Raw genomic sequence first — 72,089 nt, 5'->3', positions numbered from 1 at the left:
AGGACTTGTGGAAGGACATCAAGCTGGCCTATGATGGTGACGTATTTCTTGCTGCCCCCCCCGAATGATGTAACTCTTGTTCTTCGGAATGGTGTGTGGTTGAGAGAGCGACGCATTTATGTCCCGGAGGCCGTAAGACTTCGGGTTCTCAAGTTGGTCCATGACTCCGTGTTGGCTGGTCATAGGGGAGTACAGAAGACGCAGGAATTTCTGAGCCGTTTTTTCTGGTGGCCTACCTGTTTAAGGGATGTAAAGGACTATGTCCACTCATGTGTGGTTTGTGCCCAGTGCAAGGTCCCTCGTGTGGCTCCTACGGGACTCCTCCAACCGTTACCCGTTCCATCTCGCCCTTGGGGATCCATCTCAATGGATTTTATTGTGGAGTTGCCAGTCTCAGGCGGTCACAATACCATTTTAGTGGTGGTGGATCGGTTGACAAAAGCTGCTCACTTTATTCCGTGTACCGGTCTTCCCTCAGCCGCAGAGACAGTGGATTTGGTTATCCAGAACATATTCCGATTGCATGGGGTACCAGACGAGATCATCTCTGACCGGGGCGTGCAGTTCACGTCTAAGTTCTGGAAGGGGTTTTGTTCGGCACTCCAGATTGATGTCTGTTTGTCTTCTGCATACCATCCTCAGACAAATGGGCAAACCGAACGGACTAATCAAACCCTGGAACAGTACCTTCGATGTTATGTCAGCCATCTGCAGGACGATTGGTTGAAGATGCTTCCGTTGGCGGAGTTCTCGTATAACAACACTCAGAGCAGCTCCACTAAGGTAACGCCCTTTTTCGCTAACTTGGGTTACCATCCGAATGTTTTGCCTAGGTCACCGGTTGCGGTTTCGGTGCCAGCGGTGGAGGACAGATTGACAGAGCTACGACAAAATCTGGAGGTTCTAAAGGACACTGTGGCTACGGCTCAGGAGCGTTACAAGAGGTCGGCAGACACTCACCGGAAACCGGCACCCATGTATAAGGTAGGGGACTCAGTATGGTTATCCACCAATAACCTGAGATTGGGTGTTCCTTCGCAGAAGCTGGGACAGAAATTCATCGGTCCGTTTAAGATCACCGGGATCGTGAGCCCTGTGGCCTGTCGGCTACGGTTACCGCACCATCTAAAGGTACACCCGGTCTTTCATGTTTCTCTCCTCAAACCCGTTTCTCCTAATACGTTCCATGGTCGTGTCGTGCCTCCTCCTCCGCCTGTGATGGTTGACGGCGAGGAGCAGTTCGTGGTTGAGGACATTATTGACTCCCGGCTCCATCGTCATAGGCTTCAGTATCTGGTACATTGGCAGGGGTACGCCCCCGAGGACGATTCCTGGGAACCGGTGGGTAACATTCGGGCACCCCGGAAGATTGCTCAGTTTCATCGGCGGTACCCGGACAAGCCAGGCCCTGATCCGTCCTGAGGCCGTTTCTGGGGGGGGGAGTAATGTCAGGTTTCCGGGATTTCCAGTTCTCTTTTGAAAGAGCTTGCCCTCGGTTAACATGGAGCTTACTGTTCTGTTGCCCTACTTCCTGTCCAGCTGCTTAAAAGGCCGCCTCTAAGCCTAGTCCAGTGCCTGAGTATACTGCTTGCTGTGTGCTCCTGCTTTGCTGCTCCTATTTCCTGATTGCCTTTTGGATCCTCCTGAAAGACTACCGACACCGACTCTGGACTTTACCCGGTTTCATCAAGCTGTGCCCGGACTCCGTCTGCCGTCTTTGGTCAGCACTTCTGCCCGGTTCCTTCCGGTTCGTAACCACTCTGGACTATCATCCCGTACGGACACTTCTGGACTTTACCTCTTGCCCCTTGTGTCCCGGCTGCTGCGCATTTAGGCCTTCCGGGGTGATTGCCAGACAGTCCCTGTATAGGGGTTCGCTCTTGGTGGTCTCCCTGGGGGAGTCCGGTGCGTGGCCCCGGGAATTCCCTTCGCTCCGATTCGGGAAGGTATTTCGTGTGTTATTGTTTTACTGTGTTTGTTCCGTTTGTGTACTTATCGTGGTTACATATTATAAACATCTTTGTACCAAGAACTCGTCTCTGGTTGTCATTGCCCTAACGCTATCGAAATCCTCAGAACATACAATAGTATTACAAGTGGTACCAGTCTTGACGTTCCCGCAGTTGGTCGAGCCGGAGACAGAAGAAGTTCCAGATCCACCTAAGAAACTGTCCGTCCCAAGACAAGATGACACGCCAGCAGTAGAACAGGAGAATCAACCCCCTGCCAGTGGTGAACCTGTCGTACCCTTGGCGAATCTGAGACCCCGTAGGCAACCATGACACATAACTGTCAGGGTTAGGCCTACCAGTAACACGGAGGGGGCAGACACTCCAAGTAGTCAGGGACAAACCCCAGAGCTACGCCGGTCCCAACGTAGCACTCGGGGACAGCCCCCTCCAAGGTATAGAACATAGAAAGTAAAATACCTAACAGAATGTATATAGTTAGTTGAAATGTCTTGTATAAAATGTTTTTTGTCTTAGGTGATTAAGTAATTGGACAATTGGGCCACTGGACTATGGGTGGCCAACACTCTAATTGTACATAGTTAGCACCAGTGTGCTCAACACCCATGAAGAAAAACCCGTCCGGCGTGCATAGAGTGGGGTCAGCAATGCTCTGATGCACGCCCAGAGCCTACGTTGGGGGTTTTATCGCGGCAGGTTCCCCATGGAGCAGTGTAATGGACACCCGGCAGGGAGCCACACTGGACTCTTATAGTTGTTTAAGGTTGTAACATGTTATGTCTTGTTTTGTTTCTTTCAGTCCGGGAGTACTGAGTTTAACTAAGGGGGATTGTGGCGCCCCAGGACCTGGTCGCCACAACAGCATTGCCCCTCAAAAGGGTTAATGCTGAGTCTGGAGGTAATTGGGAGGTCTATTGGCCAGTAAGTTTAACATCCAACGCAGTTCTCCCTGAGGCCAGCAGGGGGAGCTTTGAACCTGGAGTTCCAGGGAGCATTCCTTAAGTCTGGCCTGAGGGAGGAGTTAGTGTTCAGTCTGTAGTAGAAAGCAAAGTGTGCAGACGCAGAGTGTGCTGTCCTGTGGAACTGGGGCCTAGAGCTGGAGCAGCTTGGCCCAGTGAAACAGGAGGAGCAGAGAGGCACAGAAGAGACTCGGACATCGGAGTCTGTGGCCACCAGGGCCTAAAATACTCCCTGGTAGCCGAATCCGAAGGGCAGGAGAGCTGCAAGCACCTGGCCCATAAATAGCCCGAAGGTACAGCTGCATCATCAGGGCCCGGTGTGGACTCCAGCAGAGAAGCACCAGAGAGGGTCTGTGCAGCCTACCACAGAGGGAAAGGGACATACCACCGGTCCCAGCAGAAAGAGGGCCATGTCTAAATCCAGAGAGCAGGGTCCTAGCACAGTAAAGAAAAGAACAGGAGTAGGCCTCATACTCAGCTGGCCAAAACGACATCTCCGTTACTTCCAGGCCGGCCGGAGCCCTCTACCACCTGTAACGGTCTCCCAGGACTAACCGTTTGTGAAGTAAAAGAGGAGAAGGTAAAGAGACTGTTGTTTGTGTCTGTTTCTTTCATTGCCTGTCGGCCCTGCACCGTGTTATCCACACAACACCATAGACTCTCACGAGCACCAACAGTGTCCCCGGGGCACCGCTCCACCTGTGGGGAGCAGTACCACCATTGCTGCCATATCATCACCCCGGAGGCCTTACACAGCAGCGGCGGCTTAATAGCCGCATACCACAGGTGGCGTCACGAACACAAACTTTAATCACCCCCAAGTTATCAGCCATTTTAACTGACACCCACCAGGGCCACGGAGTCGGGCCCCGCCACCACTGACGACCCCCGGCACCGGGTGTCCCATAGCCCTGGGGTGGGTGAGTCAATGACAGCAAATAAATAATGTTTTATTATGTTTTCATGCTTCTCCACAATAATTTTTAGTTTTATGGAAAAATATTTTCTAAAAACATTCTAAAAGCCATAGCGTTTTAATTTTCCATTGATATAAAAGCTTTAGAGCTTGTTTATTTGGGGATGAGATGTAGTTTTATTGGTACCACTTCAGACACAAATAATTTATTGATTTAATATTCATATATACAAATATGAAAATAGGAATATTGATACTTTTATATGCTTTTAATAATAATAAGTAATTTTGTGTAATTAAGTTATCTCAATTTTGGATAATTTTGATTCTGGTAGTCACATGTAAAGAAATATATATATATATATATATATATATATATATATTTTGCTCCCCGGCTGTATGTATGTCGAGAGTGCCCTTTTGCCAGCAGACGCTGGCCCGTGGGATCTCTCTGCCTGTGTGGTGGTTTTCTATCCCCCTCGGTGGGCTGTTGTCTTCAGTCGGGACTTGGGTGGAAAAGGACCTCTAGTCCAGACCACAATCAGTCAATGAACTCAGTCCAGTGGATTCTGGACCTCATTTCAGGGTCTGAGTACCCCCCTGTGTGCTCCGGTTTCCAGTTGGTTCCCCGGGTCGGTACCGGCGGGCCACTACCCTGTCCACCACGGTTCCACCGAGCCGTCTTCCTGGCTCCTGCAGGCTAAGGCCACCGTCTGCCTCCTAGCCAAAGGTGCCTGGGCTCCAACCCCGGCACCTGTCAGACTGCTGCAGACCTGCTACACAGGCCTGCTTCCACTCTCCTTCTCTCCACTCTCAACTAACAACTCACTGTGTTTCCTGCCTCAGGTCCTCTGAACTCCTCAGTGGGCGTGGCCAACCGCCTGGCTTCGCCCCCCTGGTGTGTCCATCAAGCACTGAGGGAGGTGACTAGGGTTTATGGTTTGGCTGGTGTTACCTAGTGAGGGACTGGTGTTGTGTGGGGCGCTATCTGTGACTACCTGGCTTGTCCAGGGGGTCACATTCAGAAAAGCCCAATCTATCAAAATATAAAATCAGTTAATCTGATTTGTACACGGTGTGGTAAGAAAAAAATTCCAAACGCCAAAATTACATTTTTTGCTCACCGCAACATTGCATAAAAATGCAATAACAGTCAATCAAAACTTTGCATCTACGCAAAAATGGTATAATTAAAAATGCCAGCTTAGGACACAAAAAATAAGCTGTGACTGAGCCCCAGATCCTGAAAAATGAGAACGCTATAGGTCTCGGAAAAGGGCCACAAAAGCACTATTCTTTTTTTAGATACATTTCTGAATTTATTTCACCCCTTAGATAAAAGTATGTTCTGTATCTACAAACTCATACTGACGTGAGGCATCATACTGACATGTCAGTTTTACCACATAGTGAACAGGGTGAATAAAAGATCCCCAAAAAATCGTGCAATTGCACTTTTTTGTAATTTCACCGCACTTCGCATTTTCTTCCTGTTTTCCAGTACACTATTTAGTAAAACTAATGGCTTCATTCAAAAGTACAACTGGTCCCACCAAAAAAAGTACTATATGACAATGTTGACGGAAAAATAAAAACTTTTTGGCTCTTGGAAGAAGGGGAGGAAAAAACGAAAAATGAAAAATTGCTGAGGGTGAAGGGGTTAAAGACACAAAGGGGAGTATTAGAGATTAATAGCTGAAAAGGGAGGAAATCTACAGGGTCCTAACAAGAAAGGATAAACCCCAAACAGGAAAAAAGGGAAAGTCAGAGCAGACTGTGTAGCCAAACCCTGCGACCTACTACAGTCGGAAACTATAGGACTGTCTGTCAAGAGTGACACACCCATGACATTATCCCAGCAAAAAACAACAGCAGTGGTCCTACTGCTAATTTTGCAAGTGACAGAGCACCATAATATGTACAGGGACTCTTACTTGTGCTGTAATATTACAGCACAAATTGTGAATGGGCTAGGAATTTTTTGTCAATGGAAAAAAATGTGTTGTCGTCTGTAAAGTAGAAACTTAGAAAAATTGTTACATAAATATACACACCTCGACTTTAAAATTGCAACACTAACAAGGAAAACTCATGTGGTTATGGAAATGATAAGATCGATAGTCATTAAATAAATGCAAATTGTGAAAAAATGGAAATAACATTTTTTAATTTTCTTGATTTATTCAGTATCAAATATGAGCACCATGCACTGAAATACACATGCTTACACAGCTTGGCATGCTGTCAGTAAGGTTATTAATGGCTGTCAGTGAAATTTTCAGCCACAAAATCATCATGATTCACTGTTTCCAGCTCTCTTTGCAATTGCAGTCCAATGATATCCCAGATGTGCCTGATGGGAGACAAATCTGGAGACTTTGCAATCCATGGTAATACTTTTAGACCATGCAGACTGCTCATAGTATAATAAGCAACATGCATCCTGTTGTGGTCGTGTTGAAAAACAGCTCCTGGAACACTTTAAGAAATCAATGTAACCCAAAGCTGCCAGTGTACCTGAAATTTAAGGGTGCTTTACACGTTGCGACATCTCTAGGTATTGCTAGCGATGTCGCAACTGATAGCACCCGCCCCCGTCGGTGGCAAGATATGTGGTGATCGCTGCCGAAGCAAACATTATCGCTACGGCAGCGTCACACGCACATACCTTGTCAGCGACGTCGCTGTGACGGCTGAAAAAACCCTCCTTCAAGGGGGAGGTGCATTTGGCGTCACAGCGACGTCACTGCAGTGTCACTGAGTGGCCGGCCAATAGAAGCGGATGGGCAGAGATGAGCGGGACGTAACATCCCGCCCACCTCCTTCCTTCTGCATTGCCGGTGGAGGCAGGTAAGGAGATGTTTGTCACTCCTGCGGTGTCACACACAGCGATGTGTGGTGCCGCAGGAATGACGAACAACATCGTACCTGTCGCTGCAGTGATATTAAGGAAATGAGCGACGTGTCAACGAGCAACGATTTTTCACGTTTTTGTGCTCGTTGATCGTCGCTCATTTGTGTTACACGCTGCGATGTCGGTAACGGTGCCGGATGTGCGTCACTACCGATGTGACCCCGACGATATATTGTTACCGATATCGCAGCGTGTAAAGCACCCTTAAGACTAAGGGCGGCGTCACACGCTACGATATATCGGGCGATATGTCGTTGAGGTCACGGATTCCGTGATGCACATCCGACATCGTTAGACATATCGTAGCGTGTGACAGCTACGAACGATTGTGAACAAGCAAAAATACTCACCTTATCGTTGCTCGTTGACACGTCGTTACTTTTCAAAATGTCAGTCCTCCTTCTGTGCTCCGGTTGTTCATCATTCCCAAGGCAGCACACATCGCTCCGTGTGACACCCCAGGAATGACAAACACAGCTTACCTGCGTCCCGCCGGCAATGCGGAAGGAAGGAGGTGGGCGGGATGTAATGTCCTGCTCATCTCCGCCCCTCCGCTTCTATTGGCCGGTCGCTGTGTGACGTCACTGTGACGTCCCTCCCCCTTCAGGAAGAGGATGTTTGCCGCCCACAGCGACGTCGTCCGGGAGGTAAGTGCGTGTGACGGAGGGTTAACGCTTTGTGCGCCACGGGCAACTAATTGCCTGTGACGCACAAACAACGGAGGCGGGTGCGATCGCTCGTGCATTGCCCGATAGATCGTCCCGTGTGACGCCGGCCTAAGGGTTGAGGAGAGGGGGATATCATTGCCACCCCACACTGTAATCTCGCTAGTCAGACCAATGTTACATTTCCTGATGCAGGCCTCTTCACGATACTGCCACATGGCCTCCAAATCAATCTCCGGGTATCATTGTGTCCAAGACAAAAGCAGTGAGTTGATACACATGGCACGTCTGGGGTGGTGCACAAGTAGGGTCCAAAACCATCTCAAGTAGATGTAGAAACTTGGCACTCAAGATCAATGTGAATGGTGTTTTATTGTGAAGAACTTGTAGTACCAGCACAATCGGTGTCCACCGCTGTCTATGTGGACACCGTATCATACCCAGCAACGCCACTCACCATATTACTATTCTTTCTGAGTACCCTCTCCATGCACACTGATTAAAGATTTTACATATACAGTAAACACACACCTCCCCTTCGCTTATTTGTATAACCATTCCTGAGCAGACTATATCCCTGAAAATTAACAGCCCAGTCATAGCTCTCATATATCAAAAATTATCACGGCACTTCGGTAAAGGCTGTTCTAAATGCAGCGACATCGCTAGCAATGTCGCTGGTGAAAGCACCTGCCCCCGTCGGTTGTGCGTCACAGGCAAATTGCTGCCTGTGGCGCACAACATTGCTCGGACCCATCATGCGGACTTACCTGCCTAGCAACGTTGCTGTGGCCGGCGAACCGCCTCCTTTCTAAGGGGGTGGTTTATGCGGTGTCACGGCGACGTCACACGGCAGCCGTCCAATAGAAGCGGAGGGACGGAGAAGCAGTTGAAAGAAAGTGTTGCCCACCTCGTTGCAGGAGAATGCAGGTAAGGTGTTGTTCCACGTTCCTGGGGTGTCACACGTAGCGATGTGTGCTGCCTCAGGAACGATGAATAGCCTTCACCCTGCAACAGCAATGATATTTGGGAATGTCAACGATCAATGATTAGGTGAGTAATTTTGATCGTTAGCAGTCGTTCATACGTTTCACACGCAACGACGTCGCTAACAAGACCGGATGGGTGTCACAAATACCGTGACCCCAACGACATCTCGTTAGGGATGTCGTTGCGTGTAAAGCCCCCTTAAGGGTGTGGGTGCTCAGGTAGGGTCCAAATCCATATATAAAAATTTTTTTGCCCAAGGCATTCCAATTAGTGTGAAAAAATAATACATTTTTTTACAACTTCAAACAGTTCAACGTTTTGGTTGCTGCTTGGACCTTCTTCAAGAACCAGCTATGAAGCCGAATAAGAACTACTAGTAATTTAATATAAAGGGACAGAAAGCTGTATTATGATAACTGAGAGTCAAACGAGAGAAGTTCAAGTGTAAATAAGAAACCAGGTAGGAAGTAGACCTGTTATAAGAATGGTTTAGAGTAAAAATTCACCTATAGCGAACCCTGTGTGAATCATTCACCAGCAATGATGAAGATTTCTCCTGTTATGGAAAAGATTTGGGTGAGAGTTCACATGAGCACTCACCCAATGAGCGTTCTCCACTAGCAGTGTTTATCACGTCTTTATTTTTCTCTCTCTGGTAACGGCAACCTTAGTCACCATACAAGCGGTGGACACCGCATGTTTTCCTCTTGCCCCTTTGGTGACATCAGCCAGATTACCATACTTTTATAACAAGCGGTGGATACCGCATACTTTTTTCTGCCCTTTCTGGTGTAGACACCCAGCTACCTACATTTATTTCTATATTCAATAGCGGTGGACTCCGCATAAATTGTGTTGTAACAAGTATTTTAAAATCCACACCAGTTCTGACCAATAATCTACATAGTAGTCACTTCATGTCAACGCTCACTCAAATCATTTCAATAACAGGAGCAATCTTCATCATTGCTGGTTATTGATTCACACAGGGTTCGCTATAGGTGAATTCTTACTTTAAACCATTCTTATAACAGCAAGTCTCCCATTGAAGCACCTGCGAAACACGTGTCGGGACCGGGTCCACATGTGAGGCTGACAGACTCCCCTCCTTGGGTGCTATACATACCACAGGTAGGTCCTTCAGGTGCCAATCTCCACCATTGTATGATTTTTTTTTTTTCTCTTTATTTGAAATTATGCTATGTACTTGTCGCGGGCGGGGAGGACGCCGCTGCTGCACGCTCGCTAACGCTAGGGTCCGGCGCTGCTGCGGCTGCTGCTCGGTGGCTCCAACGGTTGGCCGGATACGGGGACTCGAGCGGCGCCCCTCGCCCGTGAGTAAAAAGGGTGGTTGGTTTGGGGGATTTAGTCCGTGACGTCACCCACGGGTCGTGGTGAAGATGGGCACCACCGCTGCTGGTGACGGGGATCCCGGGAGCGGTGGTAGGGAGCAGCTGGGATGTTGTTTTACCCCTCCGTGGGTAGGGGTCGGTGGTCCCGGGGCCCGGTGATGTGATGGGGAGGCTGGGTTGGTGAGGTGCAGGGTTGCAGGGACAGCGCGGCACGGTGCCGGATGGCACGGGTGTACTCACTCAGTAAGAGATGCACAAAGTCCTCGGTAAACCAAACGGCTGGATGGACGGGTCCCGCAGCCGGCTCCAGTGTCTCTCCCCGGACAGGTGATGGCGGCTGTCTTTCCCTGCACTTTGATGTACTTGATTGACTACTATGGATCCCCAATGGTAGTCCGCTCCCCGATGTATGGATGCCGGAGGAGCCCGTTTGCCCGCAGGCGCTGGGCCTTGGGTCTCTAGCCTTAGGCGGTAGCTATATACCCTCACGGTGTGGGCGGTTGCCTTCTATTGGGTCTTTAGCTGTTAGGAAACCCCTGGGGTTCCGGTCACACTCGGATTTGACTATTGTCGGTGGTTCCAAGCCTGGTCGGGGTCCGATGGCCCTGCCTGTGTGTGCTGGCTTCACTTCGCTCCCCGGTCGGTACCGGCGGGCCAACGCCCGACCTCGGTCCTATGGTTCCGCGTTGCTTCACCACTCCTGCAGACGGCCACCATCGTCTGCCAACCTTGCTGTCAGTGCCTGGGCCACAAACCCAGACACTCAAGTGCTTGCTTCTCACACCTCAAACTCCAAACTCATTCTGCCACTTTTCCCACCTCCAGGCCTGTGTACTCCTCGGTGGGTGGGGCCAACCGCTTGGCTCCGCCCCACCTGGTGTGGACATCAGACCCTGGAGGGAGGCAACAAGGGTTTTGTGCTTGGCTGGTGTCACTGTCTAATGGGGGTGGGGGTGTGTGAGTGTTATCTGTGACGACCTGGCTAGTCCAGGGCGCCACATACTCGCTGGTGGTGTTACATACTATTGTGTTCAGGCCCTGATTTGGACCTTATCCTGTTGGTTACTTTTCATGTATAAGCACTCCATTACTCTACTATCTTAGGGGATATACCTATGTTTCTCTGGTTATTTATATGGCCATCTGGGATATAATGTAACTATCCTGTTCCCCGCACAGAAATTAAGGGGTAGCCTGTCTCCCTCCTTGTGACCTTTTTTTCTCTGTCTCATTTAATTGGATTTTAACTATGTATGTCTAATCACTAACTGCAATCACATGTGATTTCCAGTATTTTGTATTTTTTGTAATAATAAAAACTGTATACTTTTTTCACAATTGTGGTGCAGTAGTTCTTACTCCAAAAAACCATGAAAAATACCCCCCCTTGTTCACAAGTTTTTGTATGTATTCTATGGGGTTCATGTACACTACCATCATTATGAGGTTCGCTGTACTTGGTCTTTGTTTTTCTACCATTCTTATAACAGGTGTCTACTTTCTACCTGGTTTCTCATTTACACTTGAACTTCTCTCATTCGACTCATTAGGTTTCTGTCCCTTTATATTTACTTACCAGTAGTTCTTATTCGGCTTCACAGCTGGTTCTTGAAGAAGGTCCAAGCAGCAACCGAAACGTTGAATTGTTTGAAGTTGTAATAAAATGTATTCTTTTTTCACACTAATTGGAGTGCCCGGTGATGATTTTTCTATAGCTGTCATATAGACGTCTCTGTAAATCCCACAATATCATATTTTTTTTACAACAATATTAATTGTATTTCCTCCATCTTGTTAGTAAGGCTTCTGGTATTGATGTTCATGCACTTTATGTATTTCTCATTACCTCTTTTCCTGCTTAGTGTATTGACTGTCTTAAATTGAACTCTCCTTCCATCAGCCTAAAGCTATTTTTGAATTAACGCTGGGTCTCACCTGCCCATAAATTTGTAGGCTTTTAGTCTGGGAAAGGCATGATATTAGGTTAGGGTCCCGTCAAACAAGGATACCTTACTGAGGCTGAAGGGTTCTCATGAATTGGCCAAATTACCTTCATTTTTATAAGTATTTATTCACGTTTCATATGTTCAATGCTCACATATATCTTGCCGCTTACAGAGCACTGCTGTATTCTTTTATTTCTATATATAACAAGTTTTTTTTTTCTCATAACTTCTAGATGGGGTCATAAACATTTATATAGTAAAAAAAAATCTCAATTTTGAATCATTTTTTTCATCATTTAAGGTGTTATAGGACATTTTACTTTTATGACTAGATGAAAGAAAATCATAATGACATTACAAGTTCAGGGTATGTTTGAAGTGTTTTTCCACTATTACTCAATTATGGGCTTAAATAGAATGGCCACCCACCATGGCATATTTATCTATCCTTTATGCCTGATGTGGTCAATGCAAGTGTCCAAAAGAGCAGCCCTTTTTAGTTCACATTCTCCTAGATTAGATCATACATCGCTCATACAAGAGTCCCAAAGGAGATTTGTGGCTTACCCATTGTAGATTATATGTAAAACTGATAACACACAAAACGGAATAGAGAACACGTTCCAGAGTACATTTTATTTCATATAAATAAAATGCACTAAAGGAAAAGCCAACTTTTTGAGACTGCAAAATATCTAAAACAGATGCTATTAAATCACAATTCCAAACAATTTGCCAGAATTATAAATTCCCTTTTATCTTAAATGCTCAGTTAAAGAATGCATGGTTCATATTATTGATGGAAATAAACATAAAATGTTTTACTAATATAACTAATGCAGGATAGATGATGGGAAACAGACTGTGCTGGTGACTTGGAAGCTCCAGCGTCATGAGGGATGAATGTGTGTTTTTCTTTTACTATTAAAAATTACAAAGTAGTCCATGAACCACATGCTGTGTATAGGACTTTGGCTTGACTTCATCTTCTCCACATTTGTCTAGAGTACTGTTCTTAAAATAAGAGGTGGAAAACTACTGAGAATTAAATAGTTTTCCACCAAAAATGTCTGGGTGACATCACATTCTTTATTGAAGAAAAAATGTAATGGAACAGAATGGAAAGATGTTCTACTGGAAATATTAGGCACAATGAACCTTAAGAAAGAACACATTCTTTTTACATTGACTTCTTTCAAAACTGATGTCATTCGCTTAGCTTAACCACTGGTCAAAACAGGCCTAACCGATCAGAAAGGAGAACCGAGAGAACATGGTTTACAGTAAGTCTTGGCTTTTAGAATAGTACATTTGCCTATAAAAAATATTGGTTTTATCCATCTTCCTGATATCCTGATATACTGTGTAATGTAAGGAGTGGATAAGCCTGCTTGGATCTCGTGATAACCTGATTTACTGCCTATTGTAAGGAGTGGACAAGCCTGGGGGAGTAAGCAGGGAAAGGAATAGAAATTGTGGCCGTTGGGTACCAAATTTTATGGTGGTAAAACATCTTTTGCTCTTTCTCCTACTTTGACATCTTAGTAGCTGCACTAGTTTCTATGCAGAGCACAATAGTTAAGAGTAATTCATGATTGGATACTGCACTCAGCATTAGCATCCACTAAGGTAACAAAACTCTCAGTATACTTAGGTGATTTATGTTATCTAGCCTATGCAGAGTTGGCTTAGGGTGTCCCCATATTAGGATACCCAGCACAGATAATGCAGCCCCCAGCCATGTGCTTATCTTGGCTGTGTATCAAAATAAGAGAGACCACATATGGCTTTTTTTAAAAAAATATTTAAATACATAATTAAAAATAATTTAATTAAATTATTTAATAAGTAGTTTAAAAAAACTGCATGCGGTCCCCTGGATTTTAATATCCAGCCATGATAAAGCTGACAGCTGGGGGCTGGTATTTTCAGGCTGGGGAGACCCATGGTTATTGGCCCCCAGCCTTAAAATAGCCTAAAAGCATTTTTTAAGTGTTTGTGTTTATTTCTTTTCACTTACAGATTAGTAATGGGAGAGTCTCATAGATGCCTTCCATTACTAATCTAGGGCTTAGTAGCAGCTCTGAGCTGTTGTTAAATCCATAATACCCTGATTGTCACTGCAACAGGGCAATTGGCATGAGCTGAGTAAAATTGCGGGATTATTGCATCTAATGGATATGACAATCCTCAGTGGCTGCAGGCTGCTATCTTTTAGTTTGAAGGGGTGCAATAACCATGGGTCTCCCCAGCCTGAGAACACTAGGCCCAGCTGTTGGCTTTATCATATCTGGGTATCAAAATTGGGGGGACCGCACACCATTTTTAAAATCATTTATTTAAATAATTTACTAAAAAGGCTGAATGCAGTCCCTCTAATTTTGATGCACAGCCAAGATAAACGTGTAGCGTCATGGGGCAGGTGGTTAACCTAATCGTTGCTGGGCCATTTTGGGTTGGGTCAGGCGATGTCACGGGTGGCCTTGCCTGGTTTCGTTGCCCCGAGGCATACAGTAAATGGTGGGGGAAGCAGGGTATTGGGAAATGTTTGTCATGACGACACCTGTGGTATGCGACCAGGGAGTTGCCGTCGCTGTAGAATTCCTTGCTGGGGCAGGTGTTATGGCAGCCAGGATGGTATCACTCCCCACAGGTGGAGCGGGTGGATGATGAGGGTTATAATGGCCATTGGCGCCTAAGCGCTGGGCGGCGGCGCTGGTAAGGATGAGCCAACACAGTCTCTGAAGGTTCAGGGTGTAGTTTACTCACAACTTCAGCTGCCAGCCTGGTCACACTGGTCACTGCCGTGATGGCCTCCGGTCAATACCAGATCCTGTCAATCCCAGATCCAGTAAGGGAGAGAGAAGGAGTGAGAGTCCTATTTCTAGGGTGTCGCCCTCCACAGTTAAGTACCCTGGCTGAGCTCCCACTCCAAGCTCCTGGGCCCAATGAAGTACAAGTTCTCCAGAGATTTTTTGTCAGAACTATGGTCCTGATGGGTCTGTAATTGATGTGAGTGTGTTGCGCCTATTTCTACCCCAAGTGGAACCCGCCCCCAGGTGGCTGGCTTCAGTGACCGGGGAAGTCCCATGATCCTGATGGCCACCCTCTTCCTACCCTGAGCCATCCCACCCTGCGTGAAGGCTTCTAAGCCATATGTAGTGTGTAATGTGGAACACCGGTGATTAACCCCCCTTATCTGAGATGAATACCGCACCATAATTGAGGTGCAGTACTCTGTGGTGGCCAGAGCCTCAGAAGCGCCACATTCCCCCACAGCAAATGGCAGCACTCTCGTGCTGCAACAAAACACAATTACCACCGCAATTTTTATATATGCATGTAACAGACTAACAAGAAACATCTTTCACTTTATAGGAAGCAGCAATACTTGGAAACCTTTCAATTATGTTGAACACTACCGGTCACAGGTCATCAAAATATTTCAAGTCAGAAAATATCAGCAATTAGAAAATATTCTGCATATAAAAAACATTAACAATTATTCTTGCTTGGTTGCTGGAGTTTCCAGAGGGCCGGTCCCTACCCCCTGAATTGGCACGATCACTGGACATCCTCTGGCATAATGTCCTGACTTGCCACACTGGTGGCAGATGGGCTGCCCATCACCATTCTAACGGTCAGTCACTGGGGGCGGCAGGGTCTTCCCACATCACCGCTAGGGGAGATGATCAGCACTGGAAGCCAGTTCAATGGTCACCGGTTGCTGGGTTCTTGGCTTGGTCTGCATTACCTTGGTCAGAGCAGCCTTGCCTTTTCTCAGTTCCAAAATTTAGTGTTGCAATTCAAATAAGCTGTACAGTCTATCCGGGAAAACAGTTCTCGCTTTTGGCTGGAGACACGGGGTTTCTTGGTAACTTCAAGCAGCGAGGCTATTCTTCACGCGCTTATCTGGGCTCCGCCCATGAAGACAGGCCTCTTCTTTTCCTGTGCTTTGCCGATAATGGTGACTGTCATTTTTTGTCAACGCTAAATTAACCAATTTAATACAGTTCTGTAGGCGCACAGTACTCAGTTGAATGGGCACGATATCCTGTTTGTGATGCCGAATGTAGCGCCCCACGGGGCAGGTGGTTAACCTACTCATTGCTGGGCCATTTCGGGTCAGGCGATGTCATGGGTGGCCTGGTTCCATTGCCCTGAGGCGTACAATAAATAGTGGGGGAGGCAGTGTATTGGGAAACGTTTGTCATGATGACACCTGTGGTATGCGGCCAGGGAGTAGCCACCACTGCAGATTTCCTTGCCGGGACAGGTGTTATGGCAGCCGGGATGGTATTGCTATCCACAGGCGGAGCGGGCCCCGGGTGGATGATGAGGGTTATAATGGCCGTTGGCGCCTAAGCGCTGGGCGGCGGAGGTGGTAAGGTCGAGCCAACACAGTCTCTGCAGGTTCAGGGTGTAGTTTACTCACAACTTCAGCTGCCAGCCTGGTCACACTGGTCACTGCCGTGATGGGCTCCAGTCAATCCCAGATTCGGCAAGCAGCCACCACCGGTGCTGGAGGTCCAATCCTCTTCCTCTCTGAAGAAACTATTTGCATACTTAAATTCCTAAAGGAGCATTATATGACCTATAAGTCTCGTTGTGCTGTCTTGTCACTCTTCATAAATAGAAACATACACCTCTGTCAGAATCCTTTCATACAGCCAACTCATACAGCATACCTCCTGCTTTACAACATTGAGGGGTAAATACCCCAAAACACGTCTGCAGATAGAGTTTCTGGATTGCTTTCTTATCCTAAGCCATATGGCAAGTCTCATTAACGGTTCGACATTGGATTTTAGGATTGCTACCTCCAATAGGTAGAACTAGAGTTGTTGTCCTCTTCCTCACAGAAGAAGGTTATTTGCATAGAAAATAATTGACATTCTCCAGAGGGCAAAAACAACACATCATATTATTTTCAATCTGAAATTTTTCATTTGCTGTGTAATTGCACTACAGGGTAATTAAACATCTGCTTTTGGTTCAATCACAGATTACAGATGATTGATAGACTAGATTGGTATACTCTCTAGCGTAAAAGGATTTTCCACTCGAATATTCACGTAAAAAGTATAGATAAGTGCATCAGGCAAAATTCAAATTTGTCTGCTTGCATGAATTTATCTAGGAAATTTGATTTGCAGAGAAGCTATTCTCCACAAATTTAATATCCATTAAAATTTGGTGCTAAAGAATTGGAGTATTTTTGACACAATGCTGAAAAACTGGCAAGTCACTCCAAATCATCCATTTTCATTCTTCTAATGTACGCTTTTCATATTTTTTTGCATACTTGAGCTGACGCTTCTTATGACAATTTTGATGTCAAGGCTTGTTCCCCTTTTTTCGGGCCACAATTCCAGACTTGTGTAACGTGTGTTGTACGATGCTTGCATGGATGCCTGTGATGTCTCTATTAAGAAGCGTACAAGCCACCTACACTGCCGTGTTTGTTGTACCAGACCTGATGGACATTGCGATGAGCCGACTTGTTGACTCCAATATTTTGCCTGGATGTCAACCTCTTGGCTTTTGAATGGATGGACTTCATTTTGTATTCATCCAACTCTCACAGCACCCACATGATGCAATTTGGCAATCTTCTTGGCCATGAGAATGCTGTCTCAATGCTATCTGCTAATGTATTGTAAAACAGGGAAAACATTAAAAATGTGGAGAAAAACCCCCACTATTGTGACATAGTTTTTTAAAAATAGTTTTTGTGGTGTACATTTTGTGGTAAGAATGACCGCACAATAATATTCTCCTCATGAGTACAATTAAGGTGATACTATGTTACATTTTTTTTTATTAATTTAGTGGTGAAAAAAAATCAAAAGTCTGAAAAAAAATAGGTGGGTTGTGTCCCCATTTTTCAAGACCCGTAATGTTTTCATTTTTTGGTTGATGGAGCTGTGTGATGGATTTTTTTTGAGGAGTGAAAGAATGTTTTTATTGAAACCACTTTAAGATAGATATTAATTTTATTTGTTTACAGGGTTTACCGATCAGATTAATTATTTCTATATTTTGATAGATCGGACTTTTTGTGAATACAGCAATACCACATATGTGTGTGTATTTTTTTTTTACATTTTTTATCAACTTTATTTTTAATGGGGCAAAAAGTAGGGTGATTTGAACTTGTTTTTTTTCACATGCTTTCAAACTTTTTTTTTTTACTTTATTTTAGTTTAATTTATTTTAATTATCAGGCAAATTATTATTTTGATCACATGATACTTTTTATACATATTGTCCTACTCCAAGCTGTATAGGCTTGAGAGCCAACTACCAATTAAGTAAATCAGGTGATGTGCATCTCTGTAATGAGGAGGGTGTGGTGTAATGACATCAACACCCTATATAAGGTGTGCTTAATTATTAGGCAACTTCCTTTCCTTTTGCAAAATGGGTCAGAAGAGAGATTTGATGGGCTCTGAAAAGTCTACAATTGTGAGATGTCTTGCAGAGGGATGCAGCAGTCTTGAAACTGCCAAACTTTTGAAGCGTGATCACTGAACAATCAAGCGTTTCATGGCAAATAGCCAACAGGGTCGCAAGAAGCATGATTGGCAAATACATGTACAGCAGATATTGTTAAGGGGTTGATAACTATGTTCTAATTCATAAAGACAATGACAAATCCTCCAGGCTGTGTGCGCTCCCAAACAATTTTATCATACAGGTTGTAATTATTTCCTGTACAATTTTCTATTATTTTTACAAAAACATACAACGCTTTTCTACAAACAAATGTCTTCCTCGGGTATATTGTCTAGATGCACTACTAGTTATAGTGCATCTAGACAATATACCTGAGGAAGACATTTGTTTGTAGAAACGCGTTGTATGTTCTTGTAAAAATAATAAAAAATTGTACGGGAAATAATTACAAGTTACAACATGTATGATCAAATTGTTTGGGAGCGCACACAGCCTGGAGGATTTGTCATTGATATTATTCCTATGGTAACTCGGGCTGAGTTATAGAATAGCCAGGAGTCTGCAGCATACCGTTTTGGAAGGTGAACTCTGCATTGAGATCTGAGGTCCTAAAGGATCGATAAGCAAGTTAACAAGGCTTGTTAAAGGTGAGTGTATGAAAATATAACATTCACCTATGAATTATCTATACAGCTACATTTCGATCGGTGCACTTTTTGTTTTCTTTTCCCTTTCTCTTTGGTGAACTAATACATAAAGAAGAATTACTGTCAATATATAAAGTACAATTGTAAAGTCAATCACTTATTCTTAGCTGATAAATGAGAACATATGGCAGGTTCTTAGATATCTTGTGTTAGCTGGTTTTACATACTGTAAAATAGAAAAAAAAGAAACAACAAATTGGAAAATCACTTAGGATTGCAATAAGTTGTCCCAAAGGGAAGCTGGCACCAGTTGTGAACCAGGAGTTCCCACTTTTGCTGGCCTGCCTATGCCTGAAATACAAAGTTTTTCCCTTTTCCCTGGGAACATCCAAATGTGGTTTAGCTTTTCGCCAGCTGTAGAATCCAACATCTGATAAAGTTACAAGTAGGATGAATATGTTTAGATTCCAGTGAGCGTGGGCGCAGCATCACTTGACATGAAGATCCTGCTTGACCTCCATGTACAGTCATGGCCAAAAGTTTTGAGAATGCTACAAATATTAATTTTTACAAAGTCTACTGCTTAAGTTTTTCTAATGGCAATTTGCATATACCCCAGAATGTCATAAAGAGTGATCAGCTTAACAGCAATTACTTGCAAAGTCAATATTGGCTAAGAAAATGATCTTCAACCCCCAAAACACATTTCAACATCATTGCATTCCTGCCTTAAAAGGAGCAGCTAACATTGTTTTAGTGATTGTTCCTTTAATACAGGTGTGGGTGTTGATGAGGACAGGGCTGGCAATCAATCAGTCATGATTAAGTAAGAATGACACCACTGGACACTTTAAAAGGAGGCTGCTGCTTGGTATCATTGTTTCTCTTCAGCTAACCATGGTTATCTCTAAAGAAACACGTGCAGCCATCATTGGTCTGCACAAAAATGGCCTAACAGGGAAGAGTATTGCAGCTACAAAGATTGCACCTCAGTCAACAATCTATCGCATCATCAAGAACTTCAAGGAGAGAGCTTCCATTGTTGCCAAAAAGGCTCCAGGGCGCCCAAGAAGGACCAGCAAATGCCAGGACCGTATCTTAAAACTGTTTCAGCTGCGGGATCGGACTACCAGTAGTGCCGAGCTAGCTCAGCAATGGCAGCAGGCTGGTGTGAGTGCTTCTCCACGCACTGTGAGGCGGAGACTGCTTGAGCAAGGCCTTGTTTCAAGGAGGGCATCAAAGAAGCCACTTCTCTCCAGAAAAAACATCAGGGACCGACTGATATTCTGCAAAAGGTACAGGGAGGGGACTGCTGAGGACTGGGGTAAAGTCATTTTCTCAGATGAATCCCCTTTTTGATTGTTTGGGACATCTGAAAAACAGCTTATTAGGAGAAGAAGAGGTGAGCGCTACCACCAGTCTCGTCTCATGCCAACTGTTAAGCATCCTGAAATGATTCATGTGTGGGGTTGCTTCTCAGCCAAGGGAATCGGCTCACTGACAGTCTTGCCTAAAAACACAGCCATGAATAAAGAATGGTACCAGAATGTCCTCCAAGAGCAACTTCTCCCAACTGTCCAAGAGCAATTTGGCGCCCAACAATGCCTTTTCCAGCATGATGGAGCACCTTGCCATAAAGCAAAGGTGATCACTAAATGGCTCATGGAACAAAACATAGAGATTTTGGGTCCATGGCCTGGAAACTCCCCAGATCTTAATCCCATTGAGAACTTGTGGGCAATCATCAAGAGACGGGTGGACAAACAAAAACCAACAAATTCTGGCAAAATGCAAGCATTGCTTATGCAAGAATGGACAGCTATCAGTCAGGATTTGGTCCAGAAGTTGATTGAGAGCATGCCAGGGAGAATTGCAGAGATCCTGATTGAAGAAGAAGGGTCAACACTGCAAATATTGACCTGCTGCATTAAATCATTCTAACTGTCAATATAACCTTTTGGTACTCATAATATGATTGCAATTATATTTCTGTATGTGATGTAAACATCAGACAAGCACAATTAAAAACCAGAGGGCAACAGATCATGTGAAAATATAATTTTGGTGTCATTCTCAAAACTTTTGGCCATGACTGTACTAGGGCAGAGTTAGATGCTATCTATCTATCTATCTATCTATCTATCTATCTATCTATCTATCTATCTATCTATCTATCACTATCACATATCTATATATCTATCTATCTATCTATCTATCTATCTATCACTATCACATATCTATCTATGTATCTATCTATCTATCTATCTATCTATCTATCTATCCTAGACTCTGGCTGATTCTAAGTACAGTGGTGAAAGTTTATGAACCTTCATAATTTTCCATATTTCTGCAAATATTAAATATTTTACCTAAAACTACATCAGTTCTAAAAGCAGATAGACAGAATGTAAACACATGAGTTAAAATATAAGGTTTTGTCAATTTTTTAATTGAGGACAATAATTCAATATCACGTCTATCCTTAGCAAACTTTCAAGCACCAAACATTTGAGCCTTACTTTAAATTCATAAAAAGAAAAATGCTCCATGATTTTTTTTTTTATATATCCACACTTTGTTAAGCTCAATAAAGCTACCTTTTTGTGGCAAATATTCAAAGGACTGTGGCTAGCAAATCCATTTTTTCTTTTGTGACCACTACATGGGCATTCATGTAATGCATAGATATTATTATTATTATTATTATTATTATTTAATGGCCTTCAGCTTGATCTCAATCCATGGCGACTTGATGGATAAATGCTCTGTAGGAAGATCGATTTTTTTGCAAGCTTACATAGGTCCACCAGGGTCTTCTCTGTTATCTTGATAGTATGAAGCCATCGGGTTGCTAGTCTTCCTCTTCCTCTACGCATTTTTCCTGTTATTCTTCAGACCATGATGTCCCTCTCCAGTGATGGCTCTCTTTCAATGATGTGTTCAAAGTAGGCAAGTGGATGCTTGGTGATCCTTGCTTCGAGTGATATGTCTGGCTATGTACAAACCATGTATTTGTCACTAGTGAAATGATCCTCAATTTGAAGATCTTGTCCAGTAACTTCTTTGTTGATTTGCCCATAGGTATCCTCCTATTGACTTCCGGTGTCATCACTGCATCTTGAGAGATCATTAATTCAATTAGGTTGATGTCCTTTACAGATTCCAGTTCATTGGAGTCCAGCTCAAATTTGTCCCAGTTGTACTTAACAGTAGTCAATATCTTTGAATGAGTTCTATGTTTGATCTTTCCATCTTGAAAGTTCATAAGTCCTTCATTCCATCTATGCTTGTTGCTGTCAATGTTGTATCATATGTGTACTAAAGAATGTTAATGATTCGTCCAGCAATTTTTAATTTCTTCTTCTTTTTTGGCAAGTCCAGCCTTCCTGATAATAGCTTCCTCATATAAATGTGTAGATAGCCCATATGAAATTTATGACAGAAAACACTACTACTAATGAGCGAACGTGCTTGATTAAGTATCAGGGTGCTCAACAAGCTCAGTACTTGATCGAGTATCCTGGTGCCGGGGCGCCATGCTTGAGTCCCTGCTCCACGTTTTGTGTCTCTTATTCAGTCACTAAACATGTGGGGATCACCTGCCAATCACAGTAATGCCATACTGGCATTAATGTGATTGGCCTTGGTCTATATTAGAGCCAGTGACGCCATGCTCGCCGCACTATACCCCGGAAATAGTGTAGAGAGAGCTTCAGCTGGAGAAGGGATAGTGTATTAGATTGTTCTATCCTTACAGCCCTTGCAATGTAAAAATCTATTATATTCTCTAATAATACTGCTTTTAGCTGCAATTATTGTAAGGGAAGCTGCTGGAGAAGGGATAGTGTTTTAAAGTCATATAGACAGGGATTCTAGCCTTACAGACATTGCTGCTTTGTAAGACAAACTATTCTATTCTATAATAATACCTCTCTTAACTGCATTTAGTGTTGGGCAAGCTGCTGGAGAAAAGTTAGTGTATTAGAGGCACGTAGGTAAGGATTCTAGATGTACAGATCTTACTGCTACTACATTAACACAAAAGTCCTTTTCAGGGCTAATCCAAATCTATTCTATTCTCTAATAATACTGGTCTTTGCTGCAATTAGTGTAAGGAAAGCTGATTGAGAACAGATAGTGTATGAGAGGCATCAAAGCAGTGATTATTGCCTTACATTCCTTGCTGCTGTTATGTTAATTCAAAACTACTTTTCAAGTCTGATTCAAATCTATTAGGTTCTCTATTAATACAACTCTTAGCTGCAATAGGAAGAGCTTTTAAAGAAGGGATAGTGTATGACAGGCATGTAGGCAGTGATTAGTGCCTTACATTCCTTGCTGGTGTTAAGTTAACCCAAAAGTCCTTTTCAGGGCTAATTGAAATTTATTCTATTCTCTAATAATACTGCTCCTAGCTGAAATTAGTGTAGTGAGAGCTGCTAAAGAAGAGATAGTGTTAGAGAAATGTAGGAAGAGATTCTAGTATTACAGACCTTGCTGCTGCTATGTAAAAAAAAACTATTCTATTTTCTTATAATACCGCTGTTAGTTACAATTAGTATAAGGAAAGAAAGGATAGTGTATTAGAGGCATCTAGGCAGTGATTATTCCTTTAAATTCTTGCTGCTGTTATGTTAACTAATAAAGTTCTTTTCAGGGCTAAATCAAATCTATTATGTTCTCTAATAATACCGCTCTTAGTTGCAATTACTGTAGGTAGAGCTGCTGGAGATGGGATAGTATATTGAAGGCATATAGGCAATGATTATAGCCTTACAGTAATTGCTGCTGCATCCCAAATCCATAAGTCCTTATCAGGGTTACATCTATTCTATTCTATTCCCTATTAACCTCTTCATGAGCATTGACATACCTATACATCATGGAAGGGAAGTAGTTCTTGACCAATGTTGTATAGGTACATCATTGTGATCCCAAAAGGCAGGCCCCAGCCCTCACAGCCAGGGATGCTGCCTGTGGCATCCCTCACTGTTTAGCTCCATAAATGCCACAATCGATAACGATCACAGCACTTAGGGGATTGAGAGAGGGATCGTGCTCCCTCTCCCCTCTTATCGGTGCCCCCGTGATGTAATCGCAAGGGAACAATTGTAATTATGGTGACCCAGGTCACCTGACTATGGGAAGCCTGAGGCATCATGCCTACAGCATGATCACAGGCTTTCACAGTGCAGCTGCAATGTATTGAAGTGATTGAGCATTACAGTACAATGCAGCTGCGATCAGGGCAGCAAAATGTCCCATATAGAGACAAACTAGAAAATTAAAAAAAGGAAAAATAAAGGAAAAAATATTAAAACATCTGAAAATAAAGAACCCCAAAAAATTCCAATAAATAGTTATTTTTGTGTAAAAAAAAAATGTACACATATTTGGTGTTGCCGAGTCTGTAACAACCCGATTTATAATAAACCTGTCATCATAGTTATCCCATCAGTGAACAGTGTAAAAAAATAAATAAAAAACATAGCAAAAACTGTCTTTTCATCATACAAGTGACAAAAAAGTGGAATAAAAAATGATCAAAGAATCATATATAAATAATAATGGTACCACTGAAACTGTCATCTTGTTCTACAAAACACAAGACATCATACAGCTCCATCAGCAAAAAAAAAAAAATACAAAAGTTATAGCTCTTAGAATGCAGCAATGCAAAACAGGTTTTTCCCTACCAAATAGTTTTTATAGTGTAAAAGCAGCAAAACATGTAAAACCTATATATATACAGTACCGACCAAAAGTTTGGACACACCTTCTCATCTCTAGAACAATTATTCAGAGGAGACTTTGTGCAGCAGGCCTTCATGGTAAAATAGCTGCTAGGAAACCACTGCTAAGGACAGGCAACAAGCAGAAGAGACTTGTTTGGGCTAAAGAACACAAGGAATGGACATTAGACCAGTGGAAATCTGTGCTTTGGTCTGATGAGTCCAAATTTGAGATCTTTGGATCCAACCTCTGTGTCTTTCAAGAAAAGGTGAACGGATGGACTCTACATGGCTTGTTCCCACCATGTTCCCACCAGTTTGAGCAGCACTCTTTGGAAAGCCAATACTCTGAGACCACGGGGGGGTGTATGGCGTGTAACATAACTACTCACTTTGTCAGGATAATTTCATTCTCCAAGGATTACTTCAGATTGGTACTTGTGGTGGGATGCAGGTCTGGACAGTTGTCATCTTCCTATTAGTTAGTGTATGTGTGTTTATACTTTATTAAAGATGGAGTGAATAATGATACTAAGAAGTGGAGCCTAATATACAGTCATTATAAAAGAAAGAATGTTTCCTAACATCTTTGCCCTGTAAAATTCATTTTATTTTCAGTTTTGCATGTTTGACTGTCACATCGTAAAGTCACGTACTCTGACAAGATTGTTTCCATCAGCAACTTGAGAGTTAGAGATGCCTCCAGGCATCTTCCACTTCCATTTGAGCACTGTCTCCATCCATTTCAGTGATTTTCCTTTCCCCCCCACAGACCTCCTGGGAGGGTCTTCTGGAAAAATGCAGTCTGACCTGCTCGATTTGAGTGATGAGCACCCAAGCATTTTAATGCTTGCTCATCAGTGCTACTCTCTACTACTGCTACTATATTTTTCATGGAAGATGTGCAGATACATGCTGTATTTCCCTGATTATTTACTTATTCTTAAGTATGTATATATATTTTTATATATATATATATATATATATATATATATATATATATATATATATATATATATATATATATATATATATATTATATATTTATTGAACATATTTTCTGTTAATATGTATCTTGATGATATTTTGGAATATTTTGTTATTAACCCCTTCACGACCGGCCGATTTTTTGCTTTCTGTTTTTTTTTTGTCGCCATTCTTCTTCTGAGAGACGTAACTTTTTTACTTTTCAGTCAATATGGTCATGTGAGGGCTCATTTTTTGCAGAACAAGCTGTACTTTTAAATTAATCCATAAGTTTTACCATATAGTGTACTGGAAAACGGCAAATAAAATCCAAATGCAAGAAAAATTGCAAAAAAAGTACGATAGCACTATTGTTTTTGAGATATTTTATTCACTGTGTTCACTATATAATAAAACTGATCTGTGGGTGTGATGCCTCATGTCAGTGCGAGTTCGTAGACACCAAACATGTGTAGGTTTACTGTTATATAAGGGGTTAAAAAAAACGGAAGTTTGTCCATAAAAAGTGGCGCACATTTTACGCCATATTGCGTGTCCCGTAGCGTTCTTATTTTTCGGGATCTATGGCTCAGTGATGGCTTATTTTTTGTGTCTCAAGCTGATGTTTTTAACGGTACCATTTTTGCGCAGATGCTACGTTTAGATCGTCTGTTATTGCATTTTGTGCAAAAGTTGTGTCGACAAAAAAAACGTAATTTTGACGTTTGGAATTTTTTTGCCGCTACACCGTTTACTGATCAGATTAATTGATTTTATATTTTGATAGATCGGGCGTTTAAGAACGCGGTGATACCAAATGTATATATTTTTTTTTAACCCTTTAATTTTCAATAGGGTGAAAGGGGGGTGATTTGAACTTTCAGGTTTTTGTTTAGCCCTAGGGGGCTAATGGATCAACAATCCAATCGCTCTGCCCTATCTGCTGATCACAGCTATACAGCTAAAAACAGCAGATATGCTCACTTTCTGCTTCACTAGACTCCGGGCCGAGTGAAACCGAAAGCAATTCCTGTGTGGTACAGGAGTCATCACATGAACCTGTGCTACCATGAAAACCACCGGAAGTCACGTGATCACGTCACGTGACTTCCGGTATCGGGCGGTAAATAAATGTTTACCGTCGATGCCGTTATAATGGCGCTGTCACATATTGACAGCGCCATTTAAGGGGTTAAACGATACGAGCAGATAATGATTCTGCTCGTGCCTAGCAGGCACACATCTCAACTGAGAAAATCAGCTGAGATGTGCGCTGATCGCGACATGCTGCCGGCAGCAGACTGCGGGCAGTAATACTATGACCGCTAGGACGTAATATTACTGCCCGCGGTCGTTAAGGGGTTAAAATTGGAAGGAAGACATCCCTTGTTGGATTTCATTAGTTTAATTCATGACAAAATAGATGTATCACTCTAGTTATAACTTAGTCAAACCATTACATGGACAGGATACAGAATTCTTAAAGTATTACTCATACAATTTAGATCATTTTTGGCTAAAAATGTGCCTTCTTTTCACCTTCCCAGGTACAAACACACTCAACTCATTCCAATATTCATGTTTTCTCTATAGGGTTTCACAAGGACATTTTTGCAGGCATCGCCAACTGTTATAGCAGCGTCAATATCTGTGGAAACTACAGATTCTGGCACTCTGCCTGCCAACTCTTTGAGGTCGGGGCAGGAGTGTGATGGTAAACAAAGAAAGACAGACAATGAAAATCCAAAACTATGACACACTGCACACACACAGGAATAGACAAAGAGAGACTCAGGAGTAAAGGAAGAGCAGGAAGTTAACAACTAAAAAGCAACAAGGTTTAACACCACAATTGCACTCAGCAACAAGTTTAACAACCACCAGATAGTCTGGATCACCACACCTGACCAGACCAATGAAGATAAACTTTAACTGACATAGGTGGAAGGATCTAGCCAGCATATATAGGGGAGGAGCAGATGTGATTGGCTTTCCCACAACATGTGATTAAAGGAGAAAAACATGCAGACCAGCAGAGATTAACTATTGCTAGCCGGCCTATAAATCACCACTCAGCAGGTTGATCCCTGAGTCTGTCTGCATTGATTACAGAAATCAAAGAAGTTATTGAGCGGAATGTCAGAATCTGTAGCCTGACAGAACCCAATGCCACAATGACAGTCGGCAAAATTTCTAAAAATCGCAAGACAGACACATTATTACAACCCCTTCCACCTTCAACCTGTGTACCTCAAACTGACGTGCAAGCAATTTTTAATAAAACAACAATAAGATTTACCTAACTAGTACTCCGTGCTGTAAAAAGTCCACTCTATGTCCATTGGTCAAATAGTCTGTATTCCGTGGCCAACTCTTCACAGGTTTGTCTCACCGATCAACATGCCCGACGTTTTTCTGTTCAGTTATTTTCCGTGTATGGATGGGTCAGGACTCCCCCATAAAAAGCTGATAAAAAAACTGTAGAAAAAAAGAAAGGCAAAAAAAATCAACACCTGTTAACTATCAATGGTCTCCATCACATTCAGATCAGTTCAGTGTGATAAAAAGGTTAAAAACAGTGATGATAATAAAAAAATGGCAGTGGCATTGGATGGGACATTGGTATTGGAAGAAAACAAAACACACTATGGCAAAATAACACATTCACTATTTAATATATAATATTTTTTAAACAAATATGATGGGGTAATGAGCGATGTGTGTTTCTTACAGAGGCCCTTCAAAGAAGCTCCAAAATTTGTTAGTAGAGACAACTGTGGCACACAAGGATACAAAAATTGTTTAAAAGAACTGAGAGTCCTCAGTGGTTGATACCTGGCTAACATGGTACAAAGTTATATTATACCTGTATCGATAAGGATACCACAAGACATCAAGGAAGAGTTGCAACATATGTTATCCCGTCACACTTGTGTTGGCGCTGTATGGTGTTTTTCATTTCTTTTTTACAGGCCACAATGTATGAGGCTACCTCTGATGTTTCACATTATTTAATAAATGTTGCTAATACATCTTTGGAAGTTCTTTGGGGATGAGGTGGGCAAAAAAATGTTACACTCTTAAGAGATTATATTGCAACACTAGCAAAAAATGTGTTTTTATTAACAGCTTTAAAAATAAGCAGTTGCTTCCATGATTATACAGTATATCACAAAATTGAGTACATCCCTCACATTTTTGTACATTTTTTTATTATAACTGTTCATGGAACAACACAGAAGATATGACACAGCTTGTATAACAGTGTAAATTTGGTGTGCCCTCAAAATAACTCAACACACAGCCATTAATGTCTAAGATGCTGGAAATGAAAGTGAGTACATGTCTAAGTGATAATGGCCAAATTGTGCTCAATTAGCCATTTTTTCTTCCTGCTGTCATGTGACTCATTAGTATTACAAGGTCTTAGATGAGAATGGGGAACAGGTGTGTTCAATTTGCTGATATCACTCACACACACTCTCTCATACTGTCACTAGAAGCTCAATATGGCACCTCATGGCAAAGAATTCTCTGAGGATCTGAAAAAAAGAATTATTGCTTTACAAAAAGATGGTCTAGGCTATAAGATGACTGACAGCACCTTGAAACAAAGCTACAGCATGATGGCCAAGACTATACAGTGGTTTAACAAGACAGGTTCCACTCAGAACAGGCCTCACTATGGGCAACCAGCAAAAGTTGAGTGCACATGCACAGCATCCTATCCAGAGGTTGTCTTTTTAAAATAGACATATGAGTTCTGTCAGCCTGTCAGTGAAGGGTGAGGGGTCAGCCTGTCAGTACTCAGACCATACACTGCACACTGCATCACATTGGTCTGCATGGCTATCATCCCAGAAGGAAGCCTCTTCTAAAGATGATGCACAATAAAGAGAAAGCCCGGAAACAATTTGCTGAAAACAAGCAGACTAAGGACATGGATTACTGGAACCATGTCCTGTGGTCTGATCATACCAAAATAAATGTAATTGGTTTAGATATCATCAAGCAAGTGTGGAAGCAACCAAATGAGGAATACAAAGACAACTGTATTTTGCCTACAGTCAAGCATGGTAGTAGGAGTGTCATAGTTTGGGGCTACATGAGTGCTTCCAGCTGGGGGAACTACAGTACATTGAAGAAACCATGAATGCCACTACTGTGTCATACTGAAGCAGATCATGATTCCCTCACTTTAGAAACTGGACAGCAGGCAGTATTCTAACATGAAAACGACCCCAAACACACCTCCAAGACAATCACTGCCTTGCTAAAAACTGAGGTCAAAGGTGCTGTATTGGTCAAGCATGTCTCCACACTTGAACCCTATTGGGCATCTGTAGGGCCTCCACAAATGAAAGTTGGAGGAGTGCAAGGTCTAAAACATCCACGAGCTTCGTCATAGCGTCGTGGAGGAGTGGAAGATGATTCCAGTGGCTCCTCTGAAGCTCTAGTGAACGTCATGCCCAAGAGAGTTAAGACAGTGATTGAAAATAATGATGGCCACACAAATATTGATACTTTGGGAACAATTTGGCCATTTTCACTTAGGGGTGTACTCACTTTAATTACCTGTGATTTAGACATTAATGGCTGTGTGTTGAATTATTAGAGGCCAGACCAAATGTACACAGTTTGTGTTTCAGTATTTTAGCTGCAACATTGAAATCACATTGACAATGTTCAGTAATTTCTTATGTTCTTAATATGGAAGCAAACACTTCAAAAATGCAAACACTATTTTTATCTGAATGTTCTTGTTAAAATGGAGTGTTAAGTATCAGCAATAAAATTGTCATTATCCTTCCAAGCAGTCAAGGAGCATTATTTTTCAATGGCCAAGGCTGTGAGTATATGTTTTATTCAATGGATTTAGATGTGTGGAGGACTTTTTACTCAGAGTGTTTGAGGTTACTTACCACATTCCGTCATCACTTGCCAAGAGGTTGCTCCTTAACTTTTTACTGGCAGAAATGAAGACCAGACCTCTTGTTTTATTATAAATGCAAGGCAATTTACCAGTAGGGTGTGGGCATTTATTGCAATGCCGATTCAACCATGCAATAGATTTTTTTTTTTTATTTTAAAAAGAAGCTTTCAGAGTCAGCGATGTCCTGGTGTGGACCACCAAAGTGATTCCAAGAAATGGCACCTAAAATTCACTTTGTCAACAAATTTATCCATCTAAAACCACTTCTTGCTAAATATATCACCTCCTGGCCAATGAAAATGAAATGATTAGTGCGTTACAACACAACCAAGAATATTTAAAGCCTTAGTATACCATGATGTGGGGGCTTTACAGGAAAGGCGCGGACACTTTTTCTATACTGGAAGTCCATATGTTTGTATAAATGACTAACTGTACTATTGTAGTATCCTCTAACATGACATTAAGGACTGTACCAATGAACCTTTCATGTACGGTTAATGTGTGTAATGTTTGCATAGAGTAGATGATACTAGAAAATGATCTGTAGAGACATTTACAAAGGACTCCAATATTGAACGATTTGACATTCCAGTTAGAAGATCGTAAAACTAATGGCTGAGTTGAAACCTCAGGCAAGGTTTATGAGTGGGTACAGATACTCTAAATGGGTGAAATCTTTTGAAATGTCTCAATAATATGCAAGAAGATCTTATTGCTTCTAAAAAATGTCATTCAAATGTATATGTAAATATTTCTGGGAGATATCAAAGGTACGTGGTGCTGAAATCTTCCTTTATTAGTACAGTACTATTGCACTCTTGGATTTGGGGCTTCTAGGTAAAGTAGTTTGTATACCATACAGCGGGTGAAATAAATATTATATAAGCAGAAATTATTGATCGGCACGCTGCAAAACTCACAGGAGAAAGAGCATCATTTTGAAGTCAAGATTTTGCTGATATGGTATGTGGGTGTCATGTCACATAAGTAGATCTTCTTTGTGCCCAATTTATTGTGTCCAGCTTGTGCTTCTGGTGACTTGCACCCCGTAAATTAAGTGGGTTCTTCTCCTGCTAAAGTAATTACAAACATGTGGAAACAAAATGTAGTTAGTCACACTGTGGGGCTCAGAAGGAGTGAAGAATTTGCTGGATTATTTTTGGGACAGTGTTGTCGCTTTTCCAAACCGCCAATGTTTTCACTGACAATTGATGGACCTGGGTGAGAGCTTGTTTTTGGTGAGTTGAGCTGAAATTTTATTGGGTACCATTTTGAGTTACGTGACCTTTTGGATCAATTTTAAGGATAGGTTCACATTTATTCTGTGTTCTACTCTAAGCAATTATGTTGGAGTTTCCATCAAAATCTATGAAATATGTGATTCAGCCAGAAAATTCCAATTGATCTATTCTCTTTAATGAGGCAGGCACAGTTATTCTGGGCTACATCTGTGTCACGGAGTGACAAATGGTATTTTGCCAGGTACCAGCAAAACACCTAGCAGGTGCTGCACCAAACAAAGTATACAGGGTTCACAATATTACGGAGGGCCCTAGTGTTAAGGAGAGGGGAGCGGGGTCACCACCTGCACTCACCTGAGGCTGTGCCCTGCATTCCCTGATGTCCCTCTACAGGTTCTTTCACCCTGTCGCTGCTCATGTGCCAAAGCCCATACTTGCTCTAAACTCACCCGGGCTAGTGAGCAAGCTAGGGAGAGCAGTTGTGTCACCTCTGCAATAAAGAAACACAAAGGTAGGAAAAGAGACAGAGGAAATAGATAAAAAAAGGAAAAACAATCCAAGCAGCTACATTGCAGCTATTACCACACTTGCAAATGACACAACACTAAAGCTTCTTCTAGAGCCTGGCTCCTTCCAAAGTGGACTGCATAGGACTAAGGATTCAGATTTTATCACAGGCGTCAGATGATAGAACAAGTGACTTTATATATCGAAAGGGAGTGGTAGCAAAAGAGCTTTAACTGGGAATAAAGCTACAAACTGAAGTCAGAAAGGAAAGATTTATTAACCCTTACAGTGCTACAAGCAAGTCGATTTTATTCAAATACCAGTAGTGGGTATGCGAGCACTAAGGTGTTGTGATCTTCTGATTCCAGACATACCCGGGATCTTCCCCAGGTTGGACACACTCATGACAAATCTGGCCTCTATTCAGAGGTACACAAAAGTTTAGTCAATTACACTTCTTTGCATCCTTAAAAAGAGGGGATATTGATGAAACAGAGACCATATGTAGTCCAATGTGCCTCTATCTACCTCATTCCAGTGAATGGTTCTGTTGAGGGTTTTGTCTCTATTTTCAGAGATGTAGACAGTGTAGAGCATAAAATGAATGTGAACTGAGCCTCTGTGACTGCCACAAGGTGGCGCTAGACACTACTTGTATTCAGTACATGGAGAGGTAGTCAGGCAGGTTGAGATCATAAACCAGGAGGGCAAGACAGTACACGGGGGCAGACAGAGACAAGGTCAGGATACAAGCCGAAGGTCAGGGTTTCAGGAGAGTATGTACAAGATGCAAGTAGCAGGCGATGATGTGGTCAGGAGGAAGTCCAAGGTCAGATGCAACAGAAACAGGGGAGGACAGGCAGAGACGTGTAAACAGCAGTCCGGAGTCGAGAGATCGAGATCTGAACACTGAGCACCATGGAATCCAACAGCAGAACTTCAACAGGAAGTATGACTGGCGGTGTCCACGATCCCTAACAAGGCAGAGCAGTCACCGGAACGAGAAGCATCTGTGAGAGCACCTCCCAGGAACAGAGTGAAACCCAGTACTGTGAAACAACCAGCAGAACATTCATCCTGCAAAATAATCTGCACCATAGGCAACATATACCGGCTCTGCAGGAGAGCATGGCAGAACAATACAGAATGTTCTGCACAAAGAATCGTGACAGCCTCATTGCAATTTTTGGTAGGCAAAATGAACTAGTCAACAGCATTTCAGTAATGCTGTAAGTGACATTTTTTTTGGATGCACTGGACTATAAGACACACCCAGAGATTTCAACTTGTGCATGCGTCGCCTCCAGCAGCATTTTACTGAAGTCCATTGTGTCGGTCACCAGAAAATTAATGGTGCCTGCCTCACGCTACCAGTACACCTCCTCCTCTCAGCATCAACACACTTGTGCCACCGCCAGCTTCGTATGACCTCGCGCCCCCCTCGGTAAACTACATTTGGCCTGTAAGATGGAGCATAAGACTACAGGATCGACCCTAATTTTTATATAAAAAAAATATTTTTTGCTACTTTGCTCCTCTAAATTTAGAGGGTGTCTTATAGTCCGGTGAGTCCGAAAAATATGGCACTTACCTTTTAGAGCAGCGCCGCTCATCTGATGTTGCTGGTCAATTGATATTGGTATGTAAATTGACAATTGCCACCAATCAGCAAATGCTGATCTGCTGCAGTTTTTCACTATTCCATCAAAGCAGTTGTCACTATAAGGCTGTGTGCACACATTGCGTTTTTTACTGCGGAAACACTGCGTTTAGAACCGCAGCGTTTCAGTGGCAAATTGCATGCGATCAGCTTTCCCAGCAAAGTGTATGAGAAAGCCGAAAAATCAGTGCACACACTGCGTTTCTAAACGCAACGTTTTGGATGCCAAAAATCGCTGCGGAAAGAAAAGCAGCATGTCACTTCTTTTGTGCGTTGTGGCTGCGTTCTCTCCCCCATTGAAATCAATGATCTGGGTCAGACTGCAGCTACAACGCAGTGAGCTGCTTTTTTGTTGCGGTCCGCGGGCTTTGTCGGCATACAGAACGCAGGCATTTACCTGGAAGTGAGGTCAAGAGGTTTCCTATTGACCTCACTTCCTGGCAAAGTTCAGGAAAGCCCCCGGTGTCGCCAAAGTGCCCGCCCCAACCCCCGACCCCCCTCCCGAAAATCCAACATGGCCGTGCGCACAGCAGCGCACCGGCCGCCCTACTCCTCTGTTTCTGTCGCATGTGCAATAACACATGTAACAGAAAACTGCTCCCCAGGCCCTGCCAGGTCATCCCCTATTCCCCCCGATGTCCTCCGGTGTCCCCCGGTAACCCCCGTACCTGTCACAGCGCTAATCCCCCGCGACCCGCTCCTCCTTCACAGTGCACGCCGGTCACATGTGCCGAGCAGCTGACAGCTTCCTGTGTTCAGTGTGAGCTGCGCTGGCTGCTGCTGCTCGGCACCGTGCGGCTGTGACCCGGGGAGAGTGGGTGCAGATTCTTTGCACCCACTCTCCTCAAATGGAGGGTCTGCACTACTAGAAAATGGGGGACACGTTCCCTGAGCGTGCCCCCCATATTCTAGAAGGTCCAGAGGCGACGTGGGACGTCCAAAATGGATACTGCGGACCCAATTTTTTTTCTTTTCTTTTCAATAAATTGGTGAAAGAGGATATGTTTTTGGGGAGTGTTTTTTCAAATAAATTTTTTTTTGGTTGTCAATTTTTTTTGCTATTACTGTCAATTAGTTATGTCTGGTATCAAATAGACGCCGTGACATCACTAATTGCTGGGCTTGATGCCAGGTGACATTACACATCTGGTATCAACCCCATGTATTACCCCGTTTGACACCGCACCAGGGCGCAGGATGAGTTGGGGTGAAGTGCCAGGATTTGCTCATCTAATGGATGCGCCACTTCTGGGGCGGGTGTGGCCTGCTATTTTTAGGCCGGGAAGAGTCCAATAACCATGGCTCTTCCCATCCTGAGAATACCAGACCCCAGCTGTCAGCTTCACCTTGGCTGGTGATCTAATTTGGGTGGGACCCCACGTTTTTTTTTTAATTATTTATAAATAAAAAAAAAAGCAGCTTGGGGAGCCCTCCAAATTGATCACCAGACAAGATGAAGCTGTCAGCTGTGGTTTGCAGGCTAAAGCTGTCTGCTTTACCCTGACTGGCTATCAAAAATAGGGGGGGACCCCACGTCATTTATTTTAATTATTTTCTTTTTGGGCTAAATACAAGGCTAGGCACCCTTTAGTGCCACATGAATGGCACTAAAGGGCTCCAGCTTAGAATATGCAGGGGGGGGTTGGGACGTTATATATATGTTTGACATCCATTCACACATTTTAGGCTGTGTGCCCACAATCAGGGTTTTCAGCGTTATGGGCGCAGAGTGTTTTCCCTGCATCCATAACGCTGCGTTGTGCAGTAGAAGCACAGTGGAAGGAATTTTAGAAATCCCGTGCCCACTGTGCTTCTCTTCTCTGCAACATAAACTGACTTGTGGCGCAGCTTCCCGAGCCTCAGCATGTCAATTTATGCTGCGGAGACAAGAGTGTTCTCTGCAGGTAGCATAGAGCTCCACAGCAGCCTGAACCCAAATCGTGGGCATGGGCAGCTGCGTTCTCCCGTGGACAACACTCACATCTCTGCAGGAAGGCTGGCACTGTGTACTGGATGTACTGTGGCACTGTCACTGGATCATGTGGTCAAAAACGCACCTGAAGAAAACGCATGGAAAACGCATGAAAAACGCACAAAAAATGCATGCGTTTTTGATGCGTTTTTCCAAAACGCATTGTTTACAATTCTCTCCTCTGCCAGAGCGTGCGTTTTTTTCCGTGCTGGAAAAAACGCAATGTGTGCACATAGCCTTAAAGTCGCTTTAGTAGTATAAAGAACCTCTATATGTTTTGTGGTTGGATAAATAAATAGCAATTAGATAGCAATGTGCATTTTACACTTAGTGTGAAACCAAGGAGGACTCTATTCAAAGTATATTTTACTTTACTAGACACTGATCATTTTTAGTTGATCCTTTTTGCTGTCGTGCAGATTAATCCTATTTGCTGCAGGGGTTTTCTATTTCAGTGTTTAGTACATTAACTCATTCATAGATGTTTTTTATGGACGAAGGTCTAATTCCTTTTGATCCACGGGATTAGACCCCTCAATCCAACTGGAATGCAATGGGACAAGATGCCAGGAAACAAGCATTTTTTTCATAGAAACGTGTCTTTCGTGAATTTACCGTCATAGATAACACATAATTTGCCAATATTATATGTTTTTGTATTCATTACAGATCTTGATTGGTGTGAAGTAAGTATAACATTCTTTGTAAAGACTTCATATTTGTTACAAGGCAAACAATCCTCAGGAAAAAGAGAAGTTTACTTGAAATGATAGTATTCAAGTTTGTCCATGATAAATATTTATTTTGTAAAAGTGCCCTAATTCCATTAAGAAGAATGCTGATTGTGCGACCGGGAAGATCTGGGAGCTATTATACTAGCTTGGATGTATGTTTATATGTTTTTTCATACAATTTTTCCTTGTTTAGCCTCTAGCTCAGTTGGGGCTTATCGGGCTGTAGAGTAAGGTCCCATTTGTTCTGTCATGAGTTGAAGCCTGAATGATCTACTTGTTGGAGGTACTGCTCTATGTAAAACACATTTCTACGATGAGAGCACATTCTTGAAATAGATAGGTAATGGTTCTGGCCTTTGTACAGTGCTATTGCAGTACTTCATTGGCTTATAAAAAAGTTTTAGGAATACCAATGACACATTGCTAAAGTTATCTATTAATATTAATGCCATTGCTAAAAGACAAGCAGTCATGGAACAAGCAATCCAAATTATGCCTCTCAGAAGTGAAATAATACTAAAACCAGATACTGTCATTTGTTTTCAGCATTATTAAAAGCTAGAGGACCGCTAGCCAGCCAATATATATTTTTAAAGTAACACCCCTTTAAGTCGAATCTTTAGGCAGGGTGTCTGGTAGTTCTCACCTTGCTATGGCGCAATGCCTTTGCACAAATCTTGCCGGGAGCTCTATAGGAATGCAAGAGGGTCTTGGGATTCTGCCAGGGGTTGACTAGGGGAAAACTCCTATCCAAACTCCATACACACTCATAAGAAATAAGATCAAAACAATTTAAAGGGAACCTGTCAAGTGCAATATGCACCCAGAACTATGAGCAGTTCTGGGTGCATATTGCTAGTCCCTGCCTAACGGTCCCTGTATACACTAGCGTAGATGAAAAGATCTTTAGAAAACGTATTTCTAAAGATCCTTTATCATATGCTAATGAGCGAGGGGACTAGCCCCCTGGGTGTTAGTTCCCCGGCCAGTCGCCCCCATTAGCATGTTAGTACGCCCCTGTAGGCGTGCTAACATGCTAATGAATATGCAGCGTCACAGCATGATCTCACTCACCTCTCCGCCGCCATGTTTGGGTCATGTCCATTATGAAGCCGGGTGCATGCGACCTAGCTTGAAACTAAAGTAGTACGCGTAGATAATCCATCCACCTCACAAGTGTGGCATACCAAGATGCTGATTAGACACAATGAATATTGCTCAGTTTTGCTCAAAATTAAGCATTAATTGTTGGCATTTTATAGTACAATTGAAGGCTTGTCAAAATGACAAAAACAAAGATTTCAATTTGATTCTAGTACAGGAGATAGGCACTTATATACTACAAATGTGTGCACAAACCCGACTCAATTGATCAATTGATTCTAGAGATATCCTGTTCACTCGTGTGTTGCCTGCCTCAAAATGTTTTTTTAGAACACTATGGATATGCTTTATAATATGTTTACCCTTTTTTATCCATTTCAACAATTTTTTTAAACATCTAAAATTCACAAATAGCTTCATTAGCGTCCACTCGCCTCGACGTTCAACATGGATCACCTATAGCAACCAGAATGCAGCTTTTAGCATTGAAGTTGCTGAGGTAAAGTGAAAATTGAGCTCTGATTGGGTGCTGTGGACAACTACAACAGTCTGACTGTAAGGCCATTTTCATAACTGAGATTTGAGATCTGTCAGGATGTGAGAAAGTGGAGGTTATTCCTGCAGTGTTGGCTTCCGTCCACCAGGGTCTCTGTTGGCAGTGGCAAAAAGACTATTTGGTAGATAAGGTGGTGCAGTTAGTTCCCAAGGACAATCAAACACGTGAGGATGTTTGCATGTGAGCTCCATCCAAATCTCAAAAATTCTATATCGTGAAGGTCTTTGACTGTCCAAAGTATCATAGGGGCCTGTTAAAGTTCTAGAGACATTTATCCCTTTTCGGGGAAGACTATGGTTGGATGCAGAGTTGAATCCCCCAGAAGATTCCCTGAGTGACCTGTGAGCAAGGCTTAACATACAATCAATGCTCCGAGTGCTAGACTCAACCCCGCATCTTCATTCATTCAGGAAATGGTCGACTGTACTACTACAACCCTTCCAGCAACCAAGTTACGGTCTGTAGGTCCTGATTTCAGTCCTCGCCACAGAGATATCAGTGGATAGGTGTACACATACATAGAGTTTGGTGCCAAGAGCAGTTAAGGCCCTGTCACACACAGAGATAAATCTTTGACAGATCTGTGGTTGCAGTGAAATCATGGACATATTGTTCCATTTGTACACAGCCACAAACCTGGCACTGATTGTCCACAATTTCACTGCAACCACAGATCTGCCGCAGATTTATCTCTGTGTGTGACAGGGCCTTAAGTTAGGTCTGGAGATTGAAAGACAAAGCTTTATTCTCACCAGTCCACCCCCTAGGAGAGTATAATAAAGGTGATTTTAACATTATACAGTGCGGCCTGGGCACTTATATATAGTATTCTTGAATGCTGTATATAAGGGCTGACTGGTGGTGGCCAGAGCTCATAAGGGGAAAGTCTGGTGACAGGTTCCCTTTAATTCCTGTGTACTGTTTACCATGAAAAATTTAATGAAGGTCCTTGAAAGGAAATATGTCAGGGGGTAAAGCTTCCTAAGCCATCTACATGGACATATAGGTCATAGAAAATTGAATAAAATGATACCTTGATATCAGCGATCCTATATCTTATTCCAGAGAAATCAACATTTTTCTTATATGCAATTGAGCTGTTAAGATCTATGATCCAGACACAGATCAGTATGGGAATCTGCCTCTAAAGCTAATTTTAAATGAAAGGCGGCATTACTAATGTGAACCGAGTAATGACTGACACTTTGCTCTATAATGAGAACAGTACAACAGATCTAACACTGTCATGAGAGAAAGTTCACTTATGATGGGGTACCTCCAAAAATGAGAATTACTTATTTACATTTTTTATTTCAAGATAACATCTTGAAAACTTTAATTCCCTTCAAAATGCAGTCCATTAGATGATACGCACTTGTCTCAACAGTTTTTCACTGTTCAAAGCATTTTCTATATTCTTCTGAAGTAATGTTGCTAAGTGCCTCCAGCTATTATTTCTTAACCTCTTTTACGTCCTGTAAATGCTTTCCCTTTTCATTTTTAATTCTTCATTCTTGGGAATAAGAAGTTGCAAGGGGCTACATCAGGCGGGTAAGGGAGGTGAGAAACTGTTGTAATGCCATTTTTCGTAAAAAATTGGATGATTATCAACGCTGTGTGGACAGGACTCAGGTGCATTGTCATAATGAAGCAGCCAATCTCTTGATCGCCACTATTCAGGTCGTTTTTTCTCACTGCCTCACGCAATCGCTTCAGCACTTACAGATAGTAATGTTGGCTCAATGTAGTGCCTTGAGGAACAAATTCAATGAGAACAACTCCTTTGATGTCTCGCAAACAATCCATCATGGACATCAAATTTGATTTCACTTGTCTGTGCTTTCTTTTGGTCTGGACGATGAAGCTGTCATCCAGTGGCTGGACTGCTGTTTTGGTTCAGGATGATAGCCATAACACCAAGATTCATTCCCTGTGATGACTTCTGCCAAAAACTCAGGGTCAGTTCGTTGTTCTTTCAATTCCTGAGACATTCTGGGATGGTCCTCCCTCTGCTGTACTGTGTTAGCTCCGCTGTACTGTGTTCATTGTGATCCCAGTGCAGAGCTGTTTGTAATTATGAGCACAAAGTGTCAATCATTACTTGGTTCATACTAGATTCTCATATAGATCTCATAAGAGCTCATTTACATAGAATAAGGTGGATTTCTCTGGAATAAGTCATCAGATCACAGATATCAGGCTTCAAAATAATTATGTACACCTTAATTTTTTTACAGAAAGAGCAAAAAAGTCCCCTATTTTCAAGGACTGTCATGGATTTTCTGGACTGTTGGCGACCCAGCGCTTTTTTTCTAACCTGAAGATATATTTCTAAAAAAATGGCTATTTAGTACTTCGCATGGTTACAAATACTTAGCACTATCCATTTCTACAAGATGTGAACAAGAAGGCAGAAATTAAATCTTAGTGAAACCATAGCATTTTCCAAGGGCCTCTCCATTTGTTAAACAAGGTCATCATGCACATGAACAAGAAATAGAGAATTTCCTAATCCTACTATACAGTATACAAAAGCAAATAACTAAAGACAACACTGTAAATGGTTACTAAAGCTAAAATGATGTAATACAGTACATGTTTATAGAACATTCACTTAGGACATAGTTTAAAACCACGAAACAGAGAAGACGCCTCCACATGTACTGTTCTTATATCACTGTTCCAATGTACCAAGGATATAAAAGGGAAAAAAAATCTTTGATTTGTATAAAACAATATTAGACATCTATAGCTTAGTCTTATATTTTACACAGAGATTAAAAAGGACCTATCATGAAAACTCCTAATACAGTCATGGCCAAAAGTTTTGAGAATGACACCAAAATTATATTTTCACATGATCTGTTGCCCTTTGGTTTTTAATTGTGTTTGTCTGATGTTTACATCACATACAGAAATATAATTGCAATCATATTATGAGTACCAAAAGGTTATATTAACAGTTAGAATGAGTTAATGCAGCAAGTCAATATTTGCAGTGTTGACCCTTCTTCTTCAGGACCTCTGCATTTCTCCCTGGCATGCTCTCAATCAACTTCTGGACCAAATCCTGACTGATAGCTGTCCATTTTTGCATAAGCAATGCTTGCATTTTGCCAAAATTTGTTGATTTTTGTTTGTCCACCCGTCTCTTGATGATTGCCCACAAGTTCTCAATGGGATTAAGATCTGGGGAGTTTCCAGCCAATGGACCCAAAATCTCTATGTTTTGTTCCATAAGTCATTTAGTGATCACCTTCGCTTTATGGCAAGGTGCTCCATCATGCTGGAAAAGGCATTGTTGGGCGCCAAACTGCTCTTGGAAAGTTGGGAGAAGTTGCTCTTGGAGGACATTCTGGTACCATTCTTTATTCATGGCTGTGTTTTTAGGCAAGACTGTGAGTGAGCCAATTCCCTTGGCTGAGAAGCAACCCCACACATGAATCGTTTCAGGATGCTTAACAGTTGGCATGAGACAAGACTGGTGGTAGCGCTCACCTCTTCTTCTCCTAATAAGCTGTTTTCCAGATGTTCCAAACAATCGAAAAGGGGATTCATCTGAGAAAATGACTTTACCCCAGTCCTCCTCAGTCCACTCCCTGTACCTTTTGCAGAATATCAGTCGGTCCCTGATGTTTTTTCTGGAGAGAAGTAGCTTCTTTGCTGCCCTCCTTGAAACCAGGCCTTGCTCAAGCAGTCTCCGCCTCACAGTGCGTGCAGAAGCACTCACACCAGCCTGCTGCCATTGCTGAGCTAGCTCGGCACTGTTGGTAGTCCGATCCCGCAGCTGAAACAGTTTTAAGATACGGTCCTGGCATTTGCTGGTCCTTCTTGGGCACCCTGGAGCCTTTTTGGCTACAATGGAAGCTCTCTCCTTGAAGTTCTTGATGATGTGATAGATTGTTGACTGAGGTGCAATCTTTGTAGCTGCGATACTCTTCCCTTTTAGGCCATTTTTGTGCAGAGCAATGATGGCTGCACGTGTTTCTTTAGAGATAACCATGGTTAACTGAAGAGAAACAATGATACCAAGCACCAGCCTCCTTTTAAAGTGTCCAGTGGTGTCATTCTTACCTAATCATGACTGATTGATTGCCAGCCCTGTCCTCATCAACACCCACACCTGTGTTAATGGAACAATAACTAAAACAATGTTAGTTGCTCCTTTTAAGGCAGGAATGCAATGATGTTGAAATGTGTTTTGGGGGTTGAAGTTCATTTTCTTAGCCAATATTGACTTTGCAAGTAATTGCTGTTAAGCTTATCACTCTTTATGACATTCTGGAGTATATGCAAATTGCCATTAGAAAAATTTAAGCAGTAGACTTTGTAAAAATTAATATTTGTAGCATTCTCAAAACTTTTGGCCATGACTGTACAAACTGAAAACAATATTAAATACAAGGGGTGAAATAACTATTGAACCTGTCACCAATTTTCTAAGAATAAATATTTCTAAAGCCCCCTTCACACGTCCATGATTCTCGTACGTATGACATCCATTTTCATATGTACCGGAGACACGGACATAAACAGACCCATTAAAATTATTGGGTCTGCGTCCACATCCCTGTTTTCTCACTGACGTGTGTCCATGTTGAACATTCAAATGTCCTTGTGCTCTACACAAAGACATGTCTGTTTTCCTCTGCAGCACTGATGTCACACGGACCACACACTGATGTGAGACATCAGTTTGTCACATACCAGAGAATTCACGTGTCTTTGAAATAAAATTACTTTCTGTACTCACCTGTATCCAGCCCTGCTGTCTTTGGCGCTCCTGTCGCTTGCTTCTGGGATCGCTCATTATGTTCATGCATATTCACTGCGGAAACAGCAGCAGCACTGAAGACAGCAGTGGCAGGGACAGGTGAGTATAGGTGAGTATAGAAGTTCATGCTGTTCATATGCTATCACGGAGTGCACACTGACAGCACACGCTGAACACACACACACGGAGCACACACACACATATGCACCCACACCATGGACCATGAAAAACGTGAGGTTTTTATCATGGACGTGTAAAGGGGGCCAAAAAAAATGCTATTGACATGAATTTCTTATCAGATGTTGGTAACAACCAATCCAATCCACACAGGCAAAGAAATAAAACCATAGATGTCCATAAATTTTGTGATGTGTAATAATTAGAAATGACACAGCAAAAAGTATTGAACACACTTGCTGAAATGTATTTAATGCTTCATACAAAAGGCTTTGTTGGTGACAAAGCTTCAAGGCACCTCCTGTATGAAGAAGCTTGTCAGATGCATTGCTCACTTCTGATTTTTGCCCATTCTTCCCCAGAAACACTTTTCCAATCATGAAGGTTCTGTGGGCATCTTCTTTGAACTTTCAGCTATAGTTCCTTCCATAAATTTTCTATTCTATGCAGGTCAGGTGATTGGCTAGGCCATTCTAGAAGCTTTATTTTTAGTGATGAACAGACCCGTCGATGTTCAGGTTCACCCGTACTGCAGTTAAATGTTTGATTCGGTACCAGAACTTGAACTTTACCTTGGACCCCGAACCCCATAGAAGTAAATGGGGACCCAAAAGTTTGAGCTGTAAAATAGCTGTAAAATAGTTGTAATAAGGGCTAGGAACTGCAAAAACTAGCAAAATGGGGGTAAGAGCAGGACAATTGCCCTTCAAACAAATGTAGAGAGAAAAATGACTTAAAGGGGTTCTGTCATCATACCAATCATGGTTAAAGAGGAAGTTAATTCATGAAATTAACATTTTAAGCGTTCTCCACAGAGACTGTTGTCAGAGTTCCTCCACAGAGCCAACATTTTAATAGTGCCCCCACAGAGCTGGGTGCAGAGTGGCCACATAGAGCCTTTATTAAATTCCCCCCCACAGACCCTTTTTAAGAGTACCATCATAGTGACTGATGCAGGGTTGTCACACAGACCCTCTTTTAAGAGTACCCACCCCACAGATTTGTTTTTAAGAGTACCAACACAGAGCCTTTTTTAAAATTCCCACCACAGACTATTTATTAAAGGGAACCTGTCAGGTGCAATATGGCCCCAGGACCACGAGCAGTTCTGGGTGCATATTGCTAATCCCTGCCTAACCGTCCCTGTATACACTAACATAGATAAAGAGATATTTAGAAAAAGTATATCTAAAGATTTTTTATCTTATGCTAATGAGAGTGTGGTGCCCTGGACAAGCCAGGGGCCACAGGTAACAACACCACCACACCCCACACTCCCTGTAGGCACATCAAGGTCAGACACAAAAATCCTTGTTGCCCTCTCCAGGGGCTGATGTCCACACCAGGGGGTGGAGCCAGGCGGTTGGTCTCCACCCACCAAGGAGTTCACAGTCCTGGAGGAGGGAAAACACAGGCAGTCTAGTTTGGGAGGAGGAAGTGAGAGGAGTCAAGATAGAGTTTGGAGGAGGAAGTGGAAGGAGGAAAGGAGTAGAGAGGAGAAAAGTGACAGAAAAAGAGCCTGAAGTTGGTCCGGGTGTGTGGCCCGGACAGAACAGCAAGGTTGGCAGACGGTGGTGACCGTCTGCAGGAGTGGCCGATTGGAGTCTACCGTAAGGACCGTGGACGGGCGGTGGCCCGGCGGTACCGGACCGGTACACAAAGAGAAGCCAGCACCATTGGCAGGGGCCTTTTGGATCCCGGCAAGGCTAGGAGTCGCCGTGAATTTGCCAAATCCGTTAGTGAAGGGGACCTCCTGGGTTTCCAAACAGTCAAGTCCCGACAGAAGGCAACCGTCCAACCGTGCAGGGGAGACACCGCCACCGCCAAGGGCAACCGTCTCCCAGGGCCAGCGCCTGCGGGCAAAAAGGGGCTCCTCCGGCCCATATCCAAGTCGGGGAGCGGGTTACCAGTGGGAACCCATCGCTACTAACACTGAACTTAGGTGCAGGGAGAGACAGTCACCACTACCTGCAGGGAGGAACAACCGCAGCTGTCCGGGGGACCCGTCCATCCAGCCGAGTGTTTTACCAAGAACTATGTCCTGATTACTGGCTGAGTGAGTACCCTCGAGCCGTGCGGCACAGCGCTGCCCCTGCGACCCTGCACCTCACCAGGCCCCGCAACCCGCCTGCCATCCATCCCTACCTACCCCATCACCGGGCCCCGGGACAACCAACCCCCCTACCCACGGAGGGGAGAACTACCAACAAAGCTGCTCCCTGTCACCGTTCTCGGGATCCCCGTCTGGAGCAGCGGTGGTGTCACAAATATTACCACAACCGTGGGTGGCGTCACGGACAATATACAAACCCCCACAATCAACCCCCTTTTCACTCACGGGCGAGGAACGCCGCTCGAGTCCCCGGGATCCGGCCCACCGCTCGAGCCACCACCGAGCAGCAGCCATAGCCGTGCCGGACCCGAGCAGTGGGAGAGCGCAGCGTCACCTCCTCCGCCCGCGACAAGAGCAGGGACAAATTCCGAGGGTGTTATATCCCCTGACTAGTCCGCCCTCTTAGCATGTTAGTACGCTCACAGGGGTGTGCTAATAAGCTATTCAATTCAGCATTGTATTTTTGGATTTCTTTTAATTTTAATAATTGCCATTCATTTATAAACCGACTTTTGTGTTTATTTGTGTTACCTTTGTCTAATATTTAAATTGATTTGGTGATCTGAAACACTTAAGTGTGACAAACATGTAAAAGAATAAGGAATCAGGAAGGGGCTACTACAAGAAGCTGATGCGTTATATTAACCAGGACCTATAAGTAGATATTTATCATTACATCATTCAAGGTGCCCATCATTGGTTACCATTAATGGATACAGGCACAGGAGCGCCTCTTGTACTCTATATCTGAGTGACAACATGAACAAGACCCATGCAGGGTCGAAATGTTGTTTATTAGTTGCTCATTCCTTACATCACCTACTGCTCTGTTCCACATTTGTGAATACACTTTCAACACTTTTTGCAAACTACTTCTGAGTGTGTGGTGATTAGAATTATTGACTATGTGGGATTCTCATCTCCTCTACCTGCACCGCCATCCCGACTGAGTGCATGCCATATAGAATTTATTTGAACAATATGGGACAGCCCATATGATGATGTCATGTCTTTGGAAGTTTCTGATAGGTTTATTGGTAACATCTGAGTTAATTAGAGACACACCTGTGGATGTATTTTAATGCTCACCTGAAACACACTGCTTCTTGGTGTAGCATTATGAGAAAGTCAAAAGAAATTAGCCAAGATCTCAGGAAGATATTTGTGGACTTGCACAAGTCTGGTTCATCCTTGGGTGCAATTTCCAGATACCTGAAGGTGCCTCGTTCATCTGTACGAACAATTATATGCAAGTACAAACAAGATAGGAATGTCCAGCAATCATACCACTCCGGACGGAGACTGGTTCTGTGTACCAGAGATGAATGTGCTTTGGCCAGACATGTACATTACAACCCAAGAATAAAAGCAGAAGATCTTGTAAAGATGCTGGCGGAAGCTGGTAAGATTGTGTCATTATCCACAGTGAAACAAGTACTGTATCAACATGGGCTGAAAGACCACTCTGCCAGGAAGAAGCCATTACTCCAAAAGAAACATAAAAAAGTCAGATTAATGTTTGCAAATGCACACAGGAACAAATGCCTTAATTTTTGGATACCTGTCCTGTGGTCTGATGAAACTAAATTTGAACTGTTTGACCATAATAACCATCATTACGTTTAGAGGAAAAAGGAAGAAGCTTTGAAGCCTTAGAAGACCATCCCAACTGTGAAACATTGGGGTGGCAGCATCATGTTGTGGGGTTGTTTTTCTGCAGGAGGGACTGGTGCACTTCACAAAATAGATAGCATCATGAGGAAAGAAGATTATGTGGCAATACTGAAGCAACATCTCAAGAGATCAGCCAGGAACTGTAACACAGCATTTTTGCACTGCAAAACTACACATTGTCAAGAACGCAACATGGGAACACAGCCTAAAGCCTCCTTGTGACATCATGTAAAAATACAAGCATTGCACAGTCTGTTTTTTACATCCGTATGGCCATTCGTGTGTCTGTGTGTCATCCATGTGTCATCCATCAGTCTGTGTAACACATCCATGTGATATCCGTGTGACACATACCGGAAAAAACAGATGATACTAAAATCAATGTTTTTTTATGTGTAAAGATTTGCAAATCTTGCAAAATGATAGATAAATGCAAGATAATTATTATTTTTTTTTTTTTAAATGATGCGGGGGTCCTGCCTAATTTTCATAACCTGCACATGTACAGCAGCAACCCTCAGCTGTACCTTTGCTGGTTTTGTAAATGCTAATTTTTTTTAAATTATTTGAAAAAATAATTTAAAAAAATGGCATTTATCCCCCCCCCCCAAGTTTTTTTCAAAACGAGCCAAGGGACAGCAGAAAACTGGGGGCTTATATTATTAGGGTGCGAAATGCCATGGTTAATTGGCCCTTCCCAGCCTAACAATAGCAGCCTGTAGTTGCCCAAGAAGTAGTGCATCCATTAGATGCACCAAATCTGGTGCTGTATCCATCTCTCCCGTTACCCTGGTGTGGTTGCAAATGGAGTAGCATATGGGGTTGATGTGAGCTGTAAAAAAAGTTCACCTGGAACTGAAACGGAGCTGGAGTTCTGCCTTTATTTTTCTATTTTTGGATATATAATACAACTTGTGGAAGGTTGCAGTAAGGCCTGGCACCCAGTACCTGCAATAGTGGTGCTTTTCTATGACTATATTTTCTTAGACAGATAGATAGCTAGCTTGTACAGATATATAGAAAAATAAATAAATAATCAATAATAAATTATTATTTATTAATTATAATAACAATTCATAAAATATTTTTGGATATCTATCTATCTATTTATTTAGCATTTATCTATCATTTTGCAAACTTAGCAAATATTTTTCACAAAAAAACCCCATTGATTTCAGTATCATCAATTTTTTTCCTGGTATAAGTCACACGGATATCACATGGATGCCATCCGTATGATGTCCAGATTTGACCTGTGCTGCCAGAAAAAACGGACTTGTCTCCTTGAAAATCACCCGGACACACCGTTGATCCCTGTGAAAATACGAAGGTGTGAAGATTTATTTTAATTTCTATGCGTGTGAACATGTACAAGAGACAGGGAGGTGTGAAGGCGGCCTAATACGACTATATTTCCAGATCTCTACTTACGGCAATTTAGTCACAGATATTTAATACTGGAGGTACAGTTTGAAATCTACCATTACAAGACGAGTATATGCGATATGGAACAATATGTTCATTAACAGTAATTAATATGAATAATTTACTTGTTGTTATTGGCTGTTTTGTATTTTTACACCGTGCGATCATCATTTTAAGCTCTTGAAATCATTTGAAGTTCAAGTTGCTGCATGCATATATGTGGATAAATTATAACACTATCCAATGCAAATTTGTATATATTTTTACTGTCATGATTTTATAATGGATTATATCACTGTCTGTTATATTTAATGTAGAAGGACATTATGTTGGTGATTTATTCACAGAACTTATGTTGTTTCTTTCTGTCTACAGATTATTATATTTTTATAGCTTTGTGATATTGTAAGTGATCATATGATTTAGATGTTTTTGTTTTTTGGTTATTACCCTTTGGGTGAATTAGTTCTACTCCTGTTTAATTTTCTTCAGTGACATTATTTTGTTAATCTTCGTGTAATGTTATTTTACTCTTAAGTAATGTTTACTAGTGAATCAAACAAACTAGTGTGAACTGACCCCAGTCATGTTTATATACTTTATCATATATATAGCAATGTATAGAATTTTGTATCTGCGCTATGCACTAGCTTGATGTGCATTAATATACAGTTTTGACTATTTCCTTTCCTAAAGTGGATTTTATTTTCCATTCCTGTGACCTGAGCACTGCAAGAATCAGCCAACATTCTTTTTTTCAGTCTTTACACATAGAAGCATGGATGGGGGCTGGGACAAAGTGTTGATAAACATGTTCAGGAAGCAAGGGGCACCAGAAGGTTGCAGGGGTCTGTGGAAATCACATGATATAGCTGAAGGCTACAAGCTCTACATGACAGCAGGCGCCTAGTCAATCATGATCCCTGTCAGACACGCCTACCGGAGTACACGCCTCTGCAGTGAGCCAATCGGACGGAGACCCTGCAACACACCTCTCATTCACATTCTACACCTTGAACCTTTCATCAACCCCAGAAGGGAAACACGTGTTCTCTAAACTATGAGGATGTAACAGCTGTCCAAGGGTGACGGGTCTTACGAGGCAGACTCAGAAGGGAAAGCAGCTGTGTTTACTATAACTTGAATACTACAAGTTACAATTCTTTCATGGAATATAGCCAAAATTTAAGTGTGTACTACCATATGCACACATCCTGTGTACTTGGGTACATTATGGTAAAAGCGAGCATTTTAGGAAAAATAAAGAAATTACTTTTATAAAAAAAATAAAACTTAAACACAACTGTTATAGATATGAGAAATGATGCAAATAGAGTTGAATTTTTTAGGAATTTAAAGAACCCAGTAAATTGGAACAATTTACGATGCAGTTGCCTGAAATGGTAACATTGCAGAAGATTGCATCTGTCGCGCCCAGGGAAGGGCTTACTCGGTCTCGGGCGGTTGCAAACGGGGATGTCACTCTGGTGGCCGTTGCCCGGTCCCGTGCCCTGTGGCTTCTTTTGTAAAAGGGGGTTATTTACAGGGGAGATAAGAGTTAGTGTAATGTTGTCACGCTCCCCGGTTCCTCTGCCATGCTCCCCGGCTCCCCTGCCATGCTCCCCGGCTCCCCTGCCTTGCTCACCGGGTCCCCTGCTCTCCGGTTACGCTCCGCCGCTCCCATGCCAGGCTTCCCGGTCCCCCGCTCCACAGCCTTCATGCCCCATCACCTGCGATCCCCAGGCAGCCCGGTCCCCGCTCCCGGCGCCCATCGGTAACGCTGAGCCAGCCCGGCACTCCTGCCTCCTGTGCACCGCTCCCTGCTCTGGCTTCTGGCACCCGGGCCTCGCGCATGCGCATTAGGGCGCGTGCGCGGTCATTGACCATCTCTTAAAGGGCCAGTGTCCTCCAACAGGATATTGAAGAATCAGGTACATGGTATATAGGGGGATCCTTTCCAAGTGGGCGGGGCCTGTTCTTCGTGTTTGCTAAGCTAGGAGTCAGGTCTCTTTGTGTCTTGTGCCATACTTACCTATCTGTCTTGTAGAGTCGCCCCCGTCTCGCCAACCGGTCCTGACGACTCCCGAACCCCGAACGGTGACAGGCCGGCCATCCCGTCAGTCCCTACCATCTCCGATCCCTGGATCCGTGTGGTGTCCCACCTCCTCGCTCCGTTGGTTCTGGATTCTGCCTGACGTCATCTCGGCCTCCGAACCTGAGCTCCGTCACCCGGACTACGTTCAGAGAATCCGTGGTCCCAGGGACTTCTTCACTCCACTCCTCTGAATGGACTGTCCTGCTACCTGTAGTGCTCCGGCTACCGGGCACCTTGCCCTCGGTGAGGTGTTCAGCCCAGTGGATCCACCTTCTGGGCCTACCCGTCCTCCTGGTCCTAACAAATGTGATGTCCTCTGCGGGTTGCGGTTAAGGATAGAGAACCGCTGCTGCTAAATGTGGGTACTCCCAGAGCTGGTGGCGATTGCAGGAATGGTGTTAGGCCCTCCGCAGGTAGGGCCGTGCCTGGGAGATGATGAGGGATAATAACGGAGACCACATCAGGTTGTCTTTAACAGTCTCGACTCACTTGGACCAAGGTGTTGCTGGTTCAGGTCCCTCAGAGTATCAGTGCCAATGTAGTGACCCAGGTTGCTCTGTCCCCGGCACTCTCTGTTGGTTGGGTCCCCGTAGCGTGCAGCGTTTGGGGCCCAACTGTCCCTTTTGGGGGTACTGTCTCCTTCTCCATATGGCGGGCAGCGCGGACCACCCTGTGGGGAGGTAAATGTCCGAACCCCGATCCTAGTTTACTGCTGATACCCCCGGATTATTTGGTTAGGTGAAGTCCGTGAAGGTGTCCTCACTGGGCAGGTATTTATCAAGCCATGTAGAACTGGCGCCTGATCTAGGGCCCTGTGCCCCGTGCGTGCTCCGGTCCCAGCGGTATCTCAGGTACCCGACTTGGCGACCTCTCTCCTGTGCCCCCGAGTCACCGCTGCATGGACCCAGCTCAGGCACGTCCGCACAACTCTCCTGTGTGCCACTCTACTCTCTACGCTCTACTGACTGCTGACCGCTCCCACTAGGCTGGCTAATCCCAGGGACTCGTTCCTTTCCATGGCGACCATCCCCTTACATGGTTAACCCTCTATGCCTGGTGTGGAGAACTCGGATTTTTGGTTGTGATTTGGTGGTATCGGCACTAATACTCCAGGTCCCAGGGGATAGGTCCTGTATCCCCAAGAGGATGCAGTTCCTTGTAGTGCCCTGAGTGGCTCAGGGGCGCTACACATCAGCCAGAGAAGGTTCACAAGGGAAAAGGTGTGGCAGGGTGGGCTTCTCCTTAATCAGACCTACCAGTAACAATGATCCTGAGGGCCCATTATTAGCCTACATGCAAATATTATATTACTCTGTTTTCCATATAAATAATAATACCCTGGGCAGTTTGTTAAATGAGTGATGAGATGCTGCTTTTGTCTGTACATAGGGAATCAAGAGTTTTATGCCAACTACTGCTCATATAAGGAAGTAAGTGGCCCATTACTTCACAGGATCCCCCCAGGGAATTCACCTGCCCCCTTTGAGACAGTCCAAGCCTGTCCATAATGCCTTGCAGTTAACAAATAACATGGTGCAGTATAGCCTGCGAAGGATTATCTTATTTAGAATGCTGAGTGTGTATATGTGTGTGTGTGTGTGTGTTTGCTAAAGGAATCCACACTGTCGCATTTACAAAAACAGAATTTTACACAGGCACCTCATTTGACTGAGGGCACATCATAGACTATGTTTTGAGGGGAAATTTTCACCCCGCACTTAACAGTTATTCACCAAAAAAAAACCCCGATTAATTAGGCCCGTTTCACACATCCGGCTTTTCACCTGATTGGCAGATCCGGTGCACTCCAGTACAGTGTGATACAGTACAATGGCAGCGTGGTAACTTCCAGGTCACATGCTCCAGTCACATGACAGACATGTGACCAGAGCTTGTCGCGTTGCCATTGTACTGTATACACTGTGCTGGAGTGCGCCGGATCCGCCAATCCAGCGAAAAACCCAATGTGTGAAATGGCCCTTAAGGTTTGGATGTGTGAGGTAATAAATTGGCTGTTTTGACAGTTAACTTTGCTATTTATCAGGTGGCCCACAGCAACCAATCACACTTCTGCTTCTATTTTGCTACAGGTTATTAATAGGAGCTCTGATTGGTTGCTGTAGGCAACAAAGGACATTCTTAGTATAAGAAGCTTGTGTGTCAGTTTATATGATTTTGGTGGTGAGTGACGCTTAGCCAACGTTCTTGTAGAGGGCTACCTGTATACTACTTGTGTGGGGGTTTTAGATACTGTCAATTGCAAACAATAATGCCCAGTAAGAAAAGGAATTTGATTGGAAGATTGTTATCAAACACTAAGAGAAAAAACGTATTATGACTCAATGACCAATCTGAAGAAAGGGAAGAAAGACTCACAGACAAGAGAACAAGAGCTGCTTCCTCAAGGGCCTCTAAAACCTCTCAGCAGAGAGAAGCAAGACTTACAGACAAGAGAACAAGAGCTGTTTCCTCAAGGGCCACTGAAACATCTCAGCAGAGGGAAAAATGACTTACAGACAAGAAAACAAGAGCTGCTTCGTTAAAGGCCATTGAAACATCTCAGCAGAGGAAAGAATGACTTACCAATATGAGAATCAGAATTGCTTCCACGTGGACACAGGAAAAGGTTGGAAATTTAAAACACTCTGCCTTTTGCTACCAGTCAGATATCAACTATCAGGAAAATCCAATTGTTAACATGAAAAATGGATGTGCTCTGGATGTACTGCAATGCCCTGAAGTCTAAAGACGAACCACCAAGTTTATACTATGCAAATGGCAAGATAAAACTTCTTCTCCTGTCACGTTCAGATCCCATGAAGTCTCTGATGACAGGCACCACTGCAACATCAAAGAATTCCTTGGATAACATCAGGAAGTACAACTCCTGCTTCCAAAAGACATCATTTAGTGGAACAAGATACATTTTTGCAACTGGATTTATGCCCATGTTCAACGTTCAAGGACAGATTTACCTTTCAATTGGCTCACTGCTTCCATTACAAGGAAAAGAATCTCATTTTCTTTAACTCTGCTTCATGAGAAATGTAGAAGTAGACACTAAGCAGAGATACTCTTTAATTCTAAAAACTAAAATAACTTTTTATTTACCTATTCTATTTAAATTACAGCTAAGAACACAGTTAGTTGCTATCCGAGAACCAACAGGTACTACAGCTAGTATATGTATAAAAAAGGAAGAAATGCAGTAGTCATTTTGTGGTAAATCTGGATAATGAGATGACGTCACAACGCGCAGCTTAGTCAATAATTTAGGGCCAGAAAGCCATAGAACATTAAGTAAATATTACAAAGAGGGCACAATCCATTATTGCAATTGTGCCTGTTTTGTTTCAATAAGCAAGCAGGGGAAGGATCCAGCTCAGACTCCAAGGATTTGAATAAAAGGCATTTCTTTATTTCAACTTTGTTAAAGAGAATATATCCAAAAGGTATAAAAACACCATCTGATAACACTGACAGATGGTAGATGATGAAAAAAACTACACGTTTCAGCGGTACGCCTTCATCTGGTCTGAAGGAAGCATTTTGGAGCATGTTCTATGACCACTGAGAATTGCTGAACAATTCTCTGTCTGCATTGCCCCTCCTCCTACTTTGCTTCCTCCACCTCCTCCTCATCTGAACAGTGCAACACATGCACAATCAACTTCAGCACAGCCATGGGGAAACAACATCAGGCTTGTTACGGGGGGGCTGTCTGATAATAAAACCCAAAAGAATAACAGACAGTCAGGGTCCACCGTGCAAAGACTCTGCTGCAGACTATGGCAGAGGATAAGAGGTATATAAGTGTGCCACTGTAAATAGTAATAGCACAAGTGCAGAGTGCAATACCTCTGTTAAACTCACAGAGGAATATAATTAGGAAATAAAGCAATTCCTCCCTTGCTTGGAGGGTGTGTGGCATGGTCACAGAGACAAAAGCAGTGTGTGTGAAATGGCACCTACCTAGGTCCGTTCCTCTAGCAGTGCCAGGAGACAGGCAGCGTAAGCCGCACAAAGCTCCTACCTGCGTTCGCTCCACTAGTGTGCGAGGACACGAACCACTAGATATGGCACCTGCCTAGGTCCGCTCTACTAGTGGTGCAAAAGAGACGGACAGCAGCATAAGCCGCACAAAGCTCCTACCTATGTTCGCTCCCCTAGTGTGCGAGGATACGAACAACTGCCAGACGCAGTATAAGGAATGTTACCCTAGCGGCAACGTCCACCTACGAGTAGAATCACAAGGCCCAGCCGGACCATGTGCCTCAGGCACCTGCCTATGTCCGCTCCACTAGATGTAAGGATACGGACCGCAGCCGAAGCTGTAAGGTATAAGAATGCTACCCTGATGGTAGCGCTCACCTAGCATAGACAGAGAGATGCCTAGAGGGACGTGCACAGAGCGTTTTCTCTCATGCATGAACCAAGAGGACTGAGCGCCGGGCGGCGTGCGTCAGGGTCTTATATAGACTCTGTGCCTCATCCAAGATGGAGGACACCAGAGCCAATCCGCTGCCAGAACGACAGCAATGACGTCACGCTGGCCTATCACTGAGCAAAGCGTCACAAGCACATGACCAGCGACCAATTGGCATAGAAGGTGTAAGAGACATGTGACCACGTGTCACAAGCACATGACCAGCGGTCAATCAGCTTAGAAGGTGTCAGAGACTTGTGACCTCGTGTCAGCAATGATATCACCCGCACATGTGCAATGGCTCCAAGATAGGACTTAGTCTCCAGCGCTTGCACATGTGCAGTAGCAAGAAATCCGAACATAGTCTCCAGTGCTCGCACATGTGCAGTAGCAAGAAATCCGAACATAGTCTCCAGTGCCACAGCAACCGTAACAGTACCTCCCCCTCAAGGGCCCCCCTCCCGGCGACGCAGGTAATCGGCAACTAAGTCGGGAGCATGGACAGCCTCCTCAGGCTCCCAAGAGCGATGTTCCGGGCCGTAGCCCTCCCAATCTATCAAGAAGAACCTGCGCCCTCTAACCATCTTAGAGCCAACTATGACTCGTACCTAATAGCTAGAGGAATCAGAGGCAGGAGAGTGCACTTCACGAGCGTGAGGTAAAATAGCCGGCTTTAGCAGTGAGACATGGATATTGTCATGGATCCTAAGATGGACGGGTAACTTCAATTGGTAGACTACAGGATTTACCTGTCGAAGAACCTCATAAGTAGAGATAAGCGAACCGGTCGTGGTTCGGCTCGAGTTCGGTTCGTCAAACGGAGGTCCCGTTCGAGTTCAGTTCGTCGAACGTTCGACGAACTGAACTGGAATCGCATAGGAAACAATGGCAGGCATTCACAAGCACATAAAAACACCAAGAAAACACCCTCAAAGGTGTCCAAAAGGTGACAAACAACTCACAACACAACACAAACACATGGGAAAGTGACAAGGACATATACTCATGCGAAAACAAAAGAGCTGGACAATGAAAAAGAGGAGGACACACACATATAGGCATGGCACGCCCTTCTAAAATCAGGTAATACACCGCAAGGTGACTCCAAGCGGAGTCTCCCTTTTTTCCAAAAATTGGGCCACACACACACCCACCCCATCAGTGGCAGCAGTTGTGCCCCAGTTGTACACTTCACAGCTAAATTTGCATCAAGCACATTCAAAAATACGCCATCCTTAACCGTCCCCAGGATGACACCGGGGTAGGTAGCAAAGTGTTTGCTGAACCATGACTTGTTCATCTTGGCTCCTTTTAAAAAACACAGCAAGCAAGGGTTACTCCAATTGGAGTCTCCCTTTAATCCAAAAATTGGGCCACACAGACACTAACCCCTTCAGTGGCAGCAGTTGTGCCCCAGTTGTACACTTCACAGCTAGATTTGCATCAAGCACATTCAAAAATACGCCATTCTTAACTGTCCCCAGGATGACACCGGGGTAGGTAGCAAAGTCTTTCCTGATCCCAGCTCTGTTCATCTTGGCTCCTTTTAAAAAACACAGCAAGCAAGGGTTACTCCAACAGAGTCTCCCTTTTTTCAAAAAATTGGGCCACACAGACACCCCATCAGTTTTGATTTGCATCAAGCACATTCCAAATCCACAGGCATTTACTCTCCCCAGGATGACACCGGGGTAGTAAATTCCTTGTGGATCCATGACTTGTTCATTTTGATGAACGTTAGTCTGTCCACATTGTCACTGGACAGACGCGTGCGCTTATCTGTCAGCACACACCCAGCAGCACTGAAGACACGTTCAGAGACAACGCTGGCAGCTGGACACGATGGTGACAAGACCGTCCCATGTTTGTCAAGTTACAACTGGGAGATTCACTTCCTGCACCTGCACGGTTGTTTGGTGGAAAAGCCGAGCTAAGATCGAGTAACAGCTTCTGCTGATACTCCTGCATATGTGCGTCCCTTTCTATGGCTGGAATTATGTCACAAAATTTGGACTTGTACCGGGGATCTAATAGTGTGGCAAGCCAGTAGTCATCCTCACTTCTAATTTTGACAATACGAGGGTCATGTTGGAGGTAGTGCAGCAAGAAGACGCTCATGTGTCTTGCGCAGCCATGCGGACCAAGTCCACGCTGTGTTTGTGGCATAGAGGTGCTAACCGTTCTTTCTTCCTCTGACATCTCCCCCCAACCTCTTTCAACTGAAATTTGACCAAGGTCTCCCTCATCCGCTGAGTCTTCCATGTCCATGGACAGTTCGTCATCCATTTCTTCATGTTCTCCTGCCCCTTGCTCAACATTTCGCCTGCTACCATGCGCCCTTGTTGATCCCTGTCCCCCATGGTCCCATGCCTGCCGCGTTGGTGATGATGAACGTCTGGACCTTGGTGATGTTGTTGTCCCTTGCACATATGAATCCTCCTGTAGTTCCTCCCCTTCCTGTTGTCCCACCCCCTGACTCCGAATAGTGTTTAGCATGTGCTCCAGCATGTAAATGACTGTAATTGTCATGCTGATAATGGCATTGTCAGCGCTAAACATATTCGTCCCCATGTCGAAGCTGTGCAGAAGGGTGCATAGGTCCTTGATCTGAGACCACTCCATTAGGGTGATCTGCCCCACCTCTGCATCTCGTTGGCCCAGGCTATACGTCATGACGTATTGCACCAGGGCTCGGCGGTGCTGCCAGAGCCGCTGTAACATGTGGAGAGTCGAATTCCAGCGTGTCGCCACATCGCATTTCAGGCGATGAATTGGCAGGCTGAAAGACTTCTGGAGCGATGCAAGTCGCTCAGCTGCGGCGGTTGAACGGCGGAAGTGAGCAGACAGTTTTCGTGCCCTGGTCAGAAGGCCATCTAGGCCGAGATAGTGTGTTAAAAATTGCTGGACAACAAGGTTCAACACGTGAGCCATACAAGGCACGTGTGTCACCTTGCCCAGGCGAAGGGCCGCACCCAGGTTTGCAGCATTGTCGCACACGGCCTTACCAGGCTGCAGTTTGAGTGGAGACAACCGTTTATTAAACTCGGACCGCAGAGCTGACCACAACTCCTCAGCTGTGTGACTCTTATTCCCAAGACATGTCAAGCTAAAGACCGCCTGATGCCGTTGCGCTCTGCTGCCAGCATAGTAATGAGGGGTGCGTGATTCCTTCTGCGCAGTGAGAACGCTGGTGGCCTGACCAGGCAGGCTTGGGGCGGAGGTGGAGGACACGGATGAGGTGGAGGAGGCAGAAGCAGTGGCGGAACTTGGACAGACAGAGGATTGACACACAAGTCGTGGGGACGGCAAGACTTGTGCAGCAGACCCTTCACCATCTATCACCATAGTTACCCAGTGCCCAGTCAGCGACATGTAACGTCCCTGTCCATGCTTACTGGTCCAAGTATCGGTGGTGAAATGCTTCCGTTGACACACACAGTTTCTCAAGAAAGCGGTCATGTTGTGTGCAACATGCTGGTGTAGCGCGGGCACACCTTTCTTAGAGAAGTAGTGGCGACTGGGCATCTGGTACTGGGGCACAGCAACAGACATAAGGTCTCTAAAATCCTGTGTGTCCACCAGGCGGAAAGGCAGCATTTCGGAAGCCAAGAGCTTACAGAGGGATAAAGTCAACCTCTTAGCTTTGTCATGGGTCGCAGGAAATGGCCTTTTATTTGTCCACATCTGAGGGACAGAGATCTGGCTGCTGTGTGTAGACGGTGTTGAGTAGGGTGTCCCTGGAAAAATGCAGCTTTGTGAGGAAAGTGCAGGCGTAGACATGATGTCGCCTTCATCCAACGTTGGTGCTATCGATGTCTGAGAGAGCTGTACACACGTACTTGTTTCCCCTTCCAAACCAACTGACGACCTACCAAGCAAACTGCCTGTTGCGGTTACAGTGGTGGAAGTTGTGCGTGGAAAACCAGGTGTGACAGCTGTCCCCACAGTCCTAGAAGATGAAGAGCGCGCGGATGCACTAGAAGGGGCAGGCGGTGGATGGTTCGCTCCGCTAGGCCGCATTGCAGCATGGTGAGCTTCCCACCGGGACATATGATATTTATTCATGTGACGATTCATGGAAGAAGTTGTCAAACTGCTGAGGTTTTGACCTCTACTAACAGAATCACGACAAATTTTACAGATCACATAATTTGGGCGATCTTTTGCTATGTCAAAAAAGGACCAGGCTAGGCAAGGCGTAGAGGGCATGCAACCTGCTGATCCACCCCGACTAGTGCTCAGAGGCACAGTGGTGGCTGAGGATGCAGTTGTAGACATGCTACCAGTACTCCTACTCTGTCCAGGAAGGCGCAAGGTAACTTCATCGTCAGTTGCATCCTCCTCCACCGTCTCTGTTGACCTCCTCGAGGGCCTGACTGTGGGTTGACAGTAGGTGGGATCTAGAACTTCCTCATCAATTGTTGTGTTTGCACTCCCCTCACCCTCAGACCGAGCCTCTTCTTGCCCTGACCAAATAATTAAGTTGTCATCCCAATCTGGTATCTGCGTCTCATCGTCATCACTATGTTCCTCATTGTCTATAACAACAGGTGTTACAGTTTGTGAAAAAGGGTCAACATTATGCTCAGAAACTTGGTCCTCACGGCCTGAATCAGAGTCACAAAGGTTCTGGGCATCACTGCAGACCATTTCCTGGTCTGTACTCACTGTAACTTGGGAGCAGACCTCTGATTCCCAGGCTATAGTGTGACTGAACAGCTCTGCAGACTCAGCCATCTCAGTTCCACCATACTGTGCAGGGCAGATGGAGACTTCAGAGCTGGCAGAAAGCAAGTTTGATTGGGATGACAACTCATGAGACTGGTGTTTTTTGGATGCAGTAGTTGAGGTGGCGGAGAGGGCACTTGTTGGACCATGTGAGATCCATTCAAGCATTTTCCTTTTTTGGCCATCATCTACCTTTGTTCCAGTTGTTGGTGTCCGTAAAAATGGGAGCACATCGGATTGTCCACGGTAAGTAGTAGACATCTTACTTTTGCTGGAAGATGGTCTCTCTTCAGCAGATGTTAATGGAGCTTTGTCACCTTCCCCACGGACAAACCCTTTTTTTACTTTTCCAACACGCCTCTTCCCCTTTCCACCAGCATCTGTCATTTTACCACTAATTTTGATTGCGACAAGATTGTGCACTTAAAATGTGGTAGTAAAAATTGAGAGGTGGTGTAGATTTCAGCGGTGGTCTAGCTTTATTAACAGCAGAATAAACAACAATATTTATCCCTGACAATGCAACTACGGCCCTTAAACTGGCAGCAGTGTTTGCTAGTATAATGGCTTAGTAACAATGAGTTTGAGTGTGCAATGCAGGCAGAGGTGCTGCAAATATCTTTGCACTAGTGGGACAATACAGAAGTCCAACAGCCACTTTTAGGATGCCACTAAGTTCACTCAGTGTTTGCTAGTATAATGTCTTAGTAACAATGAGTTTGAGTGTGCAATGCAGGCAGACGTGCTGCAAATATCTTTGCACTAGTGGGACAATACAGAAGTCCAACAGCCACTTTTAGGATGCCACTAAGTTCACTCAGTGTTTGCTAGTATAATGGCTTAGTAACAATGAATTTGAGTGTGCAATGCAGGCAGAGGTGCTGCAAATATCTTTGCACTAGTGGGACAATACAGAAGTCCAACAGCCACTTTTAGGATGCCACTAAGTTCACTCAGTGTTTGCTAGTATAATGTCTTAGTACCAATGAGTTTGAGTGTGCAATGCAGGCAGACGTGCTGCAAATATCTTTGCACTAGTGGGACAATACAGAAGTCCAACAGCCACTTTTAGGATGCCACTAAGTTCATTCAGTGTTTGCTAGTATAATGTCTTAGTAACAATGAGTTTGAGTGTGCAATGCAGGCAGACGTGCTGCAAATATCTTTGCACTAGTGGGACTATACAGAAGTCCAACAGCCACTTTTAGGATGCCACTAAGTTCACTCAGTGTTTGCTAGTATAATGGCTTAGTAACAATGAGTTTGAGTGTGCAATGCAGGCAGAGGTGCTGCAAATATATTTGCACTAGTGGGACAATACAGAAGTCCAACAGCCACTTTTATGATGCCACTAAGTTCACTCAGTGTTTGCTAGTATAATGGCTTAGTAACAATGAGTATGAGTGTGCAATTCATGCAGAGGTGCTGCAAATATCTTTGCACTAGTGGGACAATACAGATGTCCAACAGCCACTTTTAGGATGCCACTAAGTTCACTCAGTGTTTGCTAGTATAATGGCTTAGTAACAATGAGTTCGAGTGTGCAATGCAGAGGTGCTGCACATAGGTTTGCACCAGTGGTACACTAATGGAAGTCCAACAGCCACTTTTAGGATGCCACTAAGTTTAATCAGTGTTTGCTAGTATAATGGCTTAGTACCAATGAGTTTGAGTGTGCAATGCAGGCAGAGGTGCTGCAAATATCTTTGCACTAGTGGGACAATACAGAAGTCCAACAGCCACGTTTAGGATGCCACTAAGTTCACTCAGTGTTTGCTAGTATAATGGCTTAGTAACAATGAGTATGAGTGTGCAATGCAGGCAGACGTGCTGCAAATATCTTTGCACTAGTGGGAAAATACAGAAGTCCAACAGCCACTTTTAGGATGCCACTAAGTTCACTCAGTGTTTGCTAGTATAATAGCTTAGTAACAATGAGTTTGAGTGTGCAATGCAGAAATGCTGCACATCGGCTTGCACGAGTGGGACACTAATGGAAGTCCAACAGCCACTTTTAGGATGCCACTAAGTTTACTCAGTGTTTGCTAGTATAATGGCTTAGTAACAATGAGTTTGAGTGTGCAATGCAGGCAGAGGTGCTGCAAATATCTTTGCACTAGTGGGAGAATACAGAAGTCCAACAGCCACTTTTAGGATGCCACTAAGTTCACTCAGTGTTTGCTAGTATAATGGCTTAGTAACAATGAGTTTGAGTATGCAATGCAGGCAGACGTGCTGCAAATATCTTTGCACTAGTGGGACAACACAGAAGTCCAACAGCCACGTTTAGGATGCCACTAAGTTCACTCAGTGTTTGCTAGTATAATGGCTTAGTAACAATGAGTTTGAGTGTGCAATGCAGGCAGACGTGCTGCAAATATCTTTGCACTAGTAAGACAATACAGAAGTCCAATAGCCACGTTTAGGATGCCACTAAGTTCACTCAGTGTTTGCTAGTATTATGGCTTAGTAACAATGAGTTTGAGTGTGCAATGCAGGCAGACGTGCTGCAAATGTCTTTGCACTAATGGGACAATACAGAAGTCCAACAGCCACTTTTAGGATGCCACTAAGTTCACTCAGTGTTTGCTAGTATAATGGCTTAGTAACAATGAGTTTGAGTGTGCAATGCAGAGGTGCCGCACATAGGTTTGCACCAGTGGTACACTAATGGAAGTCCAACAGCCACTTTTAGGATGCCACTAAGTTTAATCAGTGTTTGCTAGTATAATGGCTTAGTACCAATGAGTTTGAGTGTGCAATGCAGGCAGAGGTGCTGCACATATCTTTGCACTAGTGGGACAATACATAAGTCCAACAGCCACGTTTAGGATGCCACTAAGTTCACTCAGTGTTTGCTAGTATAATGTCTTAGTGACAATGAGTTTGAGTGTGCAATGCAGGCAGACGTGCTGCAAATATCTTTGCAATAGTGGGACATTACAGAAGTCCAACAGCCACTTTTAGGATGCCACTAAGTTCACTCAGTGTTTGCTAGTATAATGACTTAGTAACAATGAGGTTGAGTGTGCCATGCAGGCAGAGGTGCTGCAAATATCTTTGCACTAGTGGGACAATACAGAATTCCAACAGCCACTTTTAGGATGCCACTAAGTTCACTCAGTGTTTGCTAGTATAATGACTTAGTAACAATGAGTTTGATTGTGCAATGCAGGCAGAGGTGCTGCAAATATCTTTGCACTAGTGGGACAATACAGAAGTCCAACAGCCACTTTTATGATGCCACTAAGTTCACTCAGTGTTTGCTAGTATAATGGCTTAGTAACAATGAGTTTGAATGTGCAATGCAGGCAGAGATGCTGCAAATATCTTTGCACAAGTGGAACAATACAGAAGTCCAACAGCCACTTTTAGGATGCCACTAAGTTCACTCAGTGTTTGCTAGTATAATGGCTTAGTAACAATGAGTTTGAGTGTGCAATGCAGGCAGAGGTGCTGCAAATATCTTTGCACTAGTGGGACAATACAGAAGTCCAACAGCCACTTTTAGAATGCCACTAAGTTCACTCAGTGTTTGCTAGTATAATGGCCTAGTAACAATGAGTTTGAGTGTGCAATGCAGGCAGAGGTGCTGCAAATATATTTGCACTAGTGGGACAATAGAGAAATCCAACAGCCACATTTATGATGCCACTAAGTTCACTCAGTGTTTGCTAGTATAATGGCTTAGTAACAATGAGTATGAGTGTGCAATGCAGGCAGAGGTGCTGCAAATATCTTTGCACTAGTGGGACAATACAGAAGTCCAACAGCCACTTTTAGGATGCCACTAAGTTCACTCAGTGTTTGCTAGTATAATGTCTTAGTACCAATGAGTTTGAGTGTGCAATGCAGGCAGACGTGCTGGAAATATCTTTGCACTAGTGGGACAATACAGAAGTCCAACAGCCACGTTTAGGAAGCCACTAAGTTCATTCAGTGTTTGCTAGTATAATGTCTTAGTAACAATGAGTTTGAGTGTGCAATGCAGGCAGACGTGCTGCAAATATCTTTGCACTAGTGGGACAATAAAGAAGTCCAACAGCCACTTTTAGGATGCCACTAAGTTCACTCAGTGTTTGCTAGTATAATGGCTTAGTAACAATGAATTTGAGTGTGCAATGCAGGCAGAGGTGCTGCAAATATCTTTGCACTAGTGGGACAATACAGAAGTCCAACAGCCACTTTTAGGATGCCACTAAGTTCAATCAGTGTTTGCTAGTATAATGGCTTAGTAACAATGAGTTTGAGTGTGCAATGCAGGCAGACGTGCTGCAAATATCTTTGCACTAGTGGGACAATACAGAAGTCCAACAGCCACTTTTAGGATGCCACTAAGTTCACTCAGTGTTTGCTAGTATAATGGCTTAGTAACAATGAGCTTGAGTGTGCAATGCAGGTAGACGTGCTGCAAATATCTTTGCACTAGTGGGACAATACAGATGTCCAACAGTCACGTTTAGGATGCCACTAAGTTCACTCAGTGTTTGCTAGTATAATGGCTTAGTAACAATAAGTTTGAGTGTGCAATGCAGGCAGACGTGCTGCAAATATCTTTGCACTAGTAAGACAATACAGAAGTCCAATAGCCACGTTTAGGATGCCACTAAGTTCACTCAGTGTTTGCTAGTATTATGGCTTAGTAACAATGAGTTTGAGTGTGCAATGCAGGCAGACGTGCTGCAAATGTCTTTGCACTAATGGGACAATACAGAAGTCCAACAGCCACTTTTAGGATGCCACTAAGTTCACTCAGTGTTTGCTAGTATAATGGCTTAGTAACAATGAGTTTGAGTGTGCAATGCAGAGGTGCCGCACATAGGTTTGCACCAGTGGTACACTAATCGAAGTCCAACAGCCACTTTTAGGATGCCACTAAGTTTAATCAGTGTTTGCTAGTATAATGGCTTAGTACCAATGAGTTTGAGTGTGCAATGCAGGCAGAGGTGCTGCAAATATCTTTGCACTAGTGGGACAATACAGAAGTCCAACAGCCACGTTTAGGATGCCACTAAGTTCACTCAGTGTTTGCTAGTATAATGTCTTAGTGACAATGAGTTTGAGTGTGCAATGCAGGCAGACATGCTGCAAATATCTTTGCAATAGTGGGACATTACAGAAGTCCAACAGCCACTTTTAGGATGCCACTAAGTTCACTCAGTGTTTGCTAGTATAATGGCTTAGTAACAATGAGTTTGAGTGTGCAATGCAGGCAGAGGTGCTGCAAATATCTTTGCACTAGTGGGACAATACAGAAGTCCAATAGCCACGTTTAGGATGCCACTAAGTTCACTCAGTGTTTGCTAGTATAATGGCTTAGTAACAATGAGCTTGAGTGTGCAATGCAGGTAGACGTGCTGCAAATATCTTTGCACTAGTGGGACAATACAGATGTCCAACAGTCACGTTTAGGATGCCACTAAGTTCACTCAGTGTTTGCTAGTATAATGGCTTAGTAACAATAAGTTTGAGTGTGCAATGCAGGCAGACGTGCTGCAAATATCTTTGCACTAGTAAGACAATACAGAAGTCCAATAGCCACGTTTAGGATGCCACTAAGTTCACTCAGTGTTTGCTAGTATTATGGCTTAGTAACAATGAGTTTGAGTGTGCAATGCAGGCAGACGTGCTGCAAATGTCTTTGCACTAATGGGACAATACAGAAGTCCAACAGCCACTTTTAGGATGCCACTAAGTTCACTCAGTGTTTGCTAGTATAATGGCTTAGTAACAATGAGTTTGAGTGTGCAATGCAGAGGTGCCGCACATAGGTTTGCACTAGTGGTACACTAATGGAAGTCCAACAGCCACTTTTAGGATGCCACTAAGTTTAATCAGTGTTTGCTAGTATAATGGCTTAGTACCAATGAGTTTGAGTGTGCAATGCAGGCAGAGGTGCTGCAAATATCTTTGCACTAGTGGGACAATACAGAAGTCCAACAGCCACGTTTAGGATGCCACTAAGTTCACTCAGTGTTTGCTAGTATAATGTCTTAGTGACAATGAGTTTGAGTGTGCAATGCAGGCAGACATGCTGCAAATATCTTTGCAATAGTGTGGACATTACAGAAGTCCAACAGCCACTTTTAGGATGCCACTAAGTTCACTCAGTGTTTGCTAGTATAATGGCTTAGTAACAATGAGTTTGAGTGTGCAATGCAGGCAGAGGTGCTGCAAATATCTTTGCACTAGTGGGACAATACAGAATTCCAACAGCCACTTTTAGGATGCCACTAAGTTCACTCAGTGTTTGCTAGTATAATGACTTAGTAACAATGAGTTTGATTGTGCAATGCAGGCAGACGTGCTGCAAATATCTTTGCACTAGTGGGACAATACAGAAGTCCAACAGCCACTTTTATGATGCCACTAAGTTCACTCAGTGTTTGCTAGTAAAATGGCTTAGTAACAATGAGTTTGAGTGTGCAATGCAGGCAGAGGTGCTGCAAATATCTTTGCACTAGCGGGACAATACAGATGTCCAACAGCCACTTTTAGGATGCCACTAAGTTCACTCAGTGTTTGCTAGTATAATGGCTTAGTAACAATGAGTTTGAATGTGCAATGCAGGCAGAGGTGCTGCAAATATCTTTGCACTAGTGGGACAATACAGAAGTCCAACAGCCACGTTTAGGATGCCACTAAGTTCACTCAGTGTTTGCTAGTATAATGTCTTAGTGACAATGAGTTTGAGTGTGCAATGCAGGCAGACGTGCTGCAAATATCTTTGCAATAGTGGGACATTACAGAAGTCCAACAGCCACTTTTAGGATGCCACTAAGTTCACTCAGTGTTTGCTAGTATAATGGCTTAGTAACAGTGAGTTTGAGTGTGCAATGCAGGCAGAGGTGCTGCAAATATCTTTGCACTAGTGGGACAATACAGAAGTCCAACAGCCACTTTTAGGATGCCACTAAGTTCACTCAGTGTTTGCTAGTATAATGACTTAGTAACAATGAGTTTGATTGTGCAATGCAGGCAGAGGTGCTGCAAATATCTTTGCACTAGTGGGACAATACAGAAGTCCAACAGCCACTTTTATGATGCCACTAAGTTCACTCAGTGTTTGCTACTATAATGGCTTAGTAACAATGAGTTGGAGTGTGCAATGCAGGCAGAGGTGCTGCAAATATCTTTGCACTAGTGGAACAATACAGAAGTCCAACAGCCACTTTTAGGATGCCACTAAGTTCACTCAGTGTTTGCTAGTATAATGGCTTAGTAACAATGAATTTGAGTGTGCAATGCAGGCAGAGGTGCTGCAAATATCTTTGCACTAGTGGGACAATACAGAAGACCAACTGCCACTTTTAGAATGCCACTAAGTTCACTCAGTGTTTGCTAGTATAATGGCCTAGTAACAATGATTTTGAGTGTGCAATGCAGACAGAGGTGCTGCAAATATATTTGCACTAGTGGGACAATAGAGAAGTCCAACAGCCACATTTATGATGCCACTAAGTTCACTCAGTGATTGCTAGTATAATGGCTTAGTAACAATGAGTATGAGTGTGCAATGCAGGCAGAGGTGCTGCAAATATCTTTGCACTAGTGGGACAATACAGAAGTCCAACAGCCACTTTTAGAATGCCACTAAGTTCACTCAGTGTTTGCTAGTATAATGGCCTAGTAACAATGATTTTGAGTGTGCAATGCAGGCAGAGGTGCTGCAAATATATTTGCACTAGTGGGACAATAGAGAAGTCCAACAGCCACGTTTATGATGCCACTAAGTTCACCCAGTGTTTGCTAGTATAATGGCTTAGTAACAATGAGTATGAGTGTGCAATGCAGGCAGACGTGCTGCAAATATCTTTGCACTAGTGGGACAATACAGATGTCCAACAGCCACTTTTAGGATGCCACTAAGTTCTCTCAGTGTTTGCTAGTATAATGGCTTAGTAACAATGAGTTTGAATGTGCAATGCAGGCAGAGGTGCTGCAAATATCTTTGCACTAGTGGGACAATACAGATGTCCAACAGCTACTTTTAGGATGCCACTAAGTTCACTCAGTGTTTGCTAGTATATTGGCTTAGTAACAATGAGTTCGAGTGTGTAATGCAGAGGTGCTGCACATAGGTTTGCACCAGTGGTACACTAATGGAAGTCCAACAGCCATTTTTAGGATGCCACTAAGTTCACTCAGTGTTGGCTAGTATAATGGCTTAGTAACAATGAATTTGAGTGTGCAATGCAGGCAGAGGTGCTGCAAATATCTTTGCACTAGTGGGACAATACAGAAGTCCAACAGCCACTTTTAGGATGCCACTAAGTTCACTCAGTGTTTGCTAGTATAATGGCCTAGTAACAATGAGTTTGAGTGTGCAATGCAGGCAGAGGTGCTGCAAATATCTTTGCACTAGTGGGACAATGCAGAAGTCCAGCAGCCACTTTTAGGATGCCACGAAGTTCACTCAGAGTTTGCTAGTAAAATGACTTAGTAACAATGAGTTTGAGTGTGCAATGCAGGCAGAGGTGCTGCAAATATCTTTGCACTATTGGGACAATACAGATGTCCAACAGTCACTTTTAGGATGCCACTAAGTTCTCTCAGTGTTTGCTAGTATAATGGCTTAGTAACAATGAGTTTGAGTGTGCAATGCAGGCAGAGGTGCTGCAAATATCTTTGCACTAGTGGGACAATACAGATGTCCAACAGCCACTTGTAGGATGCCACTAAGTTCACTCAGTGTTTGCTAGTATATTGGCTTAGTAACAATGAGTTCGAGTGTGTAATGCAGAGGTGCTGCACATAGGTTTGCACCAGTGGTACACTAATGGAAGTCCAACAGCCACTTTTAGGATGCCACTAAGTTCACTCAGTGTTTGCTAGTATAATGGCTTAGTAACAATGAGTTTGAGTGTGCAATGCAGGCAGAGGTGCTGCAAATATATTTGCACTAGTGGGACAATACAGATGTCCAACAGCCACTTTTAGGATGCCACTAAGTTCACTCAGTGTTTGCTAGTATATTGGCTTAGTAACAATGAGTTCGAGTGTGTAATGCAGAGGTGCTGCACATAGGTTTGCACCAGTGGTACACTAATGGAAGTCCAACAGCCACTTTTAGGATGCCACTAAGTTCACTCAGTGTTTGCTAGTATAATGGCTTAGTAACAATGAGTTTGAGTGTGCAATGCAGGCAGAGGTGCTGCAAATATATTTGCACTAGTGGGACAATACAGATGTCCAACAGCCACTTTTAGGATGCCACTAAGTTCACTCAGTGTTTGCTAGTATATTGGCTTAGTAACAATGAGTTCGACTGTGTAATGCAGAGGTGCTGCACATAGGTTTGCACCAGTGGTACACTAATGGAAGTCCAACAGCCACTTTTAGGATGCCACTAAGTTCACTCAGTGTTTGCTAGTATAATGGCTTAGTAACAATGAGTTTGAGTGTGCAATGCAGGCAGAGGTGCTGCAAATATATTTGCACTAGTGGGACAATACAGAAGTCCAACAGCTACGTTTAGGATGCCACTAAGTTCACTCAGTGTTTGCTAATATAATTTCTTAGTAACAATGAGTTTGAGTGTGCAATGCAGGCAGACGTGCTGCAAATATCTTTGCATTAGTGGGACATTACAGAAGTCCAACAGCCACTTTTAGGATGCCACTAAGTTCACTCAGTGTTTGCTAGTATAATGGCTTAGTGACAATGAGTTTGAGTGTGCAATGCAGGCAGAGGTGCTTCAAATAACTTTGCACTAGTGGGACAATGCAGAAGTCCAGCAGCCACTTTTAGGATGCCACGAAGTTCACTCAGAGTTTGCTAGTATAATGACTTAGTAACAATGAGTTTGAGTGTGCAATGCAGGCAGAGGTGCTGCAAATATCTTTGCACTATTGGGACAATACAGATGTCCAACAGTCACTTTTAGGATGCCACTAAGTTCTCTCAGTGTTTGCTAGTATAATGGCTTAGTAACAATGAGTTTGAGTGTGCAATGCAGGCAGAGGTGCTGCAAATATCTTTGCACTAGTAAGACAATACAGAAGTCCAATAGCCACGTTTAGGATGCCACTAAGTTCACTCAGTGTTTGCTAGTATTATGGCTTAGTAACAATGAGTTTGAGTGTGCAATGCAGGCAGACGTGCTGCAAATGTCTTTGCACTAGTGGGACAATACAGAAGTCCAACAGCCACTTTTAGGATGCCACTAAGTTCACTCAGTGTTTGCTAGTATAATGGCTTAGTAACAATGAGTTTGAGTGTGCAATGCAGGCAGACGTGCTGTAAATATCTTTGCACTAGTGGGACAATACAGAAGTCCAACAGCCACTTTTAGGATGCCACTAAGTTCACTCAGTGTTTGCTAGTATATTAGCTTAGTAACAATGAGTTTGAGTGTGCAATGCAGAGGTGCTGCACATCGGTTTGCACGAGTGGGACACTAATGGAAGTCCAACACCCACTTTTAGGATGCCGCTAAGTTTACTCAGTGTTTGCTAGTATAATGGCTTAGTAACAATGAGTTTGAGTGTGCAATGCAGGTAGAGGTGCTGCAAATATCTTTGCACTAGTGGGACAATACAGAAGTCCAACAGCCACTTTTAGGATGACACTAAGTTCACTCAGTGTTTGCTAGTTTAATGGCTTAGTAACAATGAGTTTGAGTGTGCAATGCAGGCAGACGTGCTGCAAATATCTTTGCACTAGTGGGACAATACAGAAGTCCAACAGCCACTTTTAGGATGCCACTAAGTTCACTCAGTGTTTGCTAGCATAATGTCTTAGTAACAATGAGTTTGAGTGTGCAATGCAGGCAGACGTGCTGCAAATATCTTTGCACTAGTGGGACTATACAGATGTCCAACAGCCACGTTTATGATGCCACTAAGTTCACTCAGTGTTTGCTAGTATAATGACTTAGTAACAATGAATTTGATTGTGCAATGCAGGCAGAGGTGCTGCAAATATCTTTGCACTAGTGGGACAATACAGAAGTCCAACAGCCACTTTTATAATGCCACTAAGTTCACTCAGTGTTTGCTAGTATAATGGCTTAGTAACAATGAGTATGAGTGTGCAATGCAGGCAGACGTGCTGCAAATATCTTTCCACTAGTGGCACAATACAGAAGTCCAACAGCCACTTTTAGGATGCCACTAAGTTCACTCAGTGTTTGCTAGTATAATAGCTTAGTAACAATGAGTTTGAGTGTGCAATGCAGAAATGCTGCACATCGGTTTGCACGAGTGGGACACTAATGGAAGTCCAACAGCCACTTTTAGGATGCCACTAAGTTTACTCAGTGTTTGCTAGTATAATGGCTTAGTAACAATGAGTTTGAGTGTGCAATGCAGGCAGAGGTGCTGCAAATATCTTTGCAGTAGTGGGACAATACAGAAGTCCAACAGCCACTTTTAGGATGCCACTAAGTTTACTCAGTGTTTGCTAGTATAATGTCTTAGTAACAATGAGTTTGAGTGTGGAATGCAGGCAGACGTGCTGCAAATATCTTTGCACTAGTGGGACTATACAGAAGTCCAACAGCCACGTTTAGGATGCCACTAAGTTCACTCAGTGTTTGCTAGTATAATGGCTTAGTAACAATGAGTTTGAGTGTGCAATGCAGGCAGAGGTGCTGCAAATTTCTTTGCACTAGTGGGACAATACAGAAGTCCAACAGCCACTTTTAGGATGCCACTAAGTTCACTCAGTGTTTGCTAGTATAATGTCTTAGTGACAATGAGTTTGAGTGTGCAATGCAGGCAGACATGCTGCAAATATCTTTGCAATAGTGTGGACATTACAGAAGTCCAACAGCCACTTTTAGGATGCCACTAAGTTCACTCAGTGTTTGCTAGTATAATGGCTTAGTAACAATGAGTTTGAGTGTGCAATGCAGGCAGAGGTGCTGCAAATATCTTTGCACTAGTGGGACAATACAGAATTCCAACAGCCACTTTTAGGATGCCACTAAGTTCACTCAGTGTTTGCTAGTATAATGACTTAGTAACAATGAGTTTGATTGTGCAATGCAGGCAGACGTGCTGCAAATATCTTTGCACTAGTGGGACAATACAGAAGTCCAACAGCCACTTTTATGATGCCACTAAGTTCACTCAGTGTTTGCTAGTAAAATGGCTTAGTAACAATGAGTTTGAGTGTGCAATGCAGGCAGAGGTGCTGCAAATATCTTTGCACTAGCGGGACAATACAGATGTCCAACAGCCACTTTTAGGATGCCACTAAGTTCACTCAGTGTTTGCTAGTATAATGGCTTAGTAACAATGAGTTTGAATGTGCAATGCAGGCAGAGGTGCTGCAAATATCTTTGCACTAGTGGGACAATACAGAAGTCCAACAGCCACGTTTAGGATGCCACTAAGTTCACTCAGTGTTTGCTAGTATAATGTCTTAGTGACAATGAGTTTGAGTGTGCAATGCAGGCAGACGTGCTGCAAATATCTTTGCAATAGTGGGACATTACAGAAGTCCA

Source organism: Anomaloglossus baeobatrachus, chromosome 4, assembly GCF_048569485.1.
Source record: "Anomaloglossus baeobatrachus isolate aAnoBae1 chromosome 4, aAnoBae1.hap1, whole genome shotgun sequence".
NCBI classification, from domain to species: domain Eukaryota; kingdom Metazoa; phylum Chordata; class Amphibia; order Anura; family Aromobatidae; genus Anomaloglossus; species Anomaloglossus baeobatrachus.
Note: the sequence above shows the minus strand (reverse complement) of the source record.